Source organism: Tachyglossus aculeatus, chromosome X1, assembly GCF_015852505.1.
Source record: "Tachyglossus aculeatus isolate mTacAcu1 chromosome X1, mTacAcu1.pri, whole genome shotgun sequence".
Taxonomy (NCBI): domain Eukaryota; kingdom Metazoa; phylum Chordata; class Mammalia; order Monotremata; family Tachyglossidae; genus Tachyglossus; species Tachyglossus aculeatus.
The window spans coordinates 29,571,351-29,643,439 of NC_052101.1; the positions used below are offsets into that span (position 1 = coordinate 29,571,351).

General features: G+C 39.1%; 1 protein-coding gene and 1 non-coding gene across 2 annotated transcripts; both read right to left on the reverse strand.

Moving 5' to 3' along the window:
* Window positions 1–616: 616 nt before the first annotated feature.
* On the reverse strand, window positions 617–754 carry LOC119920547. The gene has a single exon (XR_005448284.1). It is a non-coding gene; the product is annotated as a small nucleolar RNA SNORA7 (small nucleolar RNA).
* A 29,851-nt stretch (window positions 755–30,605) lies between these two features.
* On the reverse strand, window positions 30,606–50,198 carry GABRA6 (gamma-aminobutyric acid type A receptor subunit alpha6). The gene is made up of 9 exons (XM_038740305.1): window positions 49,937–50,198; window positions 49,631–49,749; window positions 48,124–48,191; window positions 44,595–44,815; window positions 44,431–44,513; window positions 43,956–44,099; window positions 42,732–42,884; window positions 40,108–40,367; window positions 30,606–31,122 (listed from the first exon to the last, which is right to left on the reverse strand). Exons 1-9 carry the CDS (start codon window positions 49,972–49,974, stop codon window positions 30,853–30,855), a joined length of 1,356 nt encoding a protein of 451 aa, XP_038596233.1. The 5' UTR covers window positions 49,975–50,198; the 3' UTR covers window positions 30,606–30,852.
* Window positions 50,199–72,089: the final 21,891 nt, after the last annotated feature.

Consider the following 72,089-nt stretch of genomic DNA (forward strand, 5'->3'; position numbering starts at 1 on the left):
GAGTTAGAGGTCATGGGTTCGAATCCCGGCTCTGCCACATGTCTGCTGTGTGACCTTGGGCAAGTCACTTAACTTCTCTGAGCCTCAGTTACCTCATCTGTAAAATGGGGATTAAGACTGTGAGCCCCACGTGGGACAACCTGATCACTTTGTATCCCCCCAGCGCTTAGAACAGTGCTTTGCACATAGTAAGTGCTTAACAAATGCAAACATTATTACTATTATTCTTGTTATTATTACTGTTATTATTGAGGTCATTTGTCTCTTGTCTTATGCCGTCAAGTCGTGTCCAACCCAAAGCAACACCGTGGACACATCTCTCCCAGAACTCCCCACTCCATCTTCAATTGTTCTGGTAGTGTATCCATAGAATTTTCTTGGTAAAAATACAGAAGTGGTTTTACCATTGTCTCCTTCCATGTGGTAAACTTGAGTCTCTGCCCTCTGCCCCATGCAACTGCTTCTTTCTAGACTGTGAGCCCATTTTTGGGTAGGGCCCGTCTCTATACGTTGCCAATTTGCACTTTCTAAGCGCTTAGTACAGTGCTCTGCACACAGTAAGCACTCAATAAATACAACTGAATGAATGAATGCTGCCCAGCAAAGGTGAGGTTTAACTTGTAGCAAGTTGTCTTCCACTTGCTAGCCACTGCCCAAGCTAGGAATGGAATGGATATGCCTCTGCTTGACTCTCCCTCCTGTAGTCAAGACTGGTAGAGTACTGGAAACTCTCTAGGTGCGACCCTGAGAGGGGATTGAGGTTATTGTGGGAAGGAAATGTCTCGACTAGCTCTGTTATATTGTACTTTCCCAAGTGCTTACTACAGTGTTCTGCATACAGTAAGCACCCAATAAATACAATTGATTGATGGATTCATATTTTATTTAATTTCTTGGCGCACCCTACAAAATTAAATGTCCAAGCTAAACAAGAACGTGCTTGAGAAGCCAGGTTTAGACTCCATTATTTCTGTCCTTCTCTTCCTTTGCCACTGTAGCCATTTTCCTATCATCTTCCTCTTGTAGCTTACTCCTCTCCTTCTGGAGATTTCCTTATTTCTTTCAATTTGCGCTCCCTGTTGAATCTCTTCTTGAGTCTCTTCTGCCACAGAGTAATCAAGGTTTGCGGACACTTTCTGTATTTTTAAGAAAAGGCATCTGCAATGAGGAATTCCACTTGCTTCAACAATTTCCAGAGAAAGAAAGAACATGAATTAGCCAAAATTAAGTACAGCCACATTGACATTCAGGATGAGAAAGAGGCAGGCATTTCTTGAATTAGACACCTAGCTTTATTCATATAAAAAACAGTGTTTTATTTTCTGGTCAGTGATATATATATATATATATATAGAAAAAGACATCCAGAAGATGGACCTAATAAAGGTTGAAAGCAATCCTTGTGGGTGTATTAACCAATCCCTGAATGGCGGAAGGATATTGTTTTCTTGGATCCGAGAAGGATATGTTTTTCTTCATATCAGGGCAGAAAGTAGGGCCATCTTTTCCACCTGATTGTCTCTGACAGAAGCCAATATCTGACATTTAAAATAACGGAGATAACCTAATGCAAAGTCAGATGATTTTTCCTCTTTCTCTGTAGGAGACTGTCTCTTTTCCATTACAATTTCTGTTTTGCCTCCCATGAGCTTCTTTAGTTCTTCTGTGCAACAGTCTTGACCATATGGAACGGTGAAAAGTCATTTCCCATGGTGGCACAGTAAATGTGTTAAGGCCTGGTCAGATAGATGCAGGAAATTTACCCAGTGGAGAACATCAGGGGCAAAGGAGTGAAAAATCAGTGTAAATTACCTGAAAATAGAGCAATCAGTTCAGGAAAGGTGCAATGTGTGCTTCAAAAGTGAGCTGAAGGAATGTACTTCATTACTCTGTTGCCTTGGCAACAGCCAATGCACTTTTCTCTCTGCATTGTATCTGCAGTGGGCATTTCAAAGGTCACTATTAAATCTCCAGAAAGGTGTATGGTCCCTCTAAAGTCAGCCTCTTTTCACTAAAAATGAAAGCAGAAATGGTGATAAATAAACTGCTAGGAAAGGGTCGCTGAACTTTTCCAATATTTGCTTACTGTTTTTGTCAAGAGTTTCTCAACACTTGAAAAATATTAAGACTATATTAGCCAACTTAAGTTCAAAGAAATCCAAAAAACCTCCATAAACTTGATGGCATGGGCGTTTCAATGAAGGACATTTATTGTTCAGATATGTTGTGGAGAGCACTGTAGGAATAGAGTTTTATTAGTAGTTTTCTCACCTTATCTTCCCAAGTCTCAAGAGCACTGATCACATTGACTCATTCTGTTTCGTATATGCTACTCTAATTTTAAATTAATAAAGAGTAAGTGCAGTCTGCTCCATATAAATATTTTGAAGCCTTCATTATGGCAATTCTAATAAATGTTTTGCTTTTTTTTCCTGGGTGAACTGTTTGATCTAGAAAAAAAGCAGAAGTTGGGCAACCAACTGGCTCCCATGGCTTCAACTTCTATCTCTGTGAATATGACTCCTAAATCGATCTCCCCAGCTATCATCTCTAACTCCTCTGCAATTTTGTACTTATTCTTTACTCCAGAATATCTCAACACGGACATCCCTCTGGCACCTTAAATTCAGTATGTTTAAAACAAAATTATTCATCTTTCCTTCTAAATCATCTCTTCTAATGAAACAACGAATCAATCAGTGGTATATACAGAGTGATTACTGTGTAGCAAGCAATGTACTGGTTGTGCTTGGGAGAATACAATACAATAAGGTTGGTGGACACATTCCTGCCCACAAGGAGCTTACAGTCTGAACCCCCAACCTTGATGTTATCATTAAAGGCTTGCTCTAATTTAATCTCCCTCCTAGAATGTCCTCTGCTTTAAAATTCATCAGCCCTCACTTCTCCCCATCTTAAAATTTCCTATGATATCTTACATCCTTGCTTGGTTAATGCTTCTTCTCCCTAGGTTAATTCTTCCCATCTATTATCTCTGCACTTTTGCATCACCTCTGCACTTTTTCCACTCATTCATTCAATAAGATCACGGGCTTGGGAGTCAGAGGTCGTGGGTTCTAATCCCGGTCCCACCACTTGTCTGCTGTGTGACCTTGGGCAAATCACTTCACTTCTCTGTGCCTCAGTTACCTTACCTGTAAAATGGAGATTGAGATTATGAGCCCCACATGGGACAACTTGATTACCTTGCATTTACCCCAGCACTTAGAACAGTGCTTGGAATAAGTGCTTAACTATTAACTATTAGTAAGTGCTTAACTAATACCATAATTATTATTAATGTTTATTGAGTGATTACCGTGTGCAGTGCACTGTACTAAGCCCTTGGGAGATTATAATGTAACAATAAACAGGCACATTTCCTGCCCACAACCCCACAGTACTTGCCTTTAGTCATTCATCACTAATAGAGGGAACAAAAGCCACACCTAAGTGTGGTTATTTGCAACTTTTAAAAATACATATTTTTTATTGTAATTAGAGTTCAAAAGGGATAGGGAGAATTATATGTGGGTGAAGTGATATTAATAACATCTCTTATTCGATGCTGAATCTTTTGAAAGTTCAAAGCTTTGAAGTACTTTATATAACATTGCCTATTTTTACAGGTAGTAACATCACCAAGAAGGGAGATATCAGGTGATTTTTACTTAGAATGATTAAAATTATTCATTTGAAGCTCAACCACTTTTTTGCTCAGCCTGTTCACCTAACTGATAGAAATGAATACTCTGACAGAGATGCATTGAAATGTTTGGTAGTAGAAGTTTAATATTATTTTTTTAAGTGACACCAAAAGCCGGGAATTTTTAGCATCAGAAATTCTGAGTCTCCATGTTGCAGTAATTATAATAGTACATTCTAGCTATGACTATTTCACATAGCAACAGTAACTAAGAAAAATCTGCAGGCTAAACCAAAAAATTCTGAGGTATTCAAGTTGCCTAGTAATGATTAACTATGAACACATGCCTTGGTTCTTCCCACTAGAAAAACCTTAGCTGACTATAAAGAGAAATCACAATTCAAAACCACAATATTTATGCTGTCTGATATTGTCTTAAATATGGAAAATTCTGAATTGCTTTGTGCTTTAAATCCAAATCAGATCAAGATTTACATTGCACAGTTCTATTAAATTGTGTTCCCTGTCATCTTGGGATCCCTACCAGTAAATTGAATAGCAACATATGACATGTTTTTACAGGCACATAAATCTAATTAGAGAATGCTTGCACATGTCCAATTCAGTTGCAAGATTGTGGTGCCCCAGTAATAATAACAATAATAATAATGGTATTTGTTAACTGCTTACTACGTGTCAGGCACTATACTAAGTGTTGAGATGGATACAAGCAAATCTATCTAGACATAGCCTCTGTCCCACATGGGGCTCACAGTCTCAATCCCCATTTTGCAGATGAGGTAACTGAGGTCCAGGGAAATGGAGTGACATGCACAAGGTCACAAGGCAGACAAGTGGCAGAACCAGGATTAAAACCCATGACCGTCTAAGTCCCAGGCCTGTGCTCTAGCCATTATGCCATGTTGCTTCTTTAGTGCACAAGTGATTTAATATTGTTTCAGACTTCTCACCATAAATCAATCAATAACCTAAATTTATAAACAACCCTCTGAGGAAGCCATTTCTGTAGCAACTGACTAGCATTTACAAACCACTGTCAAATAGAGCATATCTTTAGTCTGAAAGACGTGTCAAATCTATGTTTGGGGATGATATTCTGGTATGCTGCTTCATGCATGGAAAAATGCAGCTTCTGAGTAATTTTCTGAAAACAGGTGCTGAGGTTCTGCCTGTTGATGGTTCTTGGATGGGTTTCACTGTAACAGGTGACCTTTTATCCTAGTTCACCTCCCCCACTAAGCTCTGAAATAAGGTCAGATTAATCAGATCTGGCATGGTAAATTGGAAAAATGTGACAGTAGTAAGAAAGTTTTGATAGTGTCTTAAAATCTCCTATGATATCTTACATCCTTGATTGATTAATGCTTCTTCTCCCCAGGGGGAAGGAATACTGGGAGTGTTAGCTGCTCTATTCATAGACAACTTTCCCTTTACATCATCTCTAATTGCTTGTGGCTCTGAGGTCTTGAAATCACAAGATGATTAATGAATTTTTCAACTTCTGATCTAGAGTAACGGGGAATATTGTTTGAGATTTGCAGTAAATATTGCTCAACGTCCATTCCACAGAAGCATAATTTCAATTGAATGGATGCCATTTTAAAGGGCTCTTATTTGCAGGATATAGTGTAGAATTCCGCTGTTGACAATTCCTAAATTTGCATTCCAATGCAAGTTAATTCACTGCTGATAACACCACTATTAAGCCCATAACTCTGATATTGTAAGTGCTCAATAAATGATCGAATGAATGAAGAAATCCTTGAGGCATCGCTTTCTTTCAATCCACGTAGTCAGTCAGTCATTACAACGTCTCCTCTCTTGTTTCATATCTCCAGAATCTGCTCCTTCTCCTCCATTCAAACTGCAACCAGGCTGATACAAATACTTATCATCAACCAACCTGACAGTTGCATCAGCCTCTTCATCCTCCCCTTCAGCTTCTCTCCCTTCTCCAGTCCACACTTAATTCTGCTCTCTGGTAATTTTCTAAAACATCATTCTTATTCACGTCTTCCATTTGTACAATGGTTCCCCATTCCTCTATGAACTGAGCTGAAATTCCTGACCATTGACTTGACCTCTCAATCAGCTCTCACATTTCTATTTTCTCCCACTCTTTTCCCACTCCAGCTGTTGTTCACACATTTCACTGCTTCCAAGCCATCCTAGTCACTCATTCATTCAATCGTATTTATTGAGCTCTTACTGTGTGCAGAGCACTGTACTAAGCTCTTGGGAAGTATAAATCGGACTGTCAAAATGTATTCAATAAACAGAAAATCCCCAGTGGTGTGTGTGTGTGTGCCAAACTTCAGGGAACATTTCCATCCATACTATTGACTTTTCAATCATTTAATCATTTAATGGTGAATTCTGACCACTGTATCTTTTTCTATATCATCCCCTACCTATCTGGTCCTCTTTCCAATATGTTTCATTAGGTTTCTCTTTACATTGTCCCATGCATCCCATTTCATTTCTCATACTATTTTTCCTATTGTTGAAGACTACTATAAATTTGAATTCTTCCCTCAAAATGGTTGTGATTCCATCCTGGATATCATTAGCAAATGAAATAACATATTCAAACATTCTCTTAGAGTTAATTCATAGCTCTGATAAATAATATCAGAATCCAGGCAGAGAGAAGCCCCTGAGATTCTAGGCAATGTCTCCTTCCAGCCATAGACCAAATATTGAATTATACTTGATATGGACCAAGTTATTCTCCCTTAATAGATGAAAATACTACACTATAATGTAACCTTTGTTTGTGCTATTTGGCTTCAACCTGTTTTCTTAGATTAGAACCCAGAAACCTTAGCCTTTGTTTCCATTAAGTTCCTTGGTCACATCTGCTTAGATAGTAAAAAAATGAGAGGTCCTTTTCAAGATGAAAACCTGATTCAGAAGCTTCACTATATCTTTTCCTTATTAAGCTTTTGTTGATTCCTTGTGCCCTTGGAAAATTGATGTAATTTCAAGCTTTTACAAAACCCACACTTCCACTGATTTACTTAAACACAGCTGTTATTAAAAGGCATAATCATATCATTTATGAGTCTTATCAGTAGGAGTGCTTAATCATTTCAAGTGTCATAGCAGTAAGGACAATTCAAGTGAAATTCAAACTCAGATAATTACTAATAATAGAAATACAACTCAAGGAGGAAACTGGGGGTCCCTGAATGAATAAATAAGTATTCTTGGTGGCTCTCACCTATCAGGGTTGGATGAAGGATTTCTCTAGTGTAATTTATTGTCAGTGGCTGATGAATTTTTGCATCATGATGAAATCTGCAAGTACATGCTTTGAAATTTCTATCCAGGTCATATTGGATGCATCATTTGGTGTCTGAGCTACTATCAGTTATTAGAATTCATCCTTAAAAGATAAAAATAAATGGTCCAATGGTGACAAGATGGCTTTGGTGAAGGTATTCATATGAGTCTTAAAAAAAGTCTATCACACTTACTAGGTTTTCTTCAATGTCTTTATGAGAAAACTCTCCAAAGTGTTTAGAATCACTTTGATTTTTTAATACTGAACCTAAACAGGGAAAGGGAAACAGGGAAATAGGGGTCATTACAATTACATTATATTTGACGATTATAGTTTGAATATCTGAATAATGACAACAGAATTAGTTGAACTCTCTTGTGACAATAAACTATCTAAGACCTCAACAGTATAAATACTGCCAGTGGGATATTCGACTTGGGGTGCTAAAAAGAAATCGCAGGTGTGTTTTAGGAAGAGGGATTTTAGGAGAGTCTGGAATAGGGAGAACTCTATGTTCCATTGGATTTACAGAGGTAGAGAATTCTAAGCTGGCAGATACTATGTTTGGAGTATTTTGTTCTACTAAGTTTCTTGTGATGTTGCTGTAGAGCTCCTTGCAGAAATTGTGACTCTTCAGAATATTAACTTTAAGCAGTCTTTGGGGTTTAGAGACCACTCTTTAATGCACTGATTGCAAGGTCTGTTTATCAGTTGTTCCATGCCTGGCTGCTGTGATCCTTAAATTCTTGAGGACCTTCTGCCACTTTATGATACAGTAAATAAAATGCTGCTTTTCAGAGTGTGAACACACTCAGGCTGCCCACTATGTCATAGATAGAACACAATGGAGAAATTAGAAAATAATCTCTGAAAAACACATAATGGGTACAGCATGTTGCAACTGGAGAAACAGTTGTGTATATGCATGAGATATGTATCAGATTAGTATCACCACATGAGCTTCGCTCAATTCTAAGACTTGTAAAAACACAACCATTATATTAAAGAGACCTGGGCATACTGTCATTTTCATGAAACTGTCCTGCCCCTTGTGCAGTTGAGAGGATGCCCACACAAGTTCACTGGATATGTTATATAAGACTTAAAGCAGTTGTGGAGTCAGTATAGTTGCTAGGGGAATTGGGATCTATGTTAATAGTTCATGAATAATTACATGTAAAATATGAAACACAAAATATAAATTGATTATAGATGACCAGAAAGCATCTAAATATATTTCAGTAATTTCTGGGCAAAATGCAACTACACCAAGATATCATTCTTAACTATAATTTAACAACTGCAGCCCATATATTTATATGTTATAATGTATGTTATGTATATTTATATGTTATGTATATTTATATGTTTTATATATATATGTATGTGTTCTCTAGAATATTCCAAGAATTACAACAAATAAAGGGTGGCTCTTACTGTAATTAGAATAATTTGGAAGACATCTTGAAAATAAGAGAAACTACCAAGGGCTACAGGAGAGGACAGAGAAGCAAGACATTATTTTTAAAAGTTGTATTTACAATAAATGCTATTCATAGTGTCCTTTACAGAGTCCGGGTTAATGCTGTAATAATGTTCCTTGAGTCCTCTCTGTACAATGTCTCAAAAAGATACAATTATAAGATCTTTAAAGATGTTGTCGAATTTAGCTTGATACAGTCCTATACCTCAAATACAATGTGAGTCAAATATTTACCAGCCAAATAGTCACTGTAATTAGCAGGTAGTGGGGTTTTCAATCTTAACAATTATTTATTAGTAATAATTTACATTTTTAGTAACACTGCTAAGTGAAATTTTGTCAGGAAAGTATGTTTATTTATGAGTCTTATAATTATCTGCTCATGTTAACAAGCACAACTGACAGTTTTTTTATTTAAGAAAATGAGTGAAGCCCTTGAGTCCTGCCTAGAGCATTTTCCTGTTAATTAAAATAACACTTTCCACTGGGTCGTTTGCTCCTAGAAGACAGCTGAAAGTCTTCCACATCTTTCAGGGAGGTAATGAGATGGAAATATAGAGTCAGTGGGTCATAAACAAGAGCATAGAATTTTTCTGAAAGACAAGCGAAAGGTTAGAATTTTAAGTCAACTAGAATGAGAAATAGCTGGGAGTGTGTTTCACCAGCTAATTATGAAAACTTTTGGTTGATTTTTATGATTAAACCACAACTTCAAAGGAAAATAATACTAAAAAGAGATGCATAAATAGCTTGCATGTTACTTATGTGTATATGCATTTAGCCTGTGTCCTCATGATGGTAAACAAACATGTTGGTCAAGAATAAATGAGTGCACTCTGGCATGAGCAGTAGTTTCTTAATGATAGAACCAGATATACTGGACAAAACAGTTCATAAGAAAGTTTGTTTCAAGCCAGGGGTATGCCCTGGGAAAGAAAGAGAGCTTTCAGTCCAAGTCATTAATTAGTGTGGCTAATCAACATTCTCTCTGGCTGCCAATTGGCAAAACACATGCAAATCATGAGTAAAGTGACAAATTGAAGGTAAAAGCCCTTGATCCTAGAACTAAGTATCCACTCTTCTGCTGCTCCTTTTAAGACATGGAGTTAATATACCTCTGGATACTAGAATCATTCCTCCTCTTCCAGCCAAACTAAAACTTGGAGTTCTTTCTCCCTCCAACTTGTTCCAAGCTAATCAGACAAAAAATATGGAAGTAAAAAACCTTTAGAAACAAATGCTTCAATAGTGTTGGCCATAACTTTCTGTCAGTGATATAGGATTGAATACTCAGATTCTCCCAATGCCCTGTGAAGTCAAATTAATTCAGCAGGGAATAATTAATAACTGAAACAATAACTTAGTGAAGAGAATCCAGACTCGATGATTTAACCTGCAGAAGGCAGGGTGTATTACAAACAGATAATTCTCCCTAAAGATATTTGGTTTTGAGTTGAATTTCCAGGGGCAAACAGATAGATTACCAATCAACCTACGCATCAGGCAAAAACTCCTCACCCTCAGCTTCAAGGCTCTCCATCACCTCACCCCATCCTACCTAACCTCCCTTCTCTCCTTCTCCAGCCCAGCCCGCACCCTCCGCTCCTCTGCTGCTAATCTCCACACTGGGCCTCGTTCTCGCCTGTCCCGACGTCGACCCCCAGCCCACGTCATTCCCCTGGCCTGGAATGCCCTCCCTCCGCACATCCGTCAAGCTAGCTCTCTTTCTCCCTTCAAAGCCCTACTGAGAGCTCACCTCCTCCAGGAGGCCTTCCCAGACTGAGCCCCCTACTTCCTCTCCCCCTCCTCCCCCTCCCCATCCCCCTTCCTTACCTCCTTCCCCTCCACACAGCACCTGTATATATGTATATATGTTTGTATGTATTTATTACTCTATTTGTACATATTTATTCTATTTATTTTATCTTGTTAATATGTCTTGTTTTGTTGTCTGTCTCCCCATTCTAGACTGTGAGCCAGCTGTTGGGTAGGTACCGTCTCTATATGTTGCCAACTTGTACTTCCCAAGTGCTTAGTACAGTGCTCTGCACACAATAAGTGCTCAATAAATACGATTGAATGATTCAGGGAATCAAGCATTAAAAAATGATATTTAGGCCTTGAGTTCTACCTTGGAATTCCTGAAAAGGAAATCTTAAATCTGCAAACCCATCAGTATGACTATACTGACTTGTCCACCCATTTCCAGTCCTGTTCTTTTATTTCCTGTCCTGCTCCTTAACATGGTTTCCTCTTCCAGATGATGGTTATAATTACTTAGAAGCCAAGAACTACAGGTTTTTAAAACCTTGCCAGCCAAAGAAATCGGGCTTGCCTTTCTCCGTAAATGCAGATCTCAAGGCACGGAGCAGTTGATCATTACTATGACCTATTAGTAATTAGTATTCTCCAAGAATCAACACCTTGTCATGGCAGGAGAGTTTGCATATGCTGATAAAGCTTAGAGCTATGCCATATAGGGCTAGCCATAATGGAAAAATCTAAGCCTAAGTGTCAGACAAAGTTGTTTCACCAGTGCTGGGCAGCAGTGGCATGGAACAGAGTCAAAGTCAGGATGATCAAGTGATCAAAATGTTGATTAAAGACAACAGCAGAGACTCAGATTTTTACTGTGGGTAAGAAGGTGTTGATAAACTACTTCCATAGCTTTACCAAGTAAACTCTGTGGATACACACATACTATAACACTTTATGACAGAAGATGGGTCATTCCGAAGAGATCAGAAAGGACTCGATGGCATTTGAAGGTGAAGATGGACTATTAGACCTTTAGTTTGGTCTGAATTGTGATGTTCCATTGTTTCCATACTTAGTCTGAAACTTTCCTCTGAGGCACCTTCCTCCCCACCCTTCCAGCAGTGTCGGGGCCTGGAACTATAAAGTTGATTCTTCATATTCCATGTTGGATAAGGTTGGTCACCCTCCCATTGAAATGTTATAGACATTTGCTAACTAATGAAAATGTTTTGAAGGTTTTAAGGCTAGCAAAAGTTGGTTAACAATAGTGTTGAACTAAGTAAGAGGCACAGGTGTAACTGAGACCACACTGGCATTCAGGTACCCTTCCCTTAAATCTGTGACCACGTAGAGATGACGGGCAGCTGTCTATTATCAGATAATAGATGAATGGGGCAGGACGTAGAGCCCGAGGTGAGGTAATAGCCAATTCTAAGTTTCTATTTGTCATTTGGACCTATGTTTTAGCAACACGGGTAAATCATCAAGGTTCTCAGGTGTGTTGTCAGTGGGATTGATGTTATGTGGCATCTAAAACCTTCCTCTTTTTCTCATAGGGGAGCCTGGCAAGAAGGTTTCACTTACTTGCACAGTCAGCTGCAGTGGTAAAATATTATTTCACAGATTTCTTCAGGCCAGGTTGCTTTGGCCGAGGGGAGAAATGATCACTCTCATAACCCTCGACCTGGGTCCCATTCCTTCTGTGAAAAGCTGCAGATATGGATTCTGTGCCTCAGGCTGGGAGCCAAGAAAACGATGTCCAAGTACAGTGTTCAGCAAACAGTAACAATAACAATAAGAATGATGGCATTTGTTAAGTGTTTACTATGTGCAAAGCACTGTTCTAAGTGCTGGGGGGGATAAAAGGTGATCAGGTTGTCCCATGTGGGGCTCACAGTCTTAGAACCCATTTTACGGATGGGGGAACTGAGGCTCAGAGAAGTTAAGTGACTTGCCCAAGGTCACACAGCAGACATGTGGCAGAGCCGGGATTAGATCCCGTGACCTCTGACTCCCAAGCTCAGGCTCTTTCAACTGAGCCACGCTGCTTCTCTAAGCACTTTGATAAATATCAGTGGTGTATTGATGAAAGTGACATTTGAAATTTAGAAGTGTGACTGACAGTAATATGCAAAATGAGACCCTTTTGTTGGTTGCAATTGTCACAGACCAATTGTCATAACACTCTCTCAACAAGTATTGGTGTGCCACTCAAGGTGAGAATTGCCCAAGACAGAGTCGGGAATTTTTAACACTAGAAAAATCCACTCAGAAGAAAAAGAAAACTCTTTGGCCCTGTGAAAGCACGACCACTATGTCAAGGCTTTTATTTTTAGAATTTAATCTGTAATACTCTCCCTATTTGGAATCTCTTTCCCTCTTCCTGACACTTACTAGTGTGTTAAGATGCATCTTACGCATCAAGAGCTGTTATGAGCTGCAAAGATAAGTAGCAGGTGGAGGCTGAGATCGTGGTGTGTGAAGACAGTGCATAATGTAAGAGGTAGTCAGAGTAATTGTTGCTCAAAATTGGCATTGCTCCACCTGTGTCCAATCTGATTTGCTTGTATCTATCCCAGTGCTTAGTACAGTGTTTGGCACATAGTAAGTGCTTAGCAAACACCACAGTTATTATTATTATCATTATTATTTCCTCTTCTTCCACTCCCTTCTGTGATACTCCTCCACTTAGATTTATACCCTTTATTTGCCCCTCCCTCAGCCCCACAGCATATGTACATACCTGTAATTTATTTCTTTGTATTAAAATCTGGATCTCCCTCCTACTTTACCTTGTTGATTCCCTACTATGATCCAGTTCACAAGCTTTACTCTTCTAACACCAACGTACTCACTGTACATTGATATATTGTACTTTCCCAAGCACTTAGTATGGTGCTCTGCACACAGTAAGCGCTCACTAAATATGATTGAACTGAATGAATGATCTTATCTATTTTGCAACTGACACCTTGCCATAGAGTCTCTGTACTGGATCTCTTCATATATTACAGATAGACCACCACTGTCCCCAACTTCAAAGCCCTACTAAAATCTCTTCCAAGTGGTCTTCCCCAAATAGCCCTCCTATCTATCCCCTACCAGTTCTGGTTCTGGTTCTGAGAAGCAGCGTGGCTCAGTGGCAAGAGCACGGGCTTGGGAATCAGAAGTCGTGGGTTCTAATCCCGGCTCCACCACTTGTCAGCTGGGTGACTTTGGACAAGTCACTTCACTTCTCTGTGCCTCAGTTACCTCATCTGTAAAATGGTAATTAAGACTGTGAGCGCCCCGTGGGACAACTTGAATACCTTGTATCTACCCCAGTGCTTAGAACACATAGTAAGTGCTTAACAAATGCCATCATTATTATTGCCTATGCACTTGGCTCAGTGCCCTTTAAGCACTTAATAGTCACCTCACCCTCAGTACCACAGAACTTATGCACATATCTATAATTTACTGTCTCTATCTCTATACTGTACATTCCTTGTGGGCAAGGAACTTGTTTACCAACTACAAAGTATTTTGCTCTCCCAAACACCTAGTTCAGTGTCCTGCACAGAGTAAATGCTCAATAAATGCCACTGATTGATTTTGGGAGGTAGGACACCAAGTATGGCAACACCATCATATTAGGTTCCTTATGAAATTAAAAGTTTACAAAGTCCTAGTGTAATTAAACCACCTCTATAGCTGGGCATCCTCTAAATTTCACCACAGACTACTTGGGCATTTTCATCAATGTCATTTCTGTGTGATAATCAACATCCAATGGCAAAGTAGGATTATAAACCATCAAGTGCTAGAACAAAGTCAGTCTCCTAGAATTGAGGCTATGCTCCCCTTAGCACAACTGTAGTAGATGGTACATTTGGGGGTAATGGACAACAAGAGGAAACCCAAACAGCTGCCATTTAGTGAACTGAAGCTGGGAAATATGAGAAGCAGCATGGCCTAGTGAATAAAACATGGGCCTGGGAATAAGGAAATGGGTTCTAATTCCGACTCCACCACTTCTCTGCTATGTGACATTGGGAAAATCACTTCATTCATTCCTTCATTCAATTGTATTTATTGAGTGCTTACTGTGTGCAGAGCACTGTACTAAGTGCTTGGGAAGTACAAGTTGGCAACATGTAGAGACGGTCCCTACCTAACAGTGAGCTCACAGTCTAGAAGGGGGAGACAGAGAACAAAACAAAACATATTAACCAAATAAAATAAATAGAATAAGTATGTACAAGTAAAATAGAGTAATAGTTCTTTGTCCCTCAATTTCCTCATCTGTCAAATAATAAAAATAATAATTATGGCATTTATTAAGTGCTTACTATATGCAAAGCATTGTACTAAGCATTGGGATGGATACATGCAAATCAGGTCAAATGGTGATTAAAACTGTGAGCCCCACATAGGACAGGGAGTATGTCCAACCTGATTATCTTGTATCTACCCCAGTGCTTAGAACAGTAAGCACAGAGTAAGCACTGGCACAGAGTAAGCACTTAAAAATACCATAAAAAGGAGAAATCAAGGAGGGCAAAGGTGTACAGCAAAACAAAGCTTCATATAGGTAAGCGAAGATGTAATCAAGAAAGGAGCAAATCTCTTTGAACCAAAGCTTCATAAGAATAGAGAGACAAAGAGGCAAAAATGAAAGCAGTTTCAGTTTGATGAGGGGGTAGATAGACAACCACTGGAGGTTCTTGAAGAGTAGGGAAACATGGACTGAATGGTTTCATGGAAAATGATCCAGGCAGCAGAATGAAGAATGAACTGAAGTGGGGAGAAACAGGAGGCAGGGAGGCCAGCAAAGAGGCTGATGCAGCAATCAAGGATAGGATAAGTGCTTGGATCTGGAATGTCTTAATAAGAAAGATCAAATCTTGTCACTCTTTCTTTTAGGAATATTAGACAATCCTGCCACTGTTACTTGCATGAAGAAAGTCTTATCACATAATGCAACTTACCGATGTTACTTTTTTTATTACTGACATTCTGAATGAAAGTCTTCACAACAGAAGTGATAAACACACACACACCACCTGAATATTTTTAGAGGATTGTGGTGCATTCATTAAAAAGTGTCAATGCCTGTATAACCTTTAAATTTAGAGCAATAATGTCTTGTGCATAAAAATCCAAGTTTGTTTTCAAAAATAAATGCGGTGTGTTGGTGTCAGGTGTCTCTGGAAGCCATAAGAGAAGAATATAGAATATCAATCAATCAATCAATCGTATTTATTGAGCGCTTACTATGTGCAGAGCACTTTACTAAGCGCTTGGGAAGTACAAATTGGCAACACATAGAGACAGTCCCTACCCAACAGTGGGCTCACATAAGTATTGCATAGTTTCTTCGGATTTCTATTAAATTTATTCACTCTTTTTAATTTTGTTTTAAAAAATCATAATATATCTGTAACAGCTCTATAAAGAGTTGTTAAGAAAATTACAGCAACCATACCCAGCCTTTTCCTAATGTAAAATTTTATGTTTATGAGCATAGAATAAACATAAATGACTAGTTCTGTTCTAAACTGGTTTTCTAAAATGCATTTTCTGGTCCCTTCCCAAGCACTTCATTGGTATCTCATTTCTACCATTTTATGTTCCTTCAGTTGACATTTTATGAAAAGATGTTTTAAAAATGAGTAAATTGAATATTCCCATTTATTTCATTTGAAGGCAAAAAAATGGGAAGATTCAATTGTGATCAAAAGTTGTATTTTCCTCTTTGCAAATGAAGTCAGTACCTATTTGAGGCCTAAGAAGCTGCAAAAGCAGAATTGTACCTCACTAGGGATGTCCTTTCTTTCCCTGGCTAAGACCACGGGTAGGCAGGCCTGCTGATCCTTATTTTAGTGACTTCTTTAGTCATTTGTTTGGTCCTCTAGGGGGTCAAAGTAGCCAAACTGCAGGTTGAGTTTGCCTCACATTATTGATAGAATGACAGTGCTTGTTAAGCACTTACTATGTGCCAAGCACTGCTGTACATGCTGGGGTAGATACAAGGTAAAGAGGTTGTCCCAAATGGGGCTCACAGTCTTAATCCCCATTTTACAGATGAGGTAACTGAGGCACAGAGAAGTGAAGTGACTTGCCCAAAATCACACAGCTGACAAGTGGCGGAGTCGGGATTAGAACACATGGCTTTTGATTCCCAAGCCCATGCTCTTTCCACTAAGCTATTCATTGCACAAATGCCTTTTTCAAGGCAAGCACTACACCAAGTTCACCCTGCCTGGCCCACAGTGGACACCCAATTTATGAGGTCATGGAGGATGGATACTAAACCCCCTGTTCCTCAGCTCCCCCTCCCTTCCGCATCACCTCGACTCACTCCCTTTGCTCCTCGCCCCCTCCCTGCCCCCCATCACTTATGTATATATCTATAATTCTATTTATTTATATTGATGCCTGTTTACTTGTTTAGGTGTCTGTCTCCCTCCCTCTAGACTTTAAGCCCAGTCTTTATTGCTATATCGTACTTTCCAAGTAGTACAGTGCTCTGTGCACAGTAAGTGCTCAATAAATATGATTGAATGAATGAACATTGGGAAAGAGAAATGGTACAATTAATCACAACAAAACAAGGAGAGCAGGAGTACTTGACTGCTGGGAGAAAATAGTCAAGGACCCTTCTTGTCACAGCTGTCTTTTTTTAAAGAAGTAATTTCCCTTTTCAATGTACTAACTATTGGGAAGGCAGGCTTCTTCTCTGTGATAGCAGGTGGGAAAGGAGGTATGAAAGAACCTTTGTCTTCAGGGTTTTTTTGATGGACATTAGAGTACGAATACTGGAAAACTCAGTGCCACATGGTTGGAGTCACGTAAAGAAATATATTCGTAATGGAAGTGAGAGGCCATAAGCAAATTATCAACATTACCTGAACTTTCAGGGACAAAATCTGCACCAGGCCTAATCATTAACAGTTTAATGTGAATAGTTTGATCAAAAGATATTTAATAAGCACTTTGAGCATTATATGACTACTAGGCATTTCAAATAAATTAAAAATGGGATGTGTTAACAAAATTGTAGCTGATGGTCAGTGCTTCCATTTCATAATCCCAGGGAGCTGCTACAAAGGGTGAGAGTTCGGTGACATTTTGGAAAGGGCTGTTCAGTGCAAATCTGTTGGAGAACTGAAAACAAGAATTTTTATTCGAGAGTCATAAAGCAGAATCTATCTTTAATAATAATGATGTTTGCTAAATCCTTACTCTATGCAAATGTAAATAATCAGGTTGGATGTAGTCCCTGCCCCACGAGGGGGTTCACACTTTAAGACAGTGGGAAATGCGTTACTTAATTCCCATTTTACAAATGAGGAAACTGAGGCACAAAGTTAAGTGGTAAGAAATTAAAGAAGTTAAGGAAAGTGCCCAAGATCACACTGCAGGCAAGTGGAAGAGCCAGGATTAGAAGCCAGGTTCTCTAAGTCCCAGGCCCATGCTCATTCCACTAGGCCATGCTGCTTCTTTCAGTTCCCTTGGAATTTAGGAAGGTTTTTAAAGCTCTTATTATAACCCTACTGGTTAGACTCATTCTATTTAGACAATTGTCAAAACTACCTTCAGAGTCTAGAGTCTATGGACAGAGTAGCTCTGCATATAAATTTCCTTAATCGTTGCAAATTTAGCAAAGGACGCATTATAAAATCTAGAAAATGAATGAAATTCTCAGTTTTTTTAAAGTAGTTTTAAAAAACACTGCTTTATTCACCTTTTAGATTCTAGTTCAAGTCAATAAAATGCATGGAAACGAATGCAAAGAGAGCAGGAATTTCAGTGGAATCTACACTACTTAGATCTTTTTTGCTATAGTGACATTTTATAATTAATTCAGTCATTCCTGCTTAGGGGCCAGGATATGAATAGCAAGTACAGAAATAAGACTTCAAATGCAGTTTTGTGATTCTGTTTCCACAGACCCATGTTTCCTAGCATATGAGTAACTTAAAGAAAATTCAGACACATAAATCATTTCCCTTCTGCAATGATTCTCTGTGCTTAATAGAGTTAAGTACTTCTGGAGACTTCCTCTACACTTAGAGAAAATTTGCCTTAATCTATTTCCCTCAGGATTTTCCTATCCCTCACTCAGATGTTGAATCCCAACCAGCCGGCCCAATTTTGATAGGTAGGCTCTTTGACTAAATTCTCCAGATTAATTTATGAAAGGAATTCTAAATTCTTCCAGAAGGAAATGGGAAGCAGCATGTCCCCGTTAAAAGATCACAGGTCCTAGATTCTAATCCTGCTCCTCTACTTACCTGTCATTGACCTTGGGCAACTCGCTTTTCTGTGCCTCAGTTTCCTTATCTTTAAAATGAGGAATAAATACCTCTCTCCCCTTTAGGCTGTGAGCCCAGTATGTCTGATGAGATTAGTCCCTCTAAACTGTAAGTATGTTGTGGGCAGGGCATATCTGTGCCAGCTGTACTATATGCTCCCAATAGCTTAGTGCAGAGCTCTGCATACAGTAAACACCCATTAAATATAAATAAACAGATTGATTATCCTGTATCTACATAATAATAATTATGGAATTTATTAAGCACTTCCTATGTGCCAAGCACTGTTCCAAGCACTGGTGTAAATTCAAGGTAATCAGGTAGGACATAGTCCCTGTCCCATGGCTCATGGTCTTAATCCCCATTTTACAGATGAGGTAACTGAATCACAGAGAAGTTAAGTGACTTGCCCGAGGTCACAAAGTCACGTCCCACTTCCTCTGACTCCCAAACCCATGCACTTACCACTAGACCATGCTACATCAGCATTTAACAAAAACCAATATACTATTATTATTATGTACAATTGACATACTTCAAGTGCTCTAAGTATGATTAGTGATGGGACATCGTTTCACCTGTCTTCACTCACAGTCCTTTCTCAATTAGAAGAATACAAGGCCAGTAAATAGTGGGTTTCCTTCCTCTGCTCCTCTTAAACAGTGACCAACAAGAGGGATCCCAGTCTTTGTGTAGCACTAAGTCAGCTAATGAGACTCCACTGTCATCATGATCCAGTATCATGATCCATGTTTAATTTTTCCTCCACTTTCTAAGGCTTTTCCACTGACAGTAAAGATTTACAGAGTGAAGGCAACATGTTAAAATATGAAATATCTGTCAGAAGGATGGTGGCTGAAGATTCCAAGCTTCTTTCTAAGCAAACTGAAATTTAGTCTCACTTTAGCATAAAGGCAATAGATTAGTCCATAAATAAGTGATGTACCAAGTGAATACTTTAAGATGTTCATACATATCCCTTAGTGTTTGAAATTACTCTTTCAATGTAAGCTAAATCCTTGCTAGAATCAGAATCATTTAAAAAGTGATCATATACTTAGCTGTTACAGAAAATAACTTGCATGATATGCTAGATGAAGCTCATGGAGAGAAAATAGACAGAATGCACATCTCTTTATCCTTGTCCTGTATACAAAGAAAATGTGCACTAGGGTGAATGTTTCCTTATGACTTTTTCACACTCGCACTTAGAGTCTAGTCATCCCCACTCAGGCTCTTCTGAATATATTGGCCAGTTGTTAATAAACTTTGTTATAATCATGTGCGAGAAATTGTAGAAATGAAATTATAACATACTTCAGAGATGAAGATTAGATAGCCTCAATGTGGGACACATGGCTGTCCCTCCCTCAGTCGGGTGAGGCTTACAAAAAAGTACATTATTTCCTTCTTCTGCCCTTCCAACTTGGGGTACCTTTTAGGACAGGAAATTAGGAATTATGATTTATAATGATTAGGTAAGTAATGGAGGAGTAATGGAGGAAGCAAAATGGAAGGAGATTTAGGCCATCTCCTTCAGACTGTAAGCTCTCTCCCGAGTCCTTGGTACAGTACTCTGGACATCGAAAGTGCTCAATAAGTGCCACTGATTATGATATATGCCTCTAATATGCATATTGAGCTGTTTCTTGTGTTATGAAGGACCTAAATAATCTTTTTAGAGGTTTTGTGTCAGGAAAATGAACTAATCACCAGTACATAGTAATGCTTGACATGTTTGTCTTACACAACCTTATCGTTCCATCCCTGCCTATTCTTCAAAATAAGGGCAAATCAAACCTAGTTTTCAAAATATTAGAGAATATTAAGAATTTTCTTAAATGTATAACTCATGCCTTTATTAACTGTCCTGATTGTGTTCTAATATTCTTTTATATCCACAGTGTAATTTTGTAAATGTATCCCTTATAACTATTCTCAAGTGCTTAGAGAAAGAGTAGATTAAATAATTCCTAAAGTATTCTAAATATGAATTGTAATTTCAGATAGTGATAGATGCAAAAACTCTGGCAGATATTGGCTGATGGAAGTGAAGCAGTAGAAATGAATTGTAAACACACTCCCTGGAAGAGGTGGGATTTGGGGATTTTAAGAGAGTTTAAAGGCAGATTTAAGGGGGAGAGTGTCCCATTTCTAGTAAGAGCCTGTGGCAAAGGCAAGATGCTGGAGGAAGGAGAGTTATGAGTGGAGTTGAGTTATCTTGACATGATATCTGGGCTTTGATTTACATGAAAAGCAAACTACTTAGGCAGAAAGTAGGTTTTAGAAACTTAGGTTTTAGAAATGGACCTCAAGGAGAAGAAGAAAAAATAGTTTTCCCCTTGCAAAGTGGAATTTCCCTTGGTTTTTCACAGAATTGTATTGTAATTGAATAAAGTTGTGAGGTTGAGTAGAAAAAAAACATTTTCTAAGAAAATGAAAATATCTTTGTCATTTAATATTTCTAAAGGCAGTTTAAAGCTAATATTCTCAAAATGGCATTTGTTGGACATAATGTGTACAAGAGGGTCTTGACATTTGGAAAAAAGAAATTATGTTTTATAACCACTAATATCTTAAACTGGAAACATCTGATACAGTCATTCTCAAGATAGTTCCAGTATTGATGGCTTTCAACCTGAGCTGCTCTCAGGCTATAAAACAAATCAGTAACATTTGAATTTGCACCATATGAGACATGTGGGACTATGTAAAATGAGTACAACGCTCCACTTTGTATCTTTCAGACCTCTAGCCTCATTCATTGCTTTTTGGCACATTTAAGTCACAGTGGAATTTGTAGGTTTATTTGTAATGTGAATGTATTGGGTTCAGTACCCAACGACTTGATTTGAGTTTCCGGTTTGCTATTGATTAGCTATGGGACTTTGGGTAAATTGCCCCCTAGGCTCAATTTCCTTATCTAGAGTAGAAGGCTATCATAGCTCCCCATTTTGGAAGAATGTTGTAGAAATAAAAGATGAAAAAATGCCTTGCATTTGTAGGGTGAAAAAAGTGCCATTTATCCAATCTCATTTTCCAAACATGAGCATCACCTCAGAAGAAGTGTTCCAGCATATTGACACTGGAGATGTTTCCACCTGGATAAATTTATTTCACTGATGAGTATCATAATAGGGCCTTTTGAGAAGATGGCAACACACAAATAATGCTGCAAAGTAATTCTGAGCTACTGAAATACATTTTAAACTGATACCTCCACAAGTTCCCCAGAGACCCGTGAGCATGCTCAGGTATCAGAGATATAAACACTTTAGTTTACCAAATGGCTTGAAATAATTCATTGAATTGCAAGCAGTGAGCAATTTACTTCTTTTTCACTAGTACCATCAAAACTGTTTAGGACTACCTGTTAAATTTTATGAGAAAAGTAAAAACGTCATGAAAAATCACCAACATAATGTCAGAAAAAGTGATGAAAAGCACTCTTTTGGGGGCATAAAAATCACCTTATCAGACAATCTCATGGAAAATCACAAAGATTGAAGGAAAAGTATCTTTCCAAGAAATTCAAATGTCCTATTCTAATTCACCTTTATAAATTTGAATATTCCCTGAGGGAGCTAAAAGCTAGGTGACTACATACATTCGTTTCTATTTTTATAATTATAAAAATAATTGCTCTATCAAGTTTTTCCTTTTAATATTTAATATATTTTTGACATGTACATTATGATGTATTCTAATGCCACAGTAGGTGGAATATTCTTGTGATCTTAAATTCCTATTTCTATGTCTTGTACTTCATTTAATTTCCATTAATCAAATATTCACTGGGCATCCACCAGATACAAACACTGTTCTAAGAACTTCTAGACTTGACAACAAGTCACAGAGTTTTAATGACCATGTTGAATTAATCCATTCCTTTGAGACATTTTTTATTTTTCAAGTGAACTGATTTAGAGAAGTTTTCTTTACATATTTTGTCTTGTTAAAACTACATGAGTCACATCAGTACCCTATTCTGGTGGATAGAGTGTTAAATTAGGAGTCAGAAGAGATTTGATTTCTAGCTCTGTAAATCATGTGCTTGATAATCTTTGCCCAACCCCTTAGAGCTCCACTAGTATTTTGGAGATGAAAAGAGAGACAGGAACCTGTCAACCTCATCATCAGCCCAAATTAATTTAAATAGAAACATGACGTTGAAAATTATTAGAAATGGCAGAGAAGCAGCGTGGCTCAGTGGAAAAGAGCCTGGGCTTTGGAGTCAGAGGTTCAAATCCCGGCTCTGCCAACTGTCAGCTGTGTGACTTTGGGCAAGTCACTTAACTTCTCTGTGCCTCAATTACCTCATCTGTAAAATGGGGATGAAGACTGTGAGCCCTCCGAGGGACAACCTGATCACCTTGTAACCTCCCCAGCTCTTAGAACAGTGCTTTGCACATAGTAAGCACTTAATAAATGTCATTATTATTATTATTTTTATTATTATTAAATGGCTAGTCCTTAAAAGTTGTTCAAAATGTAAAGGGTTCCAAGTGAATCTAAAATGAAAACTTCAGAATAAGTGATATCTCCATGTACATTGCTTGACTTTATTGAAAGAAAATCATGACATTGAGTAGTAAATCATGATAATTTTTTTATGCTTTCTTAAGTGCTTACTCTATGCCAGGCACTGAGTGTTGAGATAGATACAAGCTAATCAGGTTGGGCACAGCCAATGCTCCATGTGGGGCTCATAGTCTTAATCCCCATTTGAAGATGAGCTAAACGAGGCACAGATAAGTCACATAGCAAATGAATGGGCGAGCTGGGATTAGAACCCAGGTCCTCTGAATCCCAGGCCCATCCACTTTCCACTGGGCCATGCAGCCTCTCAAAGAATAAGAGGTTAAGGGTTGAGAAATTTCTCTTGAAGTCTTCTGAATATGTTTGAGATTGATTGCAGACCAAATTTTCATTTCTATATTACCTTGAAAGATATTTTTTCTCAGTTTAACTCACTTGAGAAGCAGTGTAGGCTAATAGAAAGAGCATGGACCAGAGGACTCTACCACCTGTCTGTTATGTAGCAGTCACTCAAGTATTAACAATAATAATGTTGGTATTTGTTAAGCGCTTACTATGTGCCAAGCACTGTTCTAAGTGCTGGAGGAGGGGGAATACAAAATAATCAAGGTTGTCCTATGTGGGGCTCACAGTCTTAATCCCCATTTTAGAGATGAGGGAACTGAGGCACAGAGAAGTGAAGTGACTTGCCCAAAGTCACATAGCTAAGTGGTGGATCCAGGATTTGAACCCACAACCTCTGACTCCCAAGCCCGGGCTCTTGCCACTGAGCCATGCTTCTGTGCCTCAGTTTCTTCATTTGTAAAATGTGGATTTAATAATTGTTTCCTCTCCTACTCAGATTGTGAGACAGGGACTGTTTACAACTTAACATATATCTAACCCTGCACTGAGACAGTAAGGGATTTACAGTTACCACCATTCATTCTTTCATTCAATCATATTTATTGAGCGCTTTCTGTGTGAAGAGCACTGTACTAAGAGCTTGGAAAGTACAATTCAGCAAAAGATAAAGACAGTCCCTACCCAACAACGGGCTAACAGTCTAGAAGAGGGAGACAGACAACAAAGCAAAACAAGTAGACAGGTGTCAATACCATCAAAGTAGATAAATAGAATTATAGCTACATACACATCATTAATAAAATAGAGTAATAAATACGTACTAAAATACACAAGTGCTGTGAGGAGGAGAAGGGGGTAGGGCAGAGGGAGGGAGTGGGGGTGAAGGGGAGGGGAGGAGGAGCAGAGGATAAGGGGGGCTCAGTCTGGGAAGGCCTCCTGGAGGAGGTGAGCTTTCAGTAGGGCTTTGAAGGGAGGAAGAGAGCTAGTTGGGTGGATGTGGGGAGAGAGGGCATTCCAGCCCAGAGGTAAGATGTGGGCCAGGGGTCGATGGCAGGACAGGTGAGTATGAGGCATGGTGAGGAGGTTCTGCACTCAGTAAGTGCTCAATAAATACTATTGATGATGATGATGATGAGAAGGGGGTGGTCCACAGTGTCAAAGGCAGATGAGAGATCAGCGAGGATTAGGATGGTGTAGGAGCCATTGGATTTGGCATGAATGAGATCACTGGTGATCTTTGAAAGGGTGATGTCTGTGGAGTGAAGGGGATGGAACCCATATTGGAGGAGGTCCAGGAGAAAATTGGAGGAGAGGAGTTTGAGACAGAGGGTGTAGACAACTCGCTGAAGGGTCTTGGAGAGGAATGATAGGAGGGAAATGGGGCAAAAACTGGAGGGAGCCGAGGGGTCAAGGGAGGGATTTTTTAGGATAGGGGAGAAAGGTGTATGTTTGAAGGCAGTGGGGAAGAAAGCATTGAGAGCGATTGGTTGAAGATGGTTGTTAGGGAGGGATGAAGGGGCTAGAGTTTTTAAACAGTGCGAAGGAATGGGGTCCAATGCACATGTGGAGTGGATGGCATTTAAGAGCCACCTCTGGAGATACTGCTGGGAAGGATGGGAAAGTTGAAGAGGGGGTCAAAAGGGGGAGACCTGAGGAGGAGCAGGGGAGATTTTAGGGAGCTCACACCTGATGGTGTTAATTTTCTTAATAAAATAAATGGCCAGGTAATTGGGGGCAAGGGATGGGGGAAGCAGGGGGACAGGGGGCTCGAGGAGGGAGTTAAATATCTGGAACAACTGGCGAGGGAGATGACATGGATGTCAATAAGGAAAGAGAAAGAGTTTTGCTGGGCAAAGGAGAGGACAGAGTTAAAGCATACAAGGATAAACCTGAAGTAGAAAAAATCAGCCTGATGTTTAGATTTCCACCAGCACCATTCTGTGGCTCGAGCACAAGAGCAAGGGAGGTGAACTCTGCAGTAAATAGAGGGCAGTGGCTTAGTGGTATGAGATCAGTGAAAGAATAGGGGAGCAAGTGAACTGAGTTCAGTAGAGAGGGTGGGGTTGAAGACATCTATTTGGACAAGAAGAGTGAGTAGATTGGGTATGGAGGCTAAGTGGGCCATGATAAGTTGAGAAAGTTGGATAAGTTCCAGGGATCTGAGGTCTTTATGGTGGAATTATGGTGGATTTATGGGGCGAAGGAATGTGGGAGAGTAGGCAAATGAGAAGGCTGTGGTCAGATAGAAGGATTTCAGAGTTTGTGAGAGTGGAGACTGTACAGTGCTTAGAGAGGAATGGGGTGGGGAGGAAGATAAAAAGGAATAAGGAGAAGGAAAGAGAGGAGGACACTGAGGAAGATGAATGGCTGAACACACAGGTGGGAAAGAAGGAGAGTCAAACCCCATGAAGTGTGCAGACTTGGCAGGTCTGCATCAGTTGGTAAATTGAACTGATGTGGTTTCTGGGGAGGCTAGTACAGCAGTTCATAAGTTCAGAAATGGGAATCCCATTTATATTAATGGAGCTCTCCTTAAAAAATAGGTTGATACCAAGTGTCAGGAACACGAAAATACTTGTAACACTAGAAAAATGTGCTTCCAATTTGTCTTTGGTATCATGGTGGGTTTTCAGCTACTTTATTAACCTAGGTACCAAAGCTTCATTACCTTGCATTCCTTAAGGAAGAAAGTCATTAAATATCAAGAATTTCCTGCATTAACCATCCCCTTTCACTTGGGGCCACTATGGAATGAATTGGGAACAGTTTGATAGTAAGCCTATGTGGCCTTGGCTAAACTATCAAGGACCTTGTCTATTCCTATGCTCCTAGCAGCCTAGAACACTCAAATAAATGTTTAAAATTGATAGTGAAAATCTGGTTCCGTGAAATCCTACACAGAAAGCTATACCTGCTCAATTCATTGAATTATAAGTTGATAGAAAGTAAGGTTAACTTGAAAGATCCATCTTATGGTCATCTTGGTATTGATTTTTTCGCTGTTTCTCATGTAGTTTGCTCTTCCCTCATTTTATTGATTTTGCACCTGACAAATGCACACTTAAGGGCTTCCTTTAATGCTGTCAGAGAGAATGAAGATGTGTTACTCTTTCATGTATAAATTTTACATAAGTTTGCTATGGTAGGAAGTTTGCTATTAAGTACAACAATCTCAATTAGACATGCTAACCAAGGCATATCCAATCATTTATGGCACAAATAAGAAAAAAAATCTTTAGAAATTAGTAATAACCTCTCATCAGCTGACCTTCACAAGAATGACTAAAAGGCTTTGGTAAAGGGAAAACATTAGAGTGGGAAACTTAAAGAAAATTGGGATGACAAGGAACAAGGGATAATACATTTATCAAAAACTCTTCCCTGCAAAATACGAGGTGAGCTTTGTAATGTAATCAACTTAACAATTTTAAGTCACCTAGCCAGTCTCAAAACTTGAACCATTTGTGTTGAAAGATTCATTGAAATAATGCTAAAAGATAATGGAGGTATGAAAGAAACTGCTTGACATTTATTTGGGTTCTTTTTGAAGTGACATAAGAGGCAATTACTGAGTCCTGCTTAGAGTATTTTAAAGCAAAGTCTTTTATTTTCAAAATCTTACAAAAACAGATTTCTTGGGTTGTGAAGCAGAGTAGGAAGTAAACAACCTGTTAGAAATACCATATTAATAATTATCAAAGCTTTTCAGTTTCTTATTCAATATTTACTAACACAGGTAGTCAAATAGACGAATATGGCTAAATATCTGCAGCTTTTAGAACAATAATCTTCTTTGATTATTATGGGTGCATATTCATAAAACAGTTGAAGATGAAACTTAAGGTCATTATTAAATAATAATATATAATCAAACTGGAGACTTTAGTGGGTGTTCTTAGGACCATATTCTTCATTTCTTTACCAGATTTTGAGAAGCATCATGGCATAGTGTAAAAAGCAAGAGCCAAGGATTCAAAGGACCTGGGTTCTAATTCTGACTCTGCCACATACCTGCTGTGTGCCCTCGGGCAAGTCACTTCACTTCTCTTTGTCCCAATTACTTCATTTGTAAAATGAAGATTCAGTGAGTCCTATATGGGACAGGGATTGTGTCCAACCTGATTATCTTGTATCTAACCCAGTGATTAGTACAATGTTTGGCACATATCAAGCTCTAAACAAGTGTCATTAATTATTATTAGGTCTTCCCAACACTGAAGATCTGTTATTTTTTAACTATTGCCAATGTTCTTATAGTATTTGGTGAAGAAAGTATGCAGCATAGTACAATTATTCATTTAAATATGTTGGGGGTTTTTTTGGTTGAGAAGAATTTATTTGCATCAGATGGCCTTTAAAACTGAAATAGTTTATAGAAATTATGAAAAGAATGTTTTCTTCAATGTAAGCCTAGATTTTGAATTCTGATACTCTGTCAGACAATTATTTAAAACTGTGATCAGCAGAGTTTCTCATTTTAATTAGGGAAATAATAAGGTGATTATCTAGATGAAATTTTTCATCACTTTGTCAGATGTCATTTTCAATCTATTACTCAGCATTATTTAGCTGCTCTCTTTCTCTCTCTCTCTCTCTCTCTCTCTCTCTCTCTCTCTCTCTCTCTCTGTGTATGTGTGTGTGTGTGTTTCCCAGAGAAACTCCTCACATTAAGCACTCTATGTATGTGTGTAGTAAATGTATTTATCCATATTATTCTTCATATAATACAAATACATTATTTAGTTTGTGTATCTGTTTTCAGGTTTGGTCATTTTTCAGGCTATTTATATTAGCAGTAGCATTGATTAAGCATCCACTCGATGTGCTGCACTGAAATAGGTGGTTGGAAAGGACAAAATAAAGTAATGGCCCTTCTTTTTTGTTCAAGGAGATTCATATAGATGTCATTTTTATATCCGATTGTAAACTCCTAAAGTGTATATGTTTAATATTTTAAAATAATCTAATATTGTCATATAGTGTCATATAAAAATGGGTACTGAATACTTTTATTGATGATAACTATTTAATGGTATTGTTTAATTAATTAGCTGCAGTTAGGTTTAAGAATAAAATGAGATAATTTTAAGTCTGGTGAAAGATATAATGTATTGACAGCCTGGAAGTGATACACAAGTTGCGATGAGAATCCATTTCTCGTAAGTAGCATCATTTCTACACCTTTTGGGAACAGCTTTAAAAATACCTTTTTAAAATAGGAATTTAGAACAGAATCAGACAGGAACTTTTAAATAGAGATCAACCAGATATATGTACTTATGCATGCATGATTCATACATACTTGTAAAATATATATACAGCACAATAAATTTAAATGTAAGTGAAAGCCACTCTTTTTCAACATAAAGATAGCTTTCCCACTGCTCAATGAATCACTGAGTGTTATTTATTGAACACTTAGTTTGTGCAGAGCATTGTACAAAATACTTGGAAATACTATCCCTGCCTGTTAGACATGATCATTGTCCTAGCAGTCTAGTGGGGGAGGAGACAGTAAAATATATTAAAATATATAAATATATAAAGATAGAGGAGCAGAATGGCCTAATGACAAGAGCACGGGCTTGGGAGTCAGAGGTCGTGGGTTCTAATCCCGGCTCTGCCCCTTGTATGCTGTGTGATATTGGGCAAGTCACTTAACTTCCCTGTGTCTCAGTTACCTCACCTGTAAAATGGGGATTGATACTGTGAGCCCCATGTGGGACAACCTGATTACCTTGTATTACCCCAGTGCTTAAAACAGTGCTTGGCACATAGTAAGCGCTTAACAAATACCATCATTATTATTACCAGTGGAACTAAGGATGAGGCAGTTGGGTGGGAAAATAAGTTACCTGCAGAAGATGTGATTTTTGTATTGCTTTGAAGATGGGCAAAGTGCTGGTATGATGGATGTGTACAAGTATTTTAAAGCAAAGTCTTTTATTTTCAAAATCTTACGAAAAACAGATTTCTTGGGTTAAGAAGCAGAGTAGGAAGTAAACAACCTGCTAGAAATACCATATTAATAATGATCAAAGCTTTTCAGTTTCTTATTCAATATTTACTAACACATATAGTCAAATAGATGAATATGGCTAAATATCTGCAGCTTTTAGAACAATAATCTTCTTTGATTATTATGGGTGTATAGTCATAATACAGTTAAAGATGAAACTTAAGGTCATTATTAAATAATAATATATAATCAAATTGGAGACTTTAGTGGGTGTTCTTAGAACCATATTCTTCATTTCTTTCCCAGATCTTGAGAAGCATCATGGCATAGTGTAAAAATCAAGGACCAAGGATTAAAAGGACCTGGGTTCTAATTCTGACTCTGCCACATATCTGCTGTGTGACCTCGGGCAAGCCACTTCATTTCTCTTTGTCCCAATTTCTTCATTTGTAAAATGAAGATTCAGTGTTCGTTCTCCCTCTTCTGTTCTCAGCAGAACGAAGGGCATAAGCAAAGTGTAAGGAAAGCAGTGGCTTAGTGGAAAGATCATAAGCCTGAGTGTCAGAGGAACTGGGTTCTAATTCCGGCTCTTCCACTTGTCTGCTGTGTGACTTTAGGCAAGTCACAAGCCTCATTTACCTCATCTGTAAAATGGGGATTTGGGACCGAGACTGCATCCAAACTGACTACCTTGTACTACAGCAACTAATAATAAATACAGTAAACACTTAACAAATACTATTGAAAGAAAAAAGGGTCAATGGCAGGATAGTTAGTATGTTGATTTTAGATAAACGAAGTGAGTGCTGGATTGTAGTAAGAAAGAAGCAAGGACAAGTAATGGGGAGAGACCTGATTGAGTATCTGGAATCCAATGTTGAGGAGTTTCTGATTAATGTGGAGATGAATGTGAAGCCATTGGAAGCCCTTGAAGAATCAAGGGACACACATAAAATGTTTTTGTTTTTTTATTTTAGAAAACTGATCTGGACAGCAGAACAAAGTATGGACTAGAAAGGAAATAAGCTGGAGGTCAGCAATGACACAAATAAAGTAGTATAGGTGGGTTATATCAAGTGCTTAAACTCATGTGGTAATGGTTCATAACCTACTAAAAATACTTAGGATATGTTTTATAGTTTGCCTCTCTGGAAACCATGCAAAACCACACTTAATTTATTTAGATATTTGTTGTCAATGTTATTCTCACTCCTTTTACTTAAATCTTACTCTGGTCAGAGTTAGTAATAAGAGACAAGACTTACATATTAATTTTAAATGTCATTATACATTTATTTGAAACAGTTAACCCAGTTTATTAAAGTCCTGTGCCAAGTAATATATGTTTTCAATTATCCATCTTTACCAGCCTTTGACAGAATCAGTGTTTTTTATCAAATCCATAATCATCACATAATTACTATGACAGTATCTACAATACATTTAAAAAATCAGTGATAGAACAATATTGGCTCTCCTAAATTATCTGTAGTGTTAAACCATGCCTGAAAGCTTTTAAACATTACTGTTACCTTCCATCGTATCTTTGGAAAGGTAAACAATCCAGTATACCAAATTGAATCCTGAAAATGCCACTGGGAAGAGAATCCTGGAATATTCATCTATTTTGCTTGTGCCATCATTTGGTCCAGATGATGGGGGAGTGGTGGAAGCTGATTGTGAATTAGGTACAGTGGTAGAAACCATGCTAATGTCAAGAGATGGAACTTTATGTGAGGTCAAAGAATTCATTCGCTTCTTCAAATTGTAGTTGGAAGCAGAGTGCTGTGGAGGAAAACATGTATTAATTGTCTCTAATCTGTCAAAACCTAAATGAAATAATTTTTCACTGGTCTTTAAAATGAGGTATTGAGCTTAATTTTTTTTCATTTCTACCTTTTCTTTATCACATCAAGTCCAAGAAAGAACCCCATCACCATATTTATGTTTTCCTCATCCCTAAAAGTCAAAGAACCCATATCTGTTCACCATCCTTTAGAGAATTTCATCATCCACATTTTAACTCAATCAACTTTAGAATCAACTTTAGAATCCCCAAATATTTAAAATGCAGTGGGATATATTTTTCCCCTATCTATTTCAGGTGGAGTCCTTCAACCTTAAGTAATTGGGTTTGGTTCCATTAGAATCCTGTTACCTGGACATTTTATTCTTCCTGGTTAAACAATTGTGACTCAAGTGTGCTTTTGTAGCAGTGAGCATATCCATTTTACTTCTACCTCAAGTTGTGCCTTAGGGGTTTTGTTCCAATGTTTCATTTTGGGAGAGTGGCTAAGGCTGTTGCATAGGAGACAAGGGAAAAGAAGATGTTTACTGCCTGGATTTCTATTTAACTTTTAGTTCACACAGTGAATTACCTTGACAATTTGGACCATGACAAAAGATGCATTTTGGCTTGAAGAATTGGATTTTTCAGTAGAATAGCCTTTAGGCAAGAGGAAGTAAGATACCTAGACCATTAAGGCCAAAATGGAGGGCTTTCTATTTCAAATATGTGAACAATTAGGATGCCTAATACCACGGGATATTCCTAAGCATCTGTCCTTACTAATGCTGTATCACCGGCTCCACTAAATAATATGTTCTATTCAAAATGACCTTTTTGGATAAATGCCAACATCTGGAACTCAGATGTTTAATTTTCATGAATATCTACTTCTAGAAACTCACAGATTACTAATAGGGGAAGTGGTGGGGGAGGAATTATCCACTGAGCATTAGCCATGAGCTCTGAATTAATCACCATTATAGTCCTCCTTTATTTGAGATCCAAAGCTGGAGCTAGAGTTGCTGCTTTCGATTTTCCCTCCACTATGTCACCAACATAGCCAAGCTTTATGCTTCTCTCTTACCAACCATGGGAATTTATATTACTAATTTGATCTATCTTTTTCATTTTGATACCATGATTTATCCCTCTCCAAAAGCATCATTTTTATTTCTTATTGATTAGCTCTCAGTAGAAATGATTCCTAATCACTTCTAATGTGAAAGATTCATCCCATTTGTTTGGTATCAAACAAATCAATCAAAGATGGAATAACCACTAGACCAGAAGTCCCTGGCTTCTCCCAGCCTCCTTAGCTTGTGGTGATATTTGTCTAACAAGCAACTTTCAGCATTCAGGTCTGATATGAGATATGAGTCTGTGCTTCTCCAATTTCCCACTTTTCGCAATCCCACTAACTCCTCCAGGTCTGTGAGCAGTGACTGGAGTAGGGGACTAGGGATAGAAAGAATGTCTACATATGCCCTGTTCTTAGAATGCCTGGGGCATGAGAGGTCTAAGACTAATTGTCTCCTCCTTATAACATTTAGTGCTTCCATCTCATCTCTCCTTCTGTGGGTTGCACTGTGACTTCTTCTTCCAGAAAATTCCCTAATTCCTGCTTTTCAGATCCCAGCAATCATTATACACCATGGCTCTGGGCTTTTCCTGGCTCTATTCTTACGCTTGCTGGAGATGAGCTTTCCTCTTGTAAAAATTATTTTCTTGTATTTTGGCTGCTGAAAGACCACTTGGCTGCTCTGCTGGAAATATTCCTCAGTTGAACAGGGATCTCATGGCAGGCTAGAAAGCAAGCAGTAGTAAGAGAATTCAAGCTGCTCCTATGGGCAGAAGGGATATGAGAAGCAGAAGGGCCCTTAGATTCAGTGACATTTGGACACAGGTAAGTGTAACAATCATTCATTTTCTCTCCACTTGAATTCTGTTGTCCCATATGCCAAGGAAGAGGATGAGGTTGAAAAACCTTGGAGAAATGTCAGTATCTTCACATTTTTAGAGACAATATATGCTACACTACGATTATCTGAAGTTGGTTATGCAGTTTAGAAGTTGAAGACTACCTGCTGGATAGAATAGAAATATATCCAATTTATGATAATAAATCCATCAACTTAATTCTTTACTTGCCATTCCATTCTCCTCTCTCATTCTCAGTTTCTTTTCAGGGAGAGCCTAAGTCAACTCATCCCTTCTGGAAGCAATCCATGTCACATGCAATTCTTGTATCTTCAGGCTTCCATGGTATTCATAGCTAACCCTCAGTTATCATTAACTGGACTAACTTATGCTTGCTGTATTATTCTGGAGAGTACAAAACAACCAGGTTGGTAGACATGTTCTTGAATAGTCATTTCCGTTTGGCCAGCCATTAAGACTAATCATACTAAATGAATGTGTCTGCTCAACGAATTTACCAAGCTCCTATGGCTATTTTGTTAAAAATTGTCATTCTAGTCAGAGTTGGGGGTTTTTCTGTCTAGTCATTTTCCCCAACACCATAAGATTAAATAAAACAGTATTTTAACTTCAGCACGGTTAAACCTGCTGACAAACTTGAAGATGTGATATATTAGAATCTGTGTTAAAATATGCTCTGATCTTCTGGAAAACCTTTCCTACTCAACAGATTGCAACAAAAGCCTCTGAAAGAAGCACTCATAGCTGAGTGGACCATGTGAAGAGATTGGATGATACCAGGACGACCAAGCAGCTGCTATAGAGTAAGCTAAAATAGGGCATGTGAAGCAGGAGGGCAAAGCAACCATTTAAAATATCTACTGAAATGTATTTTCAAACATTGTAGGATAGCAACAGTCTGCTTAGAAAAATCTCCAGAGAGAACATCCCGCTTTGTAGTAAGAAGATGGATAGCTTTTTAGAGTAAAGGCTTCAGTTTCATCAGGAGACCAAATGACAGATTTGTAAGCAGTGATAGGTAGTACAAGAACCAGTCACATGTCACATCATCAGTCCAGTATATTCAATAGAGTGTAGTTTCCATGGGCAGGGAACATGTCCACCAGCTCTGTTTTATTTTCCCAAGGACTTTGTTCTCCACACACAGTAAGAGCTCAGTAAATTATAATTGATAGATTTTTTTATGGTATTTGCTACATGTTTTGTTTTGTTGTCTAGACTGTGAGCCCGTTGTTGGGTAGGGACCACCTCTATATGTTACCGACTTATACTTCCCAAGTGCTTAGTACAGTGCTCTGCATGTAGTAAGCGCTCAATAAATATGATTGAATGAATGAATGTGCTAAGCACAAGGATAGATACAAGTTAATTAGGTTGGACACAGTCCCTGTCTCACATGGGGCTCAAAGTCTTAATCTTCATTTTCCAGATGAGGGAACTGAGGCACAGAGAAGTAAAGTGACTTAACCAAGGTCACAAAATAGACGAGTGGTGAAGCCGGGATAAGAACTCAAGTCCTTATGACTTCCAGGTCTGTGTTCTAGCCACTAGGCAACACTGCTTCTTCAACTCATTAATTAGTTAGAAATCCACCTACTCCATGGATAGGATCTCTTCATTGGAAGCATTGTATTAGAATACAAGAAGCTCGGGATAAATGGATAAATGAATCCAGACATGATGCACTGAATAATATTGTAGATTCTGCCTCATCTCTTAGCTGACCATTTCTCAGAAACTGTTTTCCTGAATTGATTGCCAGAAGCTAAATTGACTAATTTAGAGAAGCAGCGTGGCTCAGTGGAAAGAGCATAGGCTTTGGAGTCAGGGGTCATGGGTTTGAATCCCAGCTCCGCCACACGTCTTCTGTGTGACCTTGGGCAAGTCACTTAACTTCTCTGAGCTTCAGTTACCTCTTCTGTAAAATGGGGATTAAGACTATGAGCCTCACGTGGGACAACTTGATCACCTTGTATCCCACCCAGCGCTTAGAACAGTGCTTTGTGCGTAGTAAGCGCTTAACAAATGCCATTATTATTATTATTATTAATTTGAACTCCTTCCAGTTCTTGTTCTGGAGCTCATGACACTGTTAATGAGAGGCACCATGACCAAAGATTTGGACTTAGGTGAGCCATGCTGCAACTTGAACAATCCTATTTTGAATACTAAGAGTTCCCTGAATAACTGAAATAGAACTCAAAAGCAGAAAGACTAAGTAAAATGAGAAATACTGGTAAAGAATTTGGCTACCCTACAAATGCATTGGGCTTAACCTGAAATTCAGTAAGCCAAAGTGCTTCTGTATGGAATGTGTTGTTAAAATAGACTTCTGTCAGAGTCCAGATGAGTGCTCAGCTTGTGGCTGTCACACATTTTGAGTGGAACACCTGCAGTTTTGAGTTCACACAGGGCTGACCTGCTGCTGAGAGCCATCCTGCCATCTATATTTTTAGACCATTGTTTTGTTTTCAAAATGACAATGCCATTTCAAAAAAAACAAACTTTAGTTAACTGACCATTATGACTAACAAAGTTCTTGGTAGAAGAAAGCAGCATTCTGAGAATAGTTAGAAGGAATATAAGTGAAAAGTGCATTTTGATATATCTTGGATTTAAAAAGGTTGTTCAAGATCCCAATTTGTTTAATTGGGATGAGAATGTGTCATAATTATGCTTTCTTAGAGGATACACTTTCTTCCTTATCTGTATGTATAAATATACTTGTCTACTTCTTATTCAGGAATATCCTAAAATGACCTCTAATGGCCAGATGAAGGGAGAAATAAGAGTTTTCCCATATTCTACAAGAGGCTGAAGCAGCCCAAGGCAAGCTGAAGCCAAATAAAGTTTTCCTTTATTTTTTTAACTCCAAGCACATATTGGTATTCAATAAGTGCTCACAAAAATTAAAATATCATGGAAAAACAACAAATCAACTAGGGAAAAAAATCCTAAAGAAAGAGCAAGACAAACGGTGCACCCACCGTAACAAAAATCTTTTGGAGCCAAATTGGATATAAAGGAGCGCTAGCAAGCGTCATTAAATTAGATTGCCATGGAGGTCAAACAAGCCATTTGTGTGACTTATTTTGACGTTAAGTGAACAACCATCTGAGAAACCAGAAGCACTCTGGTCCCGTGGATATGATTCCTCTGCTCTGGGCAAAATCTAGACACTGAAACATTCAAGATACCAAGAAAAATACTTATGAAGAGAAGAGCAGCCGAAGAAGAAGCAGAGACAATGACTAAAAGAAGGACATTTAAAACTGTAGCAGATTCCAGGAAAATAGAGCTCTAAAAATGTGAAAAATTAGAAAAAGATCTGTGAAATGGAAAGGTTTGGTGCTAGACGAAGAACAGGCAAACCAATGCCTATATGCTGGAATGAAGGCACAGTTGATTCTCTGAAGCAGAAGAAAAATAAAATGCCCCAAACCATAAGCCTTTTAAACAGATCACTAGGTATTGTCTAAAGATCAGAGATTTAAAAAGCAGCATGGTGTAGTTGAAAGACCATGGGTCTGGGACCAGGGTTCTCAATCCTGGCCTTGCCACTTATCTACTGTGTGACCTTGCCAAGTCATTTACTTTTCTGTGCTTCAAGTACCTAATCTGTAAAATGAAGATTAATACTGTGAATACCATGTGGGACTTGGACTGTGTTCAATCTGATTATCTTGTATCTACCAGAGTGCTTAGTACAGTGCCTTGCACATAGTAAACTCTTAACAAATACCATTGAAAAAATCACTACAGGTGGCTAACAGGCTAACATTGAGTGAGATCTTAGAAATAGATTTGGAAGTACTTGTGATTATTATTATTATAACTTTTACGTATTTTCAAATGCAACAGCAAAGCGATCTTTTACTTCAAACTTTATAGCCCTATTCAGAATAACTTCCAATGGAAATCAGATCTTGTGATAAATATAGAACTTGATTTTAAAAGTACTTTATACAAGTTAAGCCAACATTAATTTGCTATTCCAGTAGGAAATTGACTCATAATGATATTTTGATCACAAAAACATGGATATTTTTAAATATAAGGGAATTTGGGAAAGATAATGGGGTCATAATAATAGGTATACTTTATGCTCGGCAAAGGAGATGCATGATGAATGTTCTTTCTGATATATTTCCAAGGCTTTTGTACAGCAGCAATAAATATGCCAATGTGTTATAAAATATATGAGTTCATTTTTAATTAGTCACATGTTTCACAAATACTGAGTCTAGGGATTTATAAAAAAACTTCCATTCCTTTAATGTTGCCATTTTTAAGTGTAATACTATTTCTACCTTAATATTTTTCTAGCTTCATTGAGTAATCTAAGTTGTCATTTGATGTTCTTTTGATTATAATTTATGAAAACAATTAGACATAATTCTAGAAATTTCCCAGAAAATGTGCACTTCTGAAAAATATTGATTTTCTGGTGGTTTCATATAAAATGTCCAAATTTTCAAATTCCATAATATGAGACAAATAAAAAAGTGCCAGTGAGTTTCTGAGTACTGAACTTGATCTTTTTTTCCCAACCCTTATTTGCATCCATAAATATAATTTACTAGACTTGTTATTTTGCCTTGCTTCTCACAAGTACATTTTGCCCAAAGAATAAGCAAGTTCAGGTAAATTCTAATTCTGCTTGCTCCACTTACAACTTTTGGGTCTATAAATATTTTGTCATGAAAAAATACTTTCAGAGTTAGAATCACCATTCACAGATATGAATACACACACACACACACACACATACGCACACACACACACTGGTTTAAATGAGCAGATTAGTATCAAAAAGAAAGAGATGACAGGATCAGAGTGGGGGAAAATGATCTAGCTATTAAGTCATCTTTGTAAAACAGTTTTATAAAGTACTTATCCCCATTTGAAAAAAAAAAATTAAAAAACTCCAAAATTCATTTTGGTCCTATTCTCAATGGCAAAGGTATAGCTCACCTGCTAACATTACATTCATTCATTCAATCGTATTCACTGAGCATTTACTGTGTGCAGAGCACTGTACTAAGCGCTTGGGAAGTACAATTATTCTAGGCCTTCCCAAATTGCGAGGCAAAAATAACACATCTGTCCACAGAAAATACACTCATCTGATTTTAAAAAGAGCTGTGGTTCATGTGCAATCCTAAATGAATCCTCAGGCTAATCCCCAATAAACCAAAGCTTACTTAAAATGCCAATAGTAGTGTCTACAACCAGGGATGACAGATGAGCCTCTGTCCTAAGACTTCAAGACTAAGAACCTGGACAGTGAAATGCTATGCTAACATCACTTAAACTCTTTTGGCCCTGCCAATTATGCTTCCACTGCCTGGGAGCATGGAGAGAGTAGGTAGACAGAAATGCAGAACAATACCAAGTCCATGTGTAATCTTCACCCATGCTAGCCAGCTACAGGCAGAACAGGAATGAGAACCCAGGCCTCCTGGGTGCTTTTTCCTCAGTGGCAAGAGTTCTCCCTACTAGACCAGCAAAATTCCTCTCCATTGGCTTTAAACTTCTCCATCACCTTCCCCCTCCTGCCTCACCTTGCTTCTCTCCTTCTACAGTCAAGCCCTCACATCTCGCTCCTCTTGTGCTAACCTTCTCACTGTGCCTCAGTCTCACCTTTCTCCCCACTGACTCCTATCCCACATCCTGTCTCTGTACTCCTCTAATGCTACAGACAACCACTTTCCTCTGCTTCAAAGCCATTGAAGACACATTTCATCCAAAAAGCCTTCCCAGACTAGGCCCCACTTTTCCTTATCTCCCACTAGCATTGCCCTGACTTGCTCTCTTTGCTCTTCCCCTCTCCCAGCCCCAAAGCACTTAGATACATATCTGTAATTTTATTTATTTGTATTGATGTCTGTCTCTCCCACTCCAGACTGTGAGCTTGTTATGGACACTGTTTATTGTTGTATTGTACTTTCCCAAGAGCTTAGTACAGTGCTGTGCACACAGTAGGTACTCAATAAGTAGGATTTAATGAAAGAATTAATATGCCACTACACCCATCAAGTGTTTTAAATACCCACAGCACATCAGCCCAACTGACTGATGGTGATGGGCCTACTCTTGTTATCCTTTTTGATCCAGGCTCCAAGTTCCCGCTAATTTGCTGATTCCCGTTCCAACTATGTTTAAATGAAATAGAAAAGACAAAGCAGTCCATTTTAATTTCTCTGCCTAATTCTCATTAGATTAACATGATTATTTTCATGATTATATTTAGCAAAGTTTGGAACAGCCAAAGAGTGATAGATATAACATTTGGGGAAAATTTATGATACTCTTGGGAACACATTAAAATCAAACCAGTGCATCATCATAATGACATTTTTAAAGAAGCTGTTAATAAACTACTTGCTATTTTTAGATTAGAGTCATTTGTTGAATGTGTTTTTCTCTGTAACTGACATTGAATTTTTCATGCTGTAATTTCCTATGAGAGACCAGCCGTATCTATGTCTTGGGCAGTGCATTGTAGCTAATACAATATAAATACCTCTAAAATTTTAATCTTCAGGAGAGGAATTACTCAAAGGAAATAACAGAAATGTTTTCTAGTGTACACATATTCATTTTCTGATCTGATCTAACAGTCAATTGACTTTCACATCCTGTATGTCTATAATAGAAATGCTTCGTACTCTGAAGGCCAAGTATGTTGAGAAATTTTATTCATCCAAACATGGCATATGCTCTATTGCTGAAAGGAAATGTGAAATCTAAGAATATATATGTTTTTAAAATCTTTCCATAGACGCTGAAACATGTCAGCACAAATAAGAAGTACAAATTGAGAAATATCTCAATTTTTTGAAAGAGAATGGAGAATAACTTTTACTAAGCTTTTGCTTCTCAAGTTGAAGAGGAAGCTGATAACTTCAAAATGAATATGACCAGGTAACGTAATTTGTTCCCAACTAAGACTGCAGAAGTATTATTCAATTGTAACTGAATTACTGTTTTGGCTAGCTCATCTCAAAGGCAGCATAATAACAAAAAAGTCAACAATTTACCGAGACAATCCTCTCCTTTTCTGGGTCCGTGGTTGCTGACAGGGCTTCTGCCAGAGCTGCTGCCTTGGCTGCCTTACGCTTTGCTCTCTGGACATGAAGATTGGTAAAATAGTTGACGGCTGCAAACTCAATGAGTGCAGAAAAGACAAAAGCAAAACACACAGCTATGAACCAATCCATGGCAGTAGCATAGGACACCTTGGGCAAAGAATGACGGGCACTAATGCTTAGAGTAGTCATTGTTAAAACGGTGGTAATTCCTGAAAAGAAAAAGAAGAATGGAAGTGTGAGTTCTGGATCTGTTCAATTTCAGTGCTATAAAATATATATTCTCAGATAACATCCCCTAAATTATCAAGAACAACCAATTGATCTTGACAGCGGAGAAAATTGACATATTTTGTATTTTGGGTGACCTGATCCATTCAAGTCCTTTGCAATAATATTTGGAAGAATTATGTTAAGGATTAATTGATCATAAACTCTTTGAGGACAATAATTTTGTCATTCACTTCTACTGCATGTTTCCAGTCTCTAAATACAGTGCTCTGTTGGATATTATCATTAAGATCCATGTTTTATGGGATAGATTTGATTTAAAAAATCCCTCTAACAATTGCTTTAAAAAAGCCCATGAAAAACACCTCTTATCTAATCACCTTGAATACAACTTTAAATGTATTTTTCTCTTGTTACCAGTGTAATCCTGTGGACCAAGTTTTTTTTTTAATGTGGGTTAGATAAATGTATATTGGTAATTTCCAATATTTCTAGAGTAATATTAAAGTAAACAGCAAGACTCCCAATCTGAAATGCATATCTTAAAGTCATACCGCATGACTTTAAGGAAACTTCATACCAAATTTTAAATGTTGAAATGACTTTTATTTGATAAATATTATTTTTACATACAAAATGAAAGGATTGGCTGTTTTGAGATCTTAGACTACATCCCTACTATATCTCATACATGATGCTTATATGAATTTCCAGACAGATGATGAATTTGGTAAAATTAAGATCAGATATACCAATAGGCTACACCTCCAGTAAAAAAAAAGACATTGATTTATTATAGCTGGTTGTTAGTTATCTTTAACTCTGGGAAAGTACCTTAATGAAGATTTGAAGATTAAAGATGTGAATTTTTTTATCATCAATCTGCTTTTCAAAGAGAAAATGTTTCAATGGAGAACTATATATCATCAACTTTAATCACTTTCTACAAAATTAAACAAAAGCTAAAATACGTTTTTTGTAACAGTTCAGAGAAAATACCAATCGAGCAACATGTCCTCATATTGTATTTTAACTAAAATTTGTTTTCTCTCTAAACTTTGAGCTAATTTGTAAGACTCATTAACACAGCTAATCATTCTGTATGAAAATAATTATAGGATAAATGTTTATAATCACCCTTTGAACAAGCAATCAAACTTTTGTTTTGAAATATCTGGGTAATAATTAAATTACCATAACTACTATGAATGCATCAATTCTGATTTTAGAAAAATAAGATTCCCAAGGTCAAAAGTATTTTATCAAATAATTTTAATAAAAAGTTTTTGATATGGGCTTGAACATTTTTTTTTATTTAGAAAGTGTTGGTCACATGCAAATTCCAAGTAACGTAATCTGTACTCCTCTAACATTAGACGTTTTCAAAACAACATTAAATTTTAATATCAGAGTATATCTCTTTTGTAATCTGTTTTTAAATATACTTATAAGTTGATTATCAACTGGGCTTCATCGTTGGCCAATAAAATGACATAGTGACAAGTTATGTACATTCATCTAAATGCATCTGTCAGTGTGACAAGAATATGTTTCAAATGGTGGTTCAATCTAGTTTAAAATTACAATATACAATTAGATATAGACTCAGTATTGTAGTAGCAGGAGCATATTACAGTTATATAAGTATGTTTGCTGTTTTGTTTCTATATATATATATATGAAATTAATTAAACATGCACTGAAACTTGTTTTTACATGTATAAACATATAAGCTACAGTGAAATTTTTCAGAATTACCTAATTTGAATGTATTGAATTACTACACATTTATATTAGTTACTGGTACATAACATCATTTTAAAAAAATAACATGTTTTGTTTACTATAGCACCATTTTATTCTGGAGGAACATAGTGCAATCTCAACTCCTGAAAATCAACTTTACAAGGTAAATGGAGGTTGTGGTGAAGTCTGCTTTCAGGATCTGGGAACATAATTACATATCCTTGTGTGCTGAGAAGTTTGTTTATTTTTTCTTGTTTAACCTTTCATTTAGCTTCCTTGTCACTTTTATATTTCTACCTGTTGATCTTTCTTTAGTCAATAAAATCTGACTATCCAATGTAATTCAGGGATAGCGTGTATATTAAAACAAAATTATACCAAGCAGGATTTTGGCTATTATGCATAATAGTACATTTATTGCATTATATCTTTCCACAAGCATTTTAGGCTACATTAGAACCAATGGGGAGGAAATGTAAGTTTACATTAGATGTTTTCTTTGGTTTGCTAAAAAGAACAGTTGAAGTGCCTAAAATAAATATGTAATGGAAGAAAGGTGATGGATGAACAAAACTGATGCAGAGACAGTAAAGGCATACCAAAAACAGTCCTGGCAGGAACAGACTCCTTATTAATCCAAAAAGACACCTGAGAAAGAATGACTGTCATAATGCAGGGAGTGTAAATCTGTATCATAAAGTATCCCATCTTTCTTTGCAGGTGGAAATAAACTGTCATTATTACGTATTCACCTGTTGAGACATGTATATCAGTGTTATTGTCAACAATGTGTAAACAAATGCAACTGAAACTAAAAAAGTGCAAGGTTTTAAATTAGTCCTGCCTGGGATAAAATAATAGGAAACAACATTTCTCTTACAATACAGCTGGCTGATCAACAAATGATAGAAAAGAGATAAAACAGGTCTCATTTTAATGATTTTATCATCATCTAAATAACATTGTTCCTGAACGTTACAACAAATACTGCATGTATATGAGTATCTAGTTTAAAATAGTTAAGAAGCAGCAGAGCGTAGGGGATAAGAACATGGGCCTAAGAGTCAGAGGACCTGTGTCATAATCTTAGCTCCACCACTTGTCTTTTATATGACCTGGGGTAACTCGCCTAATTTCTCTGTGCCTCAGTTACTTCATATGTAAAATGGGGATTCATACTGTGAGCCCCATGTGGGACATGATGGACTGTGTCCAATCTGATTATCATGTACCTATCCTAGTGTTTTCTACAGTGCATGACACTGAAAGGATTGAGAGAATAATAGCTCTTTCTTGATTCTGTGGGTGGGGGTGCATGGCCATTCTTAGTTGGTGGAGCAATTTGTCTGGTTAATTATGATAACGAATGAGACTCTGGCATGCTACCTAGTTACGTGACCTCCTCCTCCAAGAGGTCTTCCCTGACTAAGGCCTCATTTCTTCTTTCCCCACTCCTTTTGGCATCGCCCTGACTTGTTCCTTTTATTTACCACCCCCATACCCACAGCATTCATGTACATATTATTTTTTTTGTATATTTATGTCTATCTACCCCTCAGTGTGGCAGGGAATCTGTCTTCATATTGTTGTGTTGTTCTCCCCCAAGTGCCTTAGTCAGTGTACTGTGCTCAATAAATATGATTGATTGATGATTGAGCACTTAAATATTGTAAATTTTTTTTGCAAACTTTTCAGGAATTACAAGGCAAGGAGGAGCTAAGGAAAGGTAATTAAACTAAATACACTGTGGCTATACTGGTTTAGAATCATGCATTGATTCCTTCTACAGGATAGATAATATTCCAGCTCATGAAAATCCTTACCTGTATTGGATTTAATAGTTTCACTTGAAACTGTTTGTCCTATCAGATCATACTGGAGTAAACTTGAAGACTCCTGAGGAACTTCTACAGAATAGAGGGGTCCTTTCTTCCATGTATAAATTATTTCACTTTTGGGATAAGCATCTGAATGTCAAAACAGTGAATCCAATTAATTTTCACCTGACAAAATATGCCATTTTAAAAAAAAATGCAAGTGAAGATTTATAATTCAAGTCAATATGTGGCTAACTCAAGTTTTGTTTGCCTGCTACTACTCTGTGTAAGAACAGCAGAAGGCATTACAAGATGAATTAATTATTTTGTTGAATCACGCTGAGAACAGTAAGTAGCTCCAATTTGTATGTATAGTTTATAGTGAAACTACTTTTCAGCTTCCTAGGATGCCAATACTATTATTCAAACAATTGTTTAGATTGAATAACACATTTGGATGGTAGAAACCTTTCAAACTTACAGCTCCCAAACTTCAGTGGACAAGCATGCCCATCCATAGGGAAGTTGACCAATCTCATGGGACAGTCAGCATTTATCGTAAGTCTGAAACATATTGAAATGGAAAACAGTATTAGAGAGTTAAAAAAAAAACAAGATAAGAGAATAACAGAGAGCGATACCCACCTCATTGTATACAGAATGGTTCCATTTTGCATTATCCTGAAGAGTTTGTTGGGAGTTGTCATGTTATGAGCTATTGACTTTTTGCCATTCCTAAAAAATGTATCTGGGGTCCAAATTTTACTGACCATTAAATTGTTCAATCTCAGAATCTCAGTTGGTCCTCTAAACTTTAATCTTTCATCAATCCATGTCTGACGAAAGAAAACATCCATTGTGTATTCCTAAGAGAAAACAAATATCACTTGTACTAAAAACTGTGGTTTACACTCATACTTAGATTTATAATCCTACTGATGCTTACAAATATCTAGACTAAAATAATTTTATATTTAAATATATTGTATAATCCCAAATGTAGCTATGTACCTTTGTCACCAATTGGAAAACTGAGGAACAGCACTATATAGTGTGAGGAAAAATACAATTGCTTTTATGTTTTGTTTTTTGGTTTTATGAATTATATTAAAGAGGAAAAGAACAGGGGCCTAATGATAGGGAGTTTCTGAGTTCTCTTCTAGGTTTTGCCACTACAGGTTCATCCAGTTTCCCCTAGAATATATTTTTCCATCATTTTGTCATCAGTTAAAAAGGCAAGATTGTACTTCTATCTTTTAATTTTGATAGTTTGTTAAGCACCCTCAGTGAGATCCACAGATCAAAACTTGGATATGAAAGGTCCTGGATTAAAAATTCATTAAAAATCAGCTAATGTGCTCCTCAAATATTTACTATGCTAATCTTTGAGTTTTAATGATAAATTAAATCCGCAAGTGGCAAGGTATTTTTGTGAAGGACAACTGAAATTATATGAAATAACAGCAGTGCAATCTATAACTTTCAAATACTTTGTATGAGTCAAAGGTGTTTTTAAATGTAAAGATTACAGCCTAGAATTTCAAATGTATATGGTTAAGCTACTTAAGTATTAAGTATCATGGCACTACATACTGAAAATTAATGCCGTGGCCTGTGACTGCCAAGGTAACAATATGAGGAATTTGGGGCAGTTAATCATTCCGTTTCCTTCAAAAACTACTTTCGTAGAGTCTGGGGTACTAAGCAGAAAACAAAATGGACAACGCACAAAGGAGAATGTCAGTATTCCCCATTATCACTAATCTACCATGGCATTTCTCTTATAAGTTCTATTAATGTTTTATAGTAATGCTTTTCCTTTCATACCTTTTATGCTGGCATGCTGAAGAGATGGCTAGGGATCATAAGAATGAACTCAAATTTCAAAGGTTGTTCTGTGTGTTTACTCTAAATGCAAGCTGGAAAATATTGTGATCCTCTATGCTTGTATCTCCATCCCTAGAACGCTGATTGAATTGCCAATAAAATGAAAGTTTAAAAGAATCAGCCTTCCCGAATCGCTCCCTTATCATTCAAACATGTCAAATATGTATTCCTGAGATCCGACCTGTTGTAACTTCCACTGTCCACCTCCAGGAAAGTTATAACAGACAGTGAAATCCCCAGTCCATTTTCCACAGGACTTTTTCTGCAGCAGATCTTATGATATGAGGTCCGAGCTGTTTTAGGAAAAGGAGAGATTTAATGTGTCCAAACTCTAACTCTAGAGTCAGTTCGCTGACTAACTTTTCCTTCTTTTGCGGGCCCCTCTCTTACCACAGGGAGAATGACTTCTTGACTCCTCCGGAATCGAACATTGTGGTATACCTTATAATAATAATGGTGGTATTTGTTAAGCACTTACTATGTGCAAAGCATTGTTCTAAGCGCTGGGGGGAATACAAGGTGATCAGGTTGAGCGATGTAGGTTATGGAGAAGATGCAACCCAATCATTTGCTTTCAATTTCAATTGAGAGAAGCATTTCGATTTCAATTTCTCTCAGTTTCAATTGAGAGAAGCACCATGGCTTAGTGGAAAGAGCCCGGGCTTGGGAGTCTGAAGTCGTAGGTTCTAATTCTGGCCCTGCCACTTAGCTGTGTGGCCTTGGGCAAGTCACTTAACTTCCTTGGGCCTAAGTGACCTCATCTGTAAAATGGGGATTAAGACTGTGAGCACTGTGGGACAACCTGATCACCTTGTAAGCTCCCCAGCGCTTAGAACAGTGATTGGCACATAGTAAGCGCTTAACAAATGCCATAATTATTATTAATTATTATTTGCTCTAACGAGGACAGACTCAGCTGCTCCCTATCCCGGCTCTGCCACATGTCTGCTGTGTGGCCTTGGGCAAGTCACTTAACTTCCTTGGGCTTAAGTGACCTCATCTGTAAAATGGGGATTAAGACTGTGAGCACTGTGGGACAACCTGATCACCTTGTAAGCTCCCCAGCACTTAGAACAGTGCTTTGCACATAGTAAGTGCTTAACAAATGCCATAATAATAATAATTATTATTTGCTCTAACGAGGACGGACTCAGCTGCTCCCTATCCCGGCTCTGCCACATGTCTGCTGTGTGGCCTTGGGCAAGTCACTAAACTTCCCTGGGCCTCAGTGACCTCATCTGTAAAATGGGGATTAAGACTGTGAGCACTGTGGGACAACCTGATCACCTTGTAAGCTCCCCAGCGCTTAGAACAGTGCTTGGCACATAGTAAGCGCTTAACAAATGCCATAATTATTATTATTTGCTCTAACGAGGACGGACTCAGCTGCTCCCTATCCCGGCTCCGCCACATGTCTGCTGTGTGACCTTGGGCAAGTCACTTAACTGCTCTGAGCCTCAGTTACCTCATCTGTAAAATGGGGATTGACTGTGAGCACTGTGGGACAACCTGATCACCTTGTAAGCTCCCCAGCGCTTAGAACAGTGCTTGGCACATAGTAAGCGCTTAACAAATGCCATAATTATTATTATTTGCTCTAACGAGGACGGACTCAGCTGCTCCCTATCCCGGCTCCGCCACATGTCTGCTGTGTGACCTTGGGCAAGTCACTTAACTGCTCTGAGCCTCAGTGACCTCATCTGTAAAATGGGGATTAAGACTGTGAGCACTGTGGGACAACCTGATCACCTTGTAAGCTCCCCAGCGCTTAGAACAGTGCTTGGCACATAGTAAGCGCTTAACAAATGCCATAATTATTATTATTATTATTATTACTATTATTATTATTATGATTTGCTCTAATGAGGACGGACTCAGCAGCTCCCTATTCCGGCTCCGCCACATGTCTGCTGTGTGACCTTGGGCAAGTCACTTAACTTCTCTGAGCCTCAGTTACCTCATCTGTAAAATGGGGATTAAGACTGTGAGCCCCACGTGGGACAACTTAATCACCTTGTATCCCCCCCAGGGTTTAGAACAGTGCTCTGCACGTAGTAAGCGCTTAACAAATGCCATCATTATTATTATTATTCCCTGAGCCTCAGTTACCTCATCTGTAAAATGGGGATTGACTGTGAGCCCCGCGTGGGACAACCTGATCACGTTGTATCCCTCCCCCCAGCGCTGAGAACAGTGCTTTGCACATAGTAAGCGCTTAACAAATGCCATCGTTAATTAATTAGAGCCTCCTGCCTGGAGAAGACGTCCAGATGGTGATGCCACTTACCATCTCCACGTCTGACACGGGGCCAAAGCTGGTCACGTAAATATCCGTCTTGACTTCTGTCACGGCGCCTAAAACAGAGTCCGGAGGGGTGATGGTGGGGATCAGTCAAGCAGTGGTATTTATTGAGCGCTTATTTGAATGCACGAATGAATGAGCAGGCTGGGTGCCCCCTCGCCTGGGTCCAATACGGAGCCCCTCGGCCACTCTCACCCGTTTGTGGGGGCGTCCAGCCCGCTCCCTCCCTCACCCATTCAGTCGTGCTTATTAATAACGTTGGCATTTGTTAAATGTTAAAAGACAACCTCTCCCCCTTCTAGGCTGTGAGCCTAGACGGGACCGTCTCTATACGTTGCGGATTTGTACTTCCCAAGCGCTTAGTACAGTGCTCTGCACACAGTAAGTGCTCAATAAATACGATTGAATGAATTTAAGCGCTTACTATGTGCCAAGCACTGTTCTAAGCGCTGGGGTAGATACGAGGTCATCAGGTTGTCCCAGGTAGGGCTCGCAATCTTCATCCCCATTTTACAGATGCGAGAACTACGGCACGGAGAAGTTAAGTGACCTGCCTAAGGTCACCCAGCTGACAAGTGGAGGAGTGGGATTAGAACCCACGACCTCTGACTCCCAAGCCTGTGCTCTTTCCACTAAGCCACGCTGCTTCTCAGGCAGCGCCTATTGAGCGCCTACTGTGTGCAGAGCACTGCACTAAGCGCTTGGGAAAGTACAATCCAGCAATAGAGACAATCCCTGCCCACAACGAGCTCACGGTCTAGAAGGGAGGGGAGACAGACATTAATGTTTCCAGTACACCTTTTAGACTGTGAGCCCACTGTTGGGTAGGGACTGTCTCTATATGTTTCCAATTTGTACTTCCCAAGCGCTTAGTACCGTGCTCTGCACATAGTAAGCGCTCAATAAATACAATTGATGATGATGAATACAAGTGATCAGGCATCGATACAAATAAATACAACGACATTCATTCATTCATTCATTCAATAGTATTTCTTGAGCACTTACTGTGTGCAGAACACTGTACTAAACGCTTGGGAAGTACAAGTTGGCAACATATAGAGACGGTCCCTACTCAACAACAGGCTTACAGTCTAGAAGGGGGAGACAGACAACAAAACAAAACATGTGGCCTGGTGTCAAGTCATCAAATAGAATTAAACAAATAGAACAGATAGAATTAAAGCTAAATGCACATCATTAACAAAATAAATAGAATAGTAAATATGTACAAGTAAAATAGAGTAATAAATCTGTACAAACATATACGCAGGTACTGTGGGGAGGGGAAGGGGGTAGGGCAGGGGGAAGGGGAGGAGGAGAGGAAAAAGGGGGCTCAGTCTGGGAGATGTGGACATAAGTGGTGTGAGGTTGGGAGAGCTAAGGGGGCCAATCTGGGTGACACGGAAGGAAGGGGGAGATGAGGAAAAGTGGGGTTTAGTCTAGGAACTAGGCCTGGGCCAGAGGAGGGGGGAAGAAGGGGAGTCCTCACCCCCAAAACCCGGCCGGAGCCGGTTGTCATAGCCGTCCAACAGCTTGTCCAGGATCCGGGTGATGTTGTCCGAGTAGAGGTTCCCTTCATCCTTCGGGTTTCCCAGGGTGTGATCCAACCTGGAGGAGAAAGACAGGGGCACCTGCCCTCTCACCCATCCCTTGCCACCTCCAGCTGGACCCGGGGCTACTTGTGTCTTGGGACATATTCCCCCCTGGGTGCCCTTTCCCTTCGTTAGGGTGGGTAGGAGTCAAGGACCAGCCCCGGTATCTGGGTAGCCCTTTTTGCAGGGGTCGTTTCACTCACCATATGGTGATGAAAAGCCAGGACAGGAGCGAAGCCATAGCTCAGCGTGGTCCACAAGTCCCCCAAGACCCCACCGACAGGTCAAGTGCAGCAAGTTTCAAAACCCATCACCCCTCTCTTTCACCCACTGATCCTTAAGAGGAAGGTGTGACCAGTCCCTCTCCCATCCCCTTTAACTCCTCCTTTCCCCCATTTTTGGGGTGGGTATGGCTGTGGCCGTCCGTCTGTCTCTGTAGGCTTATGTGTGTAGTCTTTGATTTTGTCTCTGCGGCTCAGCTTCATCTGACTGGCTCAGTTGGCAAATTAGAGTTTGAAGGGACGGAGCACAGTCGGAGGCCAGTGACAATAATCGAATAAGGCATTAGGGGAGATTAAAAGGAAGAAATCCACTGCTAGTTTTGGCACGGAATTAGCAGGGACCTGTTAGGAAATCTGGAAAAGCGCTGGCATCTTGCTGATGGAGATTATGTTGGAAATGGACTCAGTTTTTATTATTTTTATGGTGCCTGGAGATTATTGGAACAGCTTCATTTTTTTTTCCAATGACCCTCTTCAGGGCTAACTTTCTGAATACTAAAAAAAAAAATTTAAATTTTTCCATTCTAAAACATTTAAAATTTATTTAACTGTCTTAATTGAATTTTAAAAAATGCTTATTCACTTGCATGTCTGTCCTTACCCCTTTCTCCCAAACTTGAACCTTAATAGCGACTAAGGAAGTGCTGTTTTTATGAGTTATGATAATAATGGCAACCCAAAAGGGTGGAAAAATTAGATTAGAGAGCATATTGCTCCAAATGAAAGCTATGTTAGACCTTTGGCTGTACGTAGAGGTCCTATGATTGCATGCCAATAACAATGCAGAACTCAGGTCATTAAATCCTAAATCCAAGTAAATCAACTGAGTGTGTTTACAACAATAGTAATGATAGACTGAGAAATGTTAGTGAGTGAGACTTGAAGGTGTTTCATTACATACTTCTGCCAAACATCAAAAATGTATTTATCACCTTCCACTGGAAGGCCTAAAACATTGCCGATTCAAATTCCTGGAAATTGAATGAGGTTCAGCAAGGTAAATGTTCACTCCCCTGAGTTTCCTGGTACTCTTAATTATTGTTTACACAGCTTCATCCCTTCTTGGTGATGGTATTTCATTTTTGTTTTACTCTGTTTTCTAATGACTCTAATGAAATGTAAAAAGGATATGGAATTATAGAAAAGATATATTGATGCTGTTGGCAGAGAGAATACTATTTGGATGTTATTTTATTTTCATTATAAGAGGTGTAAAAATAGTTTTGATGAGCCCAAAGACCTTAAAATTTAGTTGTCCTTCATATTCAGAGACACCATTGATGTTGAAATTCACCTAACATATGGGTAATCGTTATTTTTCACACCAAAGATACTATTACTCTGTTATCTAAACTGGAAGAAAACATAAAAGTTTCTCTTCGCAATTTCTCCCTGGATTTGCTTTGTATAGTTACTTTTAAATTTACTCATAGTTTTCTTGTGGTTTAGGTGGTCTTATTGGCACATTAATTACTCAATTTATAGACTTCCATTTGACTCAGAACATTAAAACTGCATTGAGCTTTTTAAGTACCACTAAGGCCCACTTTTTCTGTCAAACTGTTTCCATTAATTTGATAATGAAAACACCTTTTTTTAAAAAAAACTTTGCTTTGGCCTTAAGATGGCACACAAAAAGGTTTCATTTCCTGCTGCATTATTTTATTGTCTGATTATCAAGATAGAACTAGCAATAGATTTTGGTGTTGATTTCCATCCACCTTGAACTTGCTGAAAATTTTTTTTAGCAAAAGAAAAAAATTTCATATTCTGATAAATATTATTCATTACTAGAATAAATACAAATTATATCATTATTTATCTTTACTGAGATATTTAATATAAATTATTACTCTATTGATATTTTGAAATCTGAAGGCCAGTGAATGTAAAATCAAATTTCCAAAATTATTCAGAGAAAACAAAAAACTGGGACCTCTTTTTTCCAAAAAAGCCCTGTGTTCTTGGAGCTTTTCTTAAGCTATCTGTTTCTCACAGGCAGCCTAATATTACCAGAAATGGCTTTCAGTTTGCTTAAATGCCCACATTTTCCTGCATATCAAATAAATACCAGTATTGGCACACATTTTATAAATTTAGTATATAAACAAAATCATGTGACAGGGAAAATATAAAGATTTGGAGTGATTTGGGAGTGACTGCTATAAGCCTCAGCATCCCAAGGAGGTTTAGACCTGGCTACCATCTGGGAGACTTTCTGAAACGGAATGATTAGAGAAGCAGCGTGGCTCAGTGGAAAGAGCCCGGGCTTGGGAGTCAGAGGTCATGTGTTCGAATTCTGGCTCTGCCACATGTCTGCTGTGTGACCTTGGGCAAATCACTTCTCTTCTCTGAGCCTCAGTTACCTCATCCGTAAAATGGGGATTAAGACTGTGAGCCCCAAGTGGGACAACCTGATCACCTTGTATCCCCCCAGCGCTTAGAACAGTGCTTTGCACATAGTAAGCGCTTAAAAAATGCCATTATTATTATTATTATTATTGCAAGGCTTTTTCTGGTGGACTCCTGAGGAAGGGCATAGGTTCTAAATGAGCCTGTAAGCCTCTGTAATCCTTTTAAATTCATTGGGACCCTAAATTAAGGGAACCAGGTCCACTCCAGCCTGGTTAATCAATTAATGGTATTTTTTGAATGTCTACGGTGTTCAGAGCACTGTGGTAAGTGCTTGAAAGAGTAAAACTCATCAGATGTGATAGACGCATTCTCCGACCATAAAAATTTAAAACTTTGGAGGCACCTACAGCCCACAACCCCTTGGAGATGGAAAGAGACTGGAGATGAAACACAGATGGTGGCTCCATCTTTCTTCCTTTACCAACAGGACAAGGATCTGTGCCCAACCCTCACCTTTTCAGGGTTCTCATTATTCTCACCAGGGTATAAATAAATAGATCCTGGAACAATAGCAAGATGGCTAATGTTGGAGGTTCTGTATGTTTCAACAGGCCTTTGCAGACTCTGACTAACTTGCTTTCACAGCCTCTGAGCTCAGAAGCAGAGGAACCTCCAGAATCTAGAATAGACCTGTGAAGGAGCAACAATAGCAGAGGAAGAGGAGGAGAGGCGATGACAGTGTGGCAAGTAGGCTAAGTTCATTCTTTCACTCCACACCTACTGTATAACGAGCATTGTACTAGGCACCTATAAATAATAATCATGATATTTATTAAGCACTTACTCCATGCTGAGCATGGTGCAAAGCATTAGGAAAGATACAAGATAATGAATTTGTATGTAGTCCCTGTCTCGCACAAGACACACCATTTAAGGAGGAAGGAGAAAGGGTATTTTTTTTTTCCTGTTTTAGAGATGAAGAAAGCAAGGCACAAAGAGAAGTGACTTACTCAAAGTTACATAGGAGACACTGGGGGAACCTGGGGTTAGAAACTGGGTCCCCTGATTCTCAATCCATTGATCTTTCCACCAACCAGGTCACTCTACCTTCCAACTGCAATGTAGTATAAATATGAGACCTAGTTCCTGATTTCAAGAGTTCACTTGTTAAAACTTTCTCCCCATTTTCCTGTGCTCCCGTCTCTCAAATTTTTACACCTCTTCTCCTGGAATTTCCTCTTATACTTTTTTTCTAGTTTTTATGTTTCTTTTATTCCCACTTTTTGTTTCCTCTTCCTTCTCCTTTCCATCCCCCTTCCACTTTTCCTTCTCCTTTTCCCTCTAGCCTGCTTTATCCTCTCTCCCTTTTGCTCTTCCCTTTCATCACTTCTCCTCTTATTCTTCTCCTTGACTGATCAATGTTCTGATCTCTATTCTGTCTCTAAAGCCCCATCTCAATTCTCCAGCCCAAATTAATCCATATGCTCACAATAAAAGTTGTCATCTCTTCTTGCATCCTGGATTGCTTCTCCAAGACTCCTATAATTGGGTTCTAGGACAAACAGGGAATTTTCCAAGCTACTTGGAATATTTTCCAATATTCCAGAGTTCAATAGGAGAGGCGGGGTAGGCTCTCCAGAGGCTAGAACCTCTTCCAGAAGGATTGCCTGATGAAATGCTTATTTTACATTTTGCCATACTATTGTTTGATTAAATGCCCACCATAAATCTAAATTTTCAATAATTCCCAGAAACAGAACTTACTCTGAGATACTATTTTGCCTCTCTGGAGTCAAACGGTTGACTCTATTAATATTATTCACCTTGGAGATCAGGAATCAATCAATCAATGGTGTTTATTGAGCATATATTGTGTGCAGAGCACTGTACTAAGTGTTTGGAAGAGTGCTTGTGAGAAGCAGCAAGGCATAGTGAATAGAGCACAGGGCCTGGGAATCAGAAGGTCATGGGTTCTAATCCCAGCTCTACCACTTGTCTTCTGTGTGATCTTGGACAAGTCACTTCACTTCCCTGGGTCTCAGTTACCTCATCTATAAAATGGGGATTGAAACTGTGAGCCACACTTCGGACAGGGACTGTGGTCCAAACTGACTTACTTCTATCGACCCCAGTGCTTAGTACATTGCCTGGCACATGGTAATTGCTTAAAAATGCCATTATTATTATAATAATTACAATACCATAAACTGGGTATTATTCCCTCTCCCACAAGGAATTTACAGACTAGAAGGAGAGTCAGACATTAAAATAAATTACACATATGTACCTAAGTATTCTGGGGCTGAGAGTGGGGTGAATATCACGTATCTAGTGGGTACAGATCCAAATGCAAGGAAGAGGGAATAAGAGAAGTTAGGGCTTACTCAGGAAACTCCTTTTGTCAGGGATTATATCTATCTATTCTACTGTACTGTCCTCTCTCAGGCAGTTACTGCAGTGCCCTGCACACAATAACTGCCCAATAAACACCACTGATAGATTGATTTGATTGGACGAGAGATTATTTTCATAAGGCTTTGAAGGTGGAACTAGTGATGGTCTGTCAAATATGAAGGAGGAGAGAGTTCCAGGCCAGAGGAAGGATGTGGGCTAGGAGTGGGTGGTACAATAGATGAGGTCAATTTACAATGAACTGATTGGCCACCCCCGGGATAGCACCTTTGCTGTCCTTTGGATTTTCTTGAAAAGGATATGACAGTTTGTCCTGTCTCTTTGAATCATTTTCTGGCTAAATGGAAGTGGATATGCTGTTGCCTAATATGCAACATCTTCAGCTGTCTCTTTACTTACCACTCCATTTAATACATCAGTTATCTAGCTTTCCAGGATTTATTTCTTATATATCTGTTTGTTCATCTATATAAGCTTAATGGCCTCATCTAAAATACTGGTGTTCAGCATATCTTTAACATCTCTGACCATAACGTTTCTGTCCATCTTGACGGATAGATGCTTTCTTTTTATTTCCTTTGAAAGAGCACTACACACCAAGAGGAACTTAATCAATGCTTTTGATAATGTTGATGGCTTGTATTAAAATCCACATATAATAAAAGCTATCATCATTAATTGAAATCATCTATCAAAAAAATCATGGGTGACCCTTTATTTGATTTCTGAAATAAGATCTCATAATGCATCATGGATGTTCTCAAAGTATTCATTCATTCACTCATTCGATCATAGTTATTGAGTGCTTACTGTGGGCAGAACACTGTACTATGCTTTTGTAAAGTACAATTCAGCCATAAAGAGAGACAATCCCTGCCCACATTGGGCTTACAGTCTAGAAAGGGGGAGCCAGGCATCAAAACAAGTAAAAAGGCATCAGTGTGAATAAAAAGATCTATTTAAACATCAAAACAAGTAAATGGGCATTAATATAAATGTATAGATAATTGATATGTTTATATATACACAAGTGCTATGGAGCAGTGAGAGGGAGAACGAGCAAAGGAGTGAGTTGAAGTGATGTGGAAGGGAAAGGGAACTGAAGAAAAGGGGGGCTTAATCTGGGGAGGCCTCTTGGAGGAGGTGCACCCACAGTAGGGCTTTGAAGGGGAGAAGAGTGATAGGTGGATTTGAAGAGGGAGGGCATTCCAGGCCAGAGGTAGGATGCGGGTCAGGGATCGACAGAGGGACAGGCAAGAATGAAGCACAGAGAGAATGTTAGCACCAGAAGAGCGGAGTGTGCGGGCTGGGATGTAGAAGGAGAGAAGGGAGGGGATGTAAGAAGGGGCAAGGTGTAGGAGAGCTTTGAAGTCAATAGTGAGGAGTGTTTGTTTGATATGGTGGTTGATAGGCAACCACTGGAAATTTTTGAGGAGAGGGGGTGACATGCCCTGAACGTTTCTGTAGAAAGATAATCTGGGCAGCAGAGTGAAGTATAGACTGAAGTGGGGAGAGACAGGTGGCTTCTGAGGGCCTACCGCTATTGCAGTCAGGTGATATCCCTTCTGTCTTCGAAAGACTTTGAGACACTTCTATAGAGTCATTTAGAAGGCCTCCAAGAACGTTGTCTTTAAAACTTTATCCCAAATTTCATAAACAGAAAATTGTTATGGGAAGCAAAATATGAAGGATCATTAACCTAAATATAAAGCTTGAATTGCTTAGGTCGAGGTAGAAAGAGAAAACCAAGTTAAGCATTTAAAGAGATGCTTTATCCCATCTTTGCAGACTCCTGCCTGCAGCAGGTAAACCCAAACCTCAACACGTGTACTAGTTCATAATTTGTAAAAGAATGAGAATCTGTAAATTATCTATCCAGCTGTCAGTGACAGATGATGGTTGAGAAGATTGGCATGTAGCAAAGTCAGGAGCCAGAAAATAGTATTAAATCTAAACAGGCAAGAAACTCCACAGACATTATGCTGCTTAAGAAGCACATCACCTTTCTTGGGGAGCACTCATCATAAAATCCAAGCAGTTTTAATAGATTTGCTGAAGGCTATGTATAAGCTAGTTAGTGATCATGTGTCAATGTAAATTGACAGGAATATTTTAAACACATTCTTGAAGGAAGTAAATTCTCAATGTTAATTCTTTGCCCACTGATTTTCCATCTTTTCTCTTAACAATTCCCCTTTCCCATTTATATTGCCTTTTTTTGGCTTTTGCCAATGCTCATTGTTTTAGTCACTGGGTACTTTTATTAGTAACTTCTTTGAGCTATTTCCCTCTATGCATATGACTAACTGCTAATGGGATCCTTATTTTTGAAGTCCCTGCATGGTAAAGTCTACAGCAATACATTGATGGGCTAAGAAGTGTGTTTATAAGGAAGAAATAAATAGGCAGGAACTTACTCTAACCATTAGTGTCCTTCACTCTAGTCAGTCAGTCAATCATATTTATTAACTGCCTACTTTGTGCAGAGCACTGAACTAACTGCTTAGGAGTGTACAATACAATAATAGATATATTCGCTGCCCACAATGAGCTTACAGTCCAGAGGCCAAGACAGACATAATAATAAATAATTAAATTAATTAATTAGCAATAAAATAATGAACTTCTAAATAAAATTGTTATGGGACAAAATTTTAATTATGCATTTTACCAAACATAGTTTTTCCCGGAATGCACAAACACAATGTCAAAAGTCCTCTTGTCATTATACAAGAGGAAAATCAGCATAGCAAAAGAAAAACTTGATTTCCAGAGTAAGAGCTAATTGTAATTCATCACATCAAATCCATCAATCTGTTCTATTTGAAGGGCCTGGTAACTTAAGCCCTTTAGATTTACAGAAGATGACAAATGATCTCATTTTAACCCACAGGGCTGAACCTATCAGGCATAATATCTTAATAGAGACATATGGGGAATTTCAGGTATTAATAGTACTTATTCTGCAAAGCAACCACAGTCGTTTATGTATCATTATATTTTTGATATTTATATGTATCTCACCAAAAATTGTTTCAACACGTGCTGATTTTTTTTGGAGAGGGGGCAGTGTTGGGGGTTTAAATCAAAAGTAAATGTCCAAATATTTTGGAACGTTTCCTGAATACCTTTTCTCTGATGAGAAGCATGCAGGAAAAAGCTGATAGGATAATTTCTTCAGTCACTTTAAATTGTTTATTTTTCATATGCTTTAGCTAAATCCTTTCTTTATATTAATGAAATATCCTGGCAGAGCTTCCATCTGAATATTTAATTAAGGAAATATTTTGATGAATTACAAATATGTGTACATGGCTACAATAAATTTTGTTCAAGCATTCTATTAAGAATAAACATATGGATGATTGGATGGAATGTAAATGCTTAAAACAGAGAAAAAGTGATCCTTTAGTAAATCAATCAATCAATCAATCGTATTTATTGAGCACTTACTGTGTGCAGAGCACTGTATGAAGCACTGGGAAGTACAAGTGGGCAACATATAGAGACAGTCCCTACCCAACAGTGGGCTCATAAAATTTATTTCTTACCTTGAGTAATATAAACCTTGAACAAAGCTGATTTCAGTCTCTTTTGGTTTTGTTCACTACACAAACTATGCATATTGGAAAAATTGTTGATCTGAATATTAACATATACGAATAACAGTGATAGCAATAATAATGGTTATTAAGCACTTATTACGTGCCCAGCACTGTGCCACGTAAACACTGGGGTATTCATTTATTCATTCATTCACTCAGTCATCTTTATTGAGCACTTACTGTGTGCAGAGCACTGTACAAAGCACTTGGAAAGTACAATTTGGCAATAAAGGGCGACAATACCTACTCATACTGGACTTATGGTCTACAAGATGGGAGACAGACATCAAAGCAAGTAAACAGGCAACAATATCAATAAACAGATTAATAGATACATACATATCAAAACAAGTAAATAGGCATTAAAATAAATAAATAGACTTATAGATATGTACAGATATTCATAAGTGCTGTGGGGCAGGGGGGTGGTAGAGCAGAGTGAGTCAGGGCAATGGGGAGAGAAGGGGGAGCTGAAGAAAAGGGGGGCTTAGTCTGGGAAGGCCTCTTGGAGGAGTTGAGCCTTCAGCAGGGCTCTGAAGGGGGGAAGAATGATTGTTTGGCAGATTTGAAGAGGGAGGGCATTCCAGGACAGATAGATTCCAGACAGATAGGATGTGGGCCAGTGATGGACAGGCAAGGACAAGGCACAGAGAGAAGGTTGGCACCAGAGGAGTGGAGTGTGTGGGCTGAGATGTAGGGAGGTGAGGTAAGAGGCAGCAAGGTGATGGAGAGCTTTGAAGTCAACAGTGAGGAGTTTTTGCTTGATATGGAGGTTGATAGGCAACCACTGGAGATTTCTGAGGGGGTGACATTCCCATTTTGTTTATGTAGAAAGATAACCCGGGCAGCAGAGTGAAGTATGGACTGAAGTGGGAGAGACAGGAGGTTGGGAGGTCAGAAAGGAGGTTGATGCAATAATCCAGTTGGGATAGGTTGAGTAATTGTACTAACATGGTAGCAGTTTGGATGGAGAGGAAAGGGTGGATCTTGGTGATGTTGTGAAGGTGAGACTGGCAGGCTTTGGTGATGGATTGGATATGTGGGGTGATTGAGAGAGAGGAGTCAAGGATGATAAGGTTGTGGGCTTGTGAGATGGATGGTTGTGCTGTCTACAGTGATGGGCAAGTCAGGGAGAGGACGGGGTTTGGGAGGGAAGATAAGGAGCTCTGTCATGTTGAGTTTTAGGTGGCAGGAGGACATCCAAATAGAGATGTCCTGAAGGCAGGAGGAGAGGCAAGCCTGGAGGGACGGAGAGAGAACAAGGGAAGGGATATAGATTTGGGTGTCATCCGCATAGAGATGATAGTTGAAGCTGTGGGAGTGAATGAGTTCACCAAGGAGTGAGTGTAAATGGGGAATAGAAGGAGACCAAGAACTGATCCTTGAGGGACCCCTATAGTTAGGGGATGGGAGGGGAAGGAGTAGCCCTCAAAGGGGACAGAGAATGAATGGCCAGAGAGATAAGGATTGAATGAATGAATGTACATGGAGAATAGAAGGAGACCAAGAACTGATCCTTGAGGGACCCCTATAGTTAGGGGATGGGAGGGGAAGGAGCAGCCCTCAAAGGGGACAGAGAATGAATGGCCAGAGAGATAAGGATTAAATGAATGAATGAATGAATAAGAGGAAAACCAGGAGAGGATGGAGTCAGTGAAGCCAAGGTTGGGTTGATGAGAAGGGGCTGGTCAATAGTAAGTGCTCAATAAATACAATTGAATGAACGAATGACAGTGTCAAAGGCAGCTGAGAGGTCGAGAAGGAGCAGTGCTCGGCACATAGTAAGTGTTTAACAAATACCAACATTATTATTATTAGGGTGGAGTAGGAGCAGTTATATTTGGCAAGAAGGAAGTCATTGGTGATCTCGGAGAGGGAGTCTCAGTGGAGTGGAGGAAGTGGAAGCCAGATTGGAGGGCATACAGGACAGAGCTGGAGGAGAGGAATTCAAGCAGCGAGTGTGGCTGACTCGCTCCAGGAGTTTGAAAAGGAAGGGTAGGATGGAGATGGGGCAGTAACTGGAAGAGGCTGTGCGGTCAAGGAAGGGGCTTTTTAGGATGGGGGAGACATGGGAATGTTTGAAGGAAGAGGGTAAAAAGCCCTTGTAGAATGAGCGGTAGAGACAAATAATCAGGTTGGACACAGTCCTGTCCCACCCAGAACTCACAGTATAAATAGGATGGGGTAGGATTTAAACCCTATTTTACAGATGAGGTAACTGAGGCATAGAGAAGTTGTAACTTGCCCAACAGTTACACAACAGACATGTGTCAGAACTGGGTTTAGAACTCAAGTGACTTTTCCCAGGCTCTTTCCATCAGGCCACACTGCTGAGTCTCTTCTAGGCCATACTCTTTCTCTATAAGTCTACTTCTCCTGAAGTGATCACTTTCATCAATTTACCCAACTTTTGGCATTTGCCTGGACACTAGTTACATTCTACTAGTGTTGAGTTACTCATGTTGTTTGAGTTGACTTCCTGACACAAGTAGGTATTTCCTAAATCAGAGGATCATCAGAGTAACAACTGCCCAGAAATACCCTGGGTATATTTCTTGCCCACAGTCAGTAATGAAGCCCACTGTGCTGGAAGTGAAAATCACTTGTGGAATTCATATCTATATCTATAAAGTTTGTATCTATAAAGTCTATCAGGTAATTGTAGACTGTGTTTCACCTGGAAAAATGATAAATTGTATATCTGGATTGAGGAAGAGTAAACACCAGAAAACTATAAAGAGGAAATCTTCACTCATTTAGAATTCTTTGTCAGGATCAGGCATCTGGAGTTCTACCAAAGTTAGCTTTTTGCAAAAGTATTTTGGTCAGATTCCACATCAAAAGGTTTAAACAAACACCCAAGGGTAATCAATCAATCAAAAGTATCTATTGAGTGTCTACTTTTTGAGCACTGTACTTGCACTCAGGGTAGCATAGTAGGGAATGTTCTTATATAGGAAGAAAGCTGGCTAATGAGAGGAGAAGAAGTATAAGATTAAGCAGTCGCTCTTATAGACCAAGAAATTTAAACTGTGGAATTACCTTAGGGATAAGAGCAAGGATGAATATCATTTAACATTTCCATGAATGATTTAGAAGAGAAAATGCACAGTAAAATTCCAAGTAAATTTCCAGTCTGATGAGAACAAACTGCAGAAATATTGCACTCAACTAGCAAGTAGGAGCGAATATGGCAGATGAGTTTCCATGCAATCAAGTTCATTCAATCGTATTTCATTCAGTCATATTTATTGAGTGCTTACTATGTGCAGAGCAAGTGTTTGCCAAATCCCCAAACATCAGGATGAGGTGGGTAGTCATGAAGGCAGCAGGAAAGTTCATAGTTTTATGTTGAAATCAACCTGCTTTTTAAACTCTTGAGATATTTCTACTCATATATAACAAGGAGTCAGAAAAATGAGCAGAATGCAGTGGACCTGGGACAAGATGGCATTTTCTGAGTTCCATTTGTAAGGAAACCCTTTCTGTAATCTAGGTATCCTTCTTGGGGGACTCAGATGGACCTCTCTAGGCAAAATTTCATCCAGGATATCGTTCTCTGCTCAAATAAATATTTTAGTCTGTGGATAAATAACACTCTACCTCCAATTTTACATCAGAGCAGGAACTCTCATATAAACTAAATCAGGTGAAACAACCTAAAGCAATCAGTCCAACTGAGCAAATGAAAATGAATCTGACTGTAGGCTCCCTAATGGTTTCACAAGAGTCTCTTGAAGCAAGCAGATTTAGGATTTTAGTTCAATTGGACTTATTGACAAGTCTGCACCATGTTGAGAGGGCTAAGGAGACGGTTGAATATAGGATGAAATAAGTATAAGGACCAAAATAAGTGACTCTTACTTAAACAAATAGCCTTATAAAATCATATTTGCTGAACCCAACATTCAAAAATAGAGCAACCTGATAAATTATTTTCAACTCACTAAATGGAATTTCTTTCCACAGTATCCGTTTGTAACAATCGCTTTTCAAAACAAAGGTTCTCGCTGCTTAAAATACTCTTTGTCTGCCTAGAGGGAAAGGAAATAATCAATTTTAAAACACTACTTGAAAGACTCTATTAGGCAACATGATAAGGAAATTTTGGGTAATCTTCTATGCTTCTGGAAAAGGCACTCTACATTCCTATTTATGTATGTCAAATCTTTATTTCAGTAAAATCCTAATAGCTGTAGTGTATTAATTCATTAAATCATATTTATTGAGCTCTTACTATGTGCACAGCACTGTGCTATGCTCTTGGAAAGTACAATTTGGCAACAGAGACAATATTCTATTTTTAACAAGTATTATAATGGACCACTTACTAAGGTAGACATCTTACATTCAGTGATTTTCAACCATATAATATAATTTTAATTAAAAACCCCTTACAAAATGTTTGTATGTAGAGCTAGTAGACAGGTAGAAAGTGCCATGGCATGAAAGACTACAGCTTTGAAGTAATTAAGGGTATGATATTTCTTATCACCTCAACACAAATGCTCTTAAACAGTCGTGTTTTCCATGGGCTACTTTCAATTTAAAATTCCTCAAATTCTTGCCAATCAATTTAAACAAATAAACATCCAGATATAAAGGATGATAAAAAATACTGTCACATTGAGCATTAAATGTTTTTGCTGGAAAACAGAAATGCAAAGCAACTATGGACTGATATTTCTGAATGAAAGCAGTGACTTGTTGGTAAGAAATAATCACATCTCATTTCTGTTGAACTTCTTTCATAGTCTGGTTTCTGGAAACAGTTTATGAATGCTATGATTTTCTCATGCATATAGAATTCCAATTTTAAGAATGTTGGATTGTAGGGATACTGCTAGACTTATTTCAGTACAAAGTTACAACAAAAGCTGAAATTTAGCCATACCAGTTGAAAATGAAAAGTCAACTTTCCAGTTTGTTCTTTAGAAACTATATGACTTCTCTAACTAAGCCTTTTAGGTGCCTTTACTCAAAACAGGTTACTCATTATCAGTCAATCAGTAGCATTTATTGATTTTTGGTGGGGTTCAGAACACTGAACTAAGTGCTTCAGAGAGTACATTACAACACTTTTGGTGGATGTATTCTCTGTCCACAAGATATTGTCTGTATTGAAACAGTACAGTTTATAGTTCAGGGTACTCCGATTTTAGGTAATTTTTGCCAGTCCTATCTTGATTGATCAGTCCATCGTGAGTGTGAAGTGGGACAATGAGAAGTAATGCATAACTAGGTAACAGGGTTCCTAGAGTCTGAGCATCTCTCTGGGACTTGAACGTACATTATTAGCAGTAAAGATTTTTTGTAAAAATACAGTCTTTTCAAAATTAAACCTAAACAAGTACAGCACAGCTTCTTCTCTGTCACAAAAAACCGTATAGCTTAGTAATAATGAAAAGTCAGTCCAGTGCTGAAATTAAAATATTCTAACCAGAATATCATGACATCACACGTGTTATTAGTGTAAAGTGGTGATGTCCTGGACTGGGCCAGAAGTCCAGTGCCACAGCTTCCCACCACTAAAACTCTACCTAAGGAGCAGGAGACAAGAAGCCCCAGAAAGGGGCTACTATCCCTCTTCCTTTTGCCCCATGCAGACAGAGTGGGTCTCCTCATAGCCCTTTGGGAACCCGATTTCGTGTGAGCCAGCCCCTCTCACTCAAACCCAAGTTCACCCTCTTCCATCTGGTTCCACATATCTGCCTCTTGCCCCAAGCCTCCCCAAGTGGTGGTGGTACTGGCAGGAGGAAAGAAAGGAAGCTGCAGATGAGGGAGGAGGAGGGAGTGTTTGCTCTTTAGCTCTGGAAACCAGGCTTAGTTCAAGAATGGGAAATGGCAATGGGCACCTGGGTGGATGGTTAGGTGCCACTGCGGCACTGTGATGATAGGAATGTGCCTAGTACCATTGATTGGTGGACTGGGTCACACTGGGTATCTGCAGCTGGACACCTAGCAGGATGGTGCCTCAGGCTATTTCCTCTGCCATGATCCCTCTCTCTCTCTCTCTCTCTCTCTCTCTCTCTCTCTCTCTCTCTCTCTCTCTCTACAAGGGGGTTGGGAGGAATCTGTTGGTAACCAATCCATTACCAATTCTTGCCTCCAATAAGCCCTGGCCAGAGCCCAGCTTCCAATTCCAACTGCTGTATATCAAAAGACAATTAGGCTCAAGGCAGGACCAGGCACTACAACCCTTCCCTGACTGGGGGCCATTGCCTCTCAATAGCTGAAGTGGTTGCTACTGATGTCTCCACAGTCACCATTTCTACCACCACCTATGCTGCTGTGGAACAACTGGAACAACTTTTCCTGGAAATATCCTGATTCAGAGTGGAGTTCCAGCCAATTCCAGCTCACTTTCAGCAGCGGGTCAGCCAATCATTTTTCGAAGATATTTTTTCATATAGAGCAAAATGATCAATACTGTATTGAGCCACTGTGTCACCACTCTAACATTCAGAAAGTACTTTGAATTTTCCAGGTCCCTATGCCTTTCTAGTTTCTTTCTTCTTTCCCTGTTTTTCTACTAAGATTTTCCTTTGTTCCTACTATTTACTGGTCCAGAACTCTCAATGCCGCCAGAATTGGAGAAGAAACAAAGCCCTAGTGCAAATCAATCAATCAATCAGTCATTCAATGATATTTGTTTACTGTGCCCTTACTATGTGCAGAGCACTGTACTTAGCGTTTGTACAATACAACAGAGTATGTCAACACATCCTCTGCCCAATCAGGACCTTATAAGAGCATGAGACAGGGAGTTGAAGACCTGAGTTCTAATCCCAACTATGCTATTAACTTGCTCTTTGATATCGAGCAAGTCACTTATGTCTCTGAGCCTCAATTACCTCATCTATAAATCGTGGATAAGATACTAGTGGTTTCTCGGGCTTATCATGTGAGTTCTTTGTGGAACAAGAACTGTGCTTCAACTCGTTGTTTTGAATTTACTTTTCATCAGTCAGACAATCAGTCATATTTATTGAGCACTTACTGTGTGCAGAGCACTGCATTTAGCGTTTGGGAGAGTACAATATATCAGTTTGTAGACATATTCTTTGCCAACAATGAGCTTACAGTCTAGAGGACTGTAAGAACTTAATAAATATCAAAATGGTTATAATTATACTAATAATTGTGGTGTTGATAAGTGCCTACTCTGTGTTAAGGACTGTGCTAAGCACTGGAGGAGATAAAATATAATCGAACCAGACATAGTCCCTGTCTCATATGGTCATGGTCTAAATAAGTGAGAAAATAGGTATTGAATCCCATTTTACAGATGAGAAAACTGAGACAGAGAAGTAAGTGACTTGCCCAAGGTCACGCAGCAGGGAAATGATGGTGCTGGGTAAGAACCTGGGTCCTCTGACTCCCAGGACTCTGCTCTTTCCACTGGCCACACTGCTTATTATTATCTCATGTACCTTGTGTAGGTGTTCATTGTGTTCATGTTCTAGGAAGTTCTGCTGGAGGCTTTTTAGGAGTAAAAATTTTTCTGTTGGTTCCCATGTTTATTTGTGTGAGCACGCATTTGAGAATCCTCTTATGGGGATCTATCTGAGAGTATACATATCCACCTAAACTATCTTCTATTCTTGAGTGTGAATTTGAGAGTCTTTGGGTTTGTAAGCTCACATTTACCTTTCCGTTCAGGAGAAAGTGGTATTACCCTTGTTTCAAGATTTGCCGGAGATCTCTGCTGCTCCCACATCTCCACATGTGTCTGGCTGATGTCATTGGGACCTCTAGTACATATTCACAGCTGGGCCCAGGAAAAATCCCACTGATTGCTTCCATAAGGAGTATGGGGGCTGAAGAGGGAGAAATGAAGATCCAAGTCTCCTGCTTCTACTAATCAAAGAAGAGAGCAGGAAGCCTAGATCTGGTGATCTCACCCCCTGTCCATAAAAGATACAGACTCCAACAGAGGAGGAAAATGAGCTGAGTAGTGGAAGAGATAGTTCTTTCCCATCCGCTCTCCTCTCCTTGGTCCCGTTACAGGTTCGGGAGGCGGAGGTGAACGTCGTCAAGTGCGAGCGTCAGACTACGTCTCCCAGAGGTCCTTGTGCCCTGAGCCACAATGCCATCCTCCCTCCCCTTGTGACAGGGTCTGATCAGCTGGGTCAGTGTCTAGGCTGGACTACATCCTACCCACACTATTTCGCCGTGTTGCAGTTCAGCGATGATGAGGAGAGCAGATGGGGAAGACTACTCCTCTACCACTACTCAGCTCATTTTCCTCCACTATTGGAGTCTGTATATACTATGGGCAGGAGGTGAGTGGTCCATCCTAAAAGAGTGGACAGTTCTTTATACTAGTAATTGTGGTATTGATTAATCATCGCTGTTATCTATTGAGTACTTACTGTGTGCAGAGCATTAAACTCTTATGTCCAAGCACTGTGCTAAGTGCTCAGAAAGATACAAGAAAATCAGATCAGACACATTCCCTGCTGTCCCAGATGAGGTTCCAAGGCTAAGAAGGAGAAAGAATAAGTATCTCATCACCATTTTACAAGTGAGGAAACTAAGGCTCAGAGAAGGAAGGAGCACTGCCCAAAGTGACACAGCAAAGCAACAGGTGGAACCAGAACTAGAACCCAGGTTTCCCATCTGCCAGTCCTATGCTCTTTCCACTAGGCCAAACTTAACAGCCTCATCATGAATGCTTTGACAGGTAAACTGATTCATTCAACACTAAGGATTCAAAATGCTTCTGTGTTTATTGTTAATTCATCTTTTATTCTAATTCTTAACAGGAATGGCATGACAAACATTTGAGAATACAAAAACTTTCTCAAAAACCTATTTATATATCAAGGTAAAATTGAACTTAACCTATACATTGAATTCAGTCATGCAACTTTTTTTTAAAGAACTAAATAGGAATCTAATTATCAGAAATTAAACAAAACAGATTCGAAAACAGGAATCACTTGCCTCATTTCATAGAAATAGACCAAGGCAAAAAGCAGTCATGACTTGCTCATGGTCACACATTAAGACTCATTTTGGAAGTGCAAAATCGAGAACGTCAGAGCTTTTCTTTTCAGGGATGCAAAACTGTCACAACGACTAGAGCCCCACTGTTTCTCACCTTCCTTCTTTCTTTTTCCATGCCCACTTTGCTCTTTGTTGACTTCAACATCCACAAAAAGGTACCCGGTGACTCCTCTGCCACCCCCACCTTCTATCACTCCTCAACTCCGCCAAACTCCTGCTCCACCCCACCTCGTCCACTCACCAACATGGACACACACTTGATCTCATCACTGTGACTGCTGCACAATCTCCACCCTCACCAACTCTGAAATCCCTCTCTCTGATCACAACCTTCTCACTGGCCTCATTTCTCACACTCCTCTTCCCCATAAATCTGTAATATTCTCCCACTGAGACCTCCGCTCTCTCGACCCCATCCCTCTCTCTTATAGCACCACACCGCAACTAGCCTCCTTGCCCATTCTACCCACTCTTGATGACCAAATAGATGCTCTCAACTCCACCCTCTCTACTCAGCTCAACTCACTTGCTCCCCTATCCCTTCATCCCTCTTGCACCACTAGCCCACAGCCCTGGATCACTTCCCCTGTCCACCTCCTCCACTCTTATGCTCGAGCCACTGAATGCTGCTGGAGGAAATCTAAACACCAGGCCAAGCTTGTCCAATTTAAATTTGTCCTTTCTTGCCTTAAATCTGCCCTCTCCTCTGCCCAGCAAAACTATTTTTCTTCCCTTATTGACATCTATGTCCATCACCCTCATCAGTTGTTCAGGACATTAAACTCCCTCCTCAGGCCCCCTGTCCCTCCCACTCCCCCATCCCTCACCACCTACTGCCACCTACTCCATTAGGAAAATTAACACCATCAGGTCCGTGCTCCCCCAAATCACCCCTCCCCCTCCACCATGCCCCCCTCCTCTAGACCCCTCTTCTACTTTCCCATACTTCCGAGCAGTATCTTCAGAGGAAATCTCCTTCCTCAAGTTCTACCCCCTCCACATGTGCATCAGACCCCATTCCCTTCCACCTTATAGAAATTCTTGCCCCTTCCCTCCTCCCCTTCTTAACTTATATCTTCAACTGCTCACTGTCCAGTGGCTTCTTCCCCTCTGCCTTCAAAGATGCCCACATGTTCCCCATCCTAAAAAAAACCCTCCCTTGACTCCACAACCCCCTCCAGTTATCACCCAATCTCCCTCCTACCCTTACTTTCCAAACTCCTGGAGCTAGTCATCTACACTTGCTGCATCGAATTCCCCTCCTCTAACTCTCTCCTGGACCCCCTGCAATCAGGCTTCCATCCCCTCCACTCTACTGAAACTGCCCTCTCTTTCTTGTCAAATCCAATGGCTCCTACTCCATCCTAATCCTCCTCAACCTCTCAGCTGCCTTTGATACGGTCGACCATCCCCTTCTCCTCACTACGTTGCCCAACCTTAGCTTCATTGACTCCATCCTTTCCTGGTTCTCCTCTATCTCTCTGGCCATTCATTCTCAATCTTCTTTGCAGGCCACTTCTCCCCTCCCCATCCCCTAACTGTAGGGTTTTCTCAAGGGTCAGTTCTTGATCCCCTTCTACTCTCCAACTACACTCACTCTCTTGGTGAGCTCATTCACTCCCATAGCTTCAACTATCATCTCTACTTGGATAATACCCAAATCTGTATCTTCTCCTCTGTTCTCTCCCTCCCTCCAGGTTCACATCTCCTTCTGCCTTCAGGACATCTCTCCTGCCACCTAAAACAACATGTCCAAGACAGAGCTCCTTATCTTCCCTCCCAAATCCTGTCCTCTCCCTGACCTTCCCATCCCTAAGGATGACCAACAATCCTTCCCATCTCACAAGCCCACAACCTTGGTGTCATGCTTGACTCCGCTCTCTCATTCACCCCACATACCCAATCTGTCACTAAGCCTGCTGGTCTCACCAAGATCTGCCATTTCCTCTCCATCCAAACCACTACCACGTTAATTAAATTCACACATCCTATCCTGACTGGATTATTGCATCAGCATCCTTTCTGACCTCCCAACCTCCTGTCTCTCTTCACTTCAGTCTATACTTCACTTTGCTGCCCAGATTATCTTTCTATAGAAACGTCCTGGGCATGTCACTCCCTCCTCAAAAATCTCCAGTGCTGGCCTATCAAGCAAAAACTCCTCACTCTTGGCTTCAAAACTCTCCATCACCTTGCCCCTTCTTATCTCACTTCCCTTCTCTCTTTCTACATACCAGCTTGCACATTCCTCTCCTCTGGTGCTAACCTTCTCACTGTGCCTCATTCTCACCTATCCTGCCATTGACCCCTGGCCCACATCCTCTGTCATGGGATGCCCTCCCTCTGCAAATCTGCCAAACAATCACACCTCCCCCTTTTAAAGCCCTCCTGAATGCTCAAATCCTCCAAGAGGCCTTCCCATTCTAAACTCCCTTTTCCTCAGTTCTTCCTCCCCTCCCCATAGCTCCCATCACTCCCCTTGCTCTATCCGCCCTCCCAGTCCCACAGCACTTGTGTACATATCTATGTCTATTTATTTATATTAATGTCTGTTTACTTATTTTGATGTATATATATATATATATTATACGTGTATATATGTTTGCATATCATATATGTATATATAATTATATATGTATATACAATTCTGTTTCTTTATATTGATGATACTGATGCCTGTTTACTGGTTTTGATGTCTGTTTCCCCCCTTCTAGACTATAAGCCTGTTGAGGGCAGGGATTGTCTCTATTGCTGAACTGTACTTTCCAAGCGCTTAGTGCAGTGCTCTGCACACAGTAAGCTCTCAATGAATACAATTGAATAAATGAATGAATGTTCTCCAAAGATGGGAAAACTGTCAAAATGTCAGGGATTCAACCCTTCTACCAAACCCCCTTTCACCCTGGCAAATTGGCCAAATGCTAGGATGGAATGGAGGAAGTCCGACCCCCAGAACCAACATGACAGCCATTCAGCCCCAGGATCCCAGCTTCTACTTGAGATGTCAGTGCCCACTGCATCCCTGAACCACGCCAGCTCCTGACTTGTGGATCCTTGAACCCAGAACCCAAACTCATGACCCTCAATTCCAAATCCAATATTAAACCCTACAATCAAGTCCTGCCTAAACCAGCCATTCTTAGCTGGCTTTGCTCTGATTCTCATAAACGCTCAAAGGCTTCCAACCCCCTAACATTAGGACTAACCAGTCCAAACTGTGAGAAGTGGAAAGAGCCCGGGCTTGGGAGTCAGAGGTCATGGGTTCTAATCCTGCCCCACCACTTGTCAGCTGTGTGACTTTGGGCAAGTCACTTAGCTTCTCTGGGCCTCAGTTACCTCATCTGTAAAATGGGCATGAAGAGTGTGACCCCCAAGTGGGATAACCTGATCACCTTGTATCCATCCCAGCACTTTGAACAGTGCTTGGCACATAGTAAGCGCTTAACAAATACCAACATTCTTATTACCTAGAATACCAGCCACATGTTCAATTTTGTCAAGACAATAGTTTCAAGATGCTAAAGTTACCATATCTCAAACTCTTCCTCTTCTACACTATATTCAAGAGGCTATTCAAGTACGGTCTTGATTTACTGCTTCTATCAGGTTTTCTGGTTGCAGAATTAATTCGAGAAATGTTCTCCACCAGGGATCCACCATTTAAACCTGCTTTTTCATTTTTGTTGTTCACCTCCCCTATGAAAATCATGGAAATGTTTACTTAACTATTACATTTCAAGCACTTTCATATCATGCTTCATCTGTTTCAAAATTAAACATCTGGTCTAATTTATCTAATTTACATTAATTACAGGACCAAGAGATTACTGAGTATGCAGAAAACTTAAAACATGATATTCTTTTTAAAATCATGCTTTAAGTATACTTTAAATGCACACGCATTTGGACTTCCCTTCATATTTTAACAGTTCATAGTCTGTAAATGTTTCATAAAAATCAATATGATTTTAGTAATGAGCGGCCATACTGCCTTTGGTAAACACTTCCCTTTGGTTTCCATGTCTAAAAATATTTCCACAGTTTGCAATGAAAGCAGATTTTCAAGGAAAGTGCATGGCTTTGTATAAATGTAGCAAAAAATGTCTTTAAACTCATTCAACAAAGTTCTCATTCTGAAATGTTTAGGATGCCTCATATCACAATTCCAAGCCACAAGTCTGTATTGAGACATAATGAAAACTGATGTGCCTCAGGGGAGGGACCTGGGAAAAGTTCAAGGTATTTTCTGATATTTTTCCAAACACTCAGAGTTTAGGTACAGAAATTGAATTTTATGCACAGGGAGAAAACAGAAGAAACCTAACCTAGATTCAAACTATAGATTATTATTCAATACTTTTCCTTTTACAGCAAGGCCTGAGAATGTATATTCAGAATGTAGGATATAGGTAGGCTACTAAGTGTAACCAGACAAGGAGAAAGAAGATGTGAGAGAGGTAGAGAGGGAGCTACTCTAATCAGTCTCTTCTGCATTTAAAAAGCTCCAACTGGGTTCCTAATTGGTTTTTACACCCAGATTGAATGAAATGGCAAATATAGGCCTCTGGCTTCTGAGAATTTCTAGTTTCAAGTAGGAGGTACTGCTAGAATACAATGCTCTTTCTTTCTTTCAGTCCTTTTGATCTTAGTTCCACTTTCAAAAGGTTGTGAGTCTGAACATTGTCACAACC

What these genes read in the sequence shown, in the direction of transcription:
- GABRA6 (XM_038740305.1), bottom strand. Translation starts at nt 49,974, where the DNA reads ATGGCTTCGCTCCTGTCCTGGCTTTTCATCACCATATG. An exon ending in TGGCTTTTCATCACCATATG is followed by an intron (nt 49,750 to 49,936) that starts GTGAGTGAAACG and finishes TTTCTCCTCCAG; the next exon opens with GTTGGATCACACCCTGGGAA. An exon ending in AACTATTAAATCCAATACAG is followed by an intron (nt 42,885 to 43,955) that starts GTAAGGATTTTC and finishes ATGTCTCAACAG; the next exon opens with GTGAATACGTAATAATGACA.